General features: G+C 35.3%; 3 protein-coding genes across 12 annotated transcripts; 2 read left to right on the forward strand and 1 right to left on the reverse strand.

The window, feature by feature from the left end:
* Nucleotides 1-12,349: 12,349 nt before the first annotated feature.
* Nucleotides 12,350-19,049, forward strand: LOC103929564 (nonsense-mediated mRNA decay factor SMG7). Of its 3 annotated transcripts, none has more exons than XM_009338785.3 (9): nt 12,350-12,511; nt 12,769-12,817; nt 13,747-13,857; nt 14,072-14,659; nt 14,747-14,869; nt 15,173-15,405; nt 15,586-17,609; nt 17,689-17,829; nt 18,446-19,049. In XM_009338785.3, the coding sequence occupies exons 3-7, from the start codon at nt 13,789-13,791 to the stop codon at nt 17,588-17,590; spliced, it is 3,018 nt and encodes a 1,005-aa protein (XP_009337060.2). In that variant the 5' UTR covers nt 12,350-12,511; nt 12,769-12,817; nt 13,747-13,788; the 3' UTR covers nt 17,591-17,609; nt 17,689-17,829; nt 18,446-19,049. The 3 variants fall into 3 exon arrangements, with proteins under 3 accessions (XP_009337060.2, XP_009337058.2, XP_009337059.2); XM_009338783.3 differs by having other exon boundaries at nt 18,450-19,049; XM_009338784.3 differs by lacking the exon at nt 12,769-12,817 and having other exon boundaries at nt 12,351-12,511; nt 18,450-19,049.
* Nucleotides 19,050-39,307: 20,258 nt separating this feature from the next.
* LOC103931646 (non-specific phospholipase C2) lies at nt 39,308-46,021 on the forward strand. Its single transcript, XM_009341165.3, is given in 5 exon segments — nt 39,308-39,946; nt 41,318-41,922; nt 45,272-45,451; nt 45,574-45,749; nt 45,751-46,021. Coding segments are annotated over 5 exon segments (1,569 nt in total). The 5' UTR covers nt 39,308-39,473; the 3' UTR covers nt 45,886-46,021.
* A 143-nt stretch (nt 46,022-46,164) lies between these two features.
* Nucleotides 46,165-50,131, reverse strand: LOC103929563 (hydroxyproline O-arabinosyltransferase NOD3). Of its 8 annotated transcripts, XM_009338779.3 has the most exons (11): nt 49,900-50,130; nt 49,757-49,797; nt 49,529-49,669; nt 48,913-49,382; nt 48,222-48,289; nt 47,925-48,126; nt 47,366-47,463; nt 47,191-47,260; nt 47,040-47,111; nt 46,756-46,869; nt 46,165-46,533 (listed from the first exon to the last, which is right to left on the reverse strand). In XM_009338779.3, exons 4-11 carry the CDS (start codon nt 49,306-49,308, stop codon nt 46,462-46,464), a joined length of 1,092 nt encoding a protein of 363 aa, XP_009337054.2. In that variant the 5' UTR covers nt 49,309-49,382; nt 49,529-49,669; nt 49,757-49,797; nt 49,900-50,130; the 3' UTR covers nt 46,165-46,461. The 8 variants fall into 8 exon arrangements, with proteins under 8 accessions (XP_009337054.2, XP_048446160.1, XP_009337056.2 ...); XM_048590203.1 differs by lacking the exon at nt 49,529-49,669 and having other exon boundaries at nt 48,913-49,373; nt 49,900-50,131; XM_009338781.3 differs by lacking the exon at nt 49,529-49,669.
* Between the last annotated feature and the right edge of the window lie 21,958 nt (nt 50,132-72,089).

Here is a 72,089-nt window from a genome sequence, read left to right on the forward strand (position 1 = left end):
TATCCATCCTTAGCCCAAAAGTGCTCCAAAAGGCTCCAAAATGCACTTCTTTGCTCCTTTAGCCCTGAGAACCTGAAAACATACGAAAATAACTTAAAAGACTTAAAGAACTAAGAAATAACAACGTAGATGCACAAGAACAAGCCAACTAAGTTGCCTAAATATGCTCCTATCAAGTATTTATTTTTTGGCTTATTCTTTTATATGTTCTATGAAATTTAAAGTCTATATTCTCTAAAACTCAAGGGCATTATTCAATTAACCACTAAATTTCAATTCTTGTCTCAAAGAGTAAAGTGAGATTCGACTTAAGATTAGGATAACATAGCAAAAAATAAGGTTTTATTTACATTATGCACACAACAAAAAATATTATTATATTAATTATTAATATAATTTTATTTTTTTTAAATTTACTTTAATCTAAATTCAGACACCAGCAATGGAATGGAAACATGACCACCTAGTTTTGTACAGATTTTAGAAAAATTACTTGATCTTTAGTGTCCGTTTTCAGCAGCCTTTTAAGATGCTTTCAGAAAAAAAAAAAAAAAATATTGGAAAATCAGCGGCTTGCGGTTGAGGTTGCATTTTATCTAGAGATCTTGTCGTGTTTGTCATGTTTGTGACATACTCGATATTTTAATGGGTCGTGTCATGTCAAACTCGTTAAAATGGACGGGTTATATGACCAAACCCGAACTTGACCCCTTAATATTAATGGCAATATGGCCTAATCCATTACCCGTTAAAAAGAATATATTATAATTTACTAAATAATCAAATGAAAAACTTCATACTTTATTTTTCTTTTTTTTTTTTAGGGTCTGAAAAGTAAATTTCATTAATTCGATAGAAGGTTACATGCCAACACACAGGAAGGCGAAGTAACCCAAATACATTGAGGGGAAATATATACATAAAAGTCCAACCCAATGAAATAAGCAAAAACGAAAACCCAAATCCCTAATTTCTGACTGCAAAAAGCAGTGTCTGCCGTCGTCACCACCACGAACGTCTTGCCAGCAACAACACTAAAGAGAACAATCGAGTGGTGAAATGGACCAAGACATCGCAACACAAAAGTACCAAACCCACAACCAAAAGCACACCGCATCTAGATTTCTCCACCGAAGATGCAAAACCAAGAGATAGTCGCCATATCCAAATCCCATGTACCAGTCCCTGCAAATATAAACAAACATAGTAACACATGGATAGAAGGTAAGGCTTTGGGGGTATGTAAAATATCATTACTTTAGCCGAAGCCGCCAAACACTTTGCCTCGAGGGAAATCCAACATGCAAGTTGGGGAGGAAAAGTGAGGGAGGGAAATAAATCTAGTAACCACATTTATCCATATCCTGCCTAGAGTCCGCATACCTAAGAAAAGGACGGGGTGGGGATAAATTATGAGGAAGGGAGACAAAGTTAAAAAGTGAGGGAAGATGGAGTTTTGGGTTTGGAAAGGAATAACCAAAGGAGGGGGAGGGGAGGGGAGGGGAGGAGGGACATGAAGCCCAAAAGTGAGACAACGTCAGGGGAAAATTTGAGACAAAGCTCAAGGAATCTAAGATAAATCTTAGGGGAAAAAGAGAGAAGGAGAACAGGAGAATATGCGAAAAAGGAGAACAAAGAGATTGGACAATGGCAATCACCGGCACCCAAGCTAAAAGCTAAGGCCGGCGGTAAGGGTGTTTGTAGAGTTGGGAAACCATAGAGAAAGCGCGTTTTGTTTTCCTCTTCCTATAGTACTATTAAATTACATAATAAAAAAAAAACTTCATACTAAATTAGAATCTACATACGCTAAATCATAAAACCTAAAAATTCAAACGATGATTTAACTATCGTCAAGGCGTAGAGCATTGGCATATCTCTTTCCCATTTTTCACACTTGTAAATTAATTATTAGGGTAAAGTACAAAAAAACTATCTCAACTATGGGTCAAATGACACTTTCATACCTCATCTTTTAAAATTGACAAGGTCATACCTCATCTTACGAATTTGTGTCAATGTTATACCTTCCGTTAGTTTGGCCGTTTATTTCTCAGTTAAATGCTGACGTGGCTTGATCCGGGACCCATTTTTATTAAAAAATTAATAAAAAAATTATTAAAAACAAAAAAAATCATTTAATATTATTTAAATATTAAAATAATAATAAAAAGGTACATAAAAAAATAAAAAACAAACCTCTCCTTTCGTGCATCTCCCCTCACTCTCTTCCCCATCATCTTCCTGCAACCCAGAAAAGAAGAAGGAGAAAGAAGAAGAAGAAGAAGAAGAAGAGGAAAAAAAAAAAAAAACCCAAACCAAACCAAACCCAGTTCATCCCCCCTCCCCCCACCACAAACCCAACCCCCTGCAACCTAGAAAGGAGGAAGAAGAAGAAGGAAACAAAAAAAACAAAAAAACAAAAAACGACGGGAAACCCAGTTCGTCCCCCCTGCAGAAGAAGAAGAAGAAGAAGAAGAAGAAGAAGAAGAGGGAAGCAGAAGCAGAGAGAAGGAAAAAAAAAAAAAAAAACCCCCCCCCACCCAACCCGTAGAAGAAGAAGAAGAGAGAAGGAAAAAAAAAAAACAACGACAAACCTGTCTCCTCCACCCACCCAACCTGCAAAAGAAGAAGAAAAAGAAAAAGAAGAAGAAGAGAGAAGAAAAAAAAAAAACAACGGCAAACCCGTCTCCTCCACCCACCCAACCTACAGAAGAAGAAGAATAAGAGGGAAGCAGAAGAAGAGAGAAGAAAAAAAAAACAACGGGAAACCCTTCACCCACCCACCCAACCTGCAGCAGAAGAAGAAGAGGGAAGAAGAAGAAGAGAGAAGAAAAAAAAAATACCCAGTTCATCCGCCCCCCCTAGCACCCACCCTCTCCCCTCCACACCCACCCTCTCCCCTCCACACCCATTCCCCCCCCCAATTTTCTCCTCGCCTAGGAGAATGGGCTTTTTTCTGGGTTTTTTTTTTGTTTTTTGGGGTTGTAGGTAGTGGGTGCGAGGTTGGGTGCAGAGGGTGGGGTGCGAAGGTGGGGAGGTTGGGTGCGTGGGTGTGGGGAGAAGAGGGGGTGAGGAGCAGGGAAAACAAATTGGTTTTTTTTTTTTTTTCTCTTCTGTTTTTCTGGGTTGCAGTTGCAGAAAGGGGAAGAAGATGAAGATGGAGAGAAGGGAGAGGGGGGGAAAGGACGAATTGATGTAGGTTTTTTTCTTCTTTTTTATTATTATTTTAATATTTAAATAATATTAAATGATTTTTTTGTTTTTAATAATTTTTTTAATAATTTTTTAATAAAAATGGGTTCCGGATCAAGCCACGTCAGCATTTAACTGAGAAATAAACGGCCAAGCTAACGGAAGGTATAACATTGACACAAATTCGTAAGATGAGGTATGACATTGTCAATTTTAAAAGATGAGGTATGAGTGTCATTTGACCCATAGTTGAGGTAGTTTTTTGTACTTTACCCTAATTATTATGAATTATTACACATTTTCAACTTCACCTAAAAACATTGTTCATGAGAGTTTGGGGGGTTTTCAAAATCCAAATGACAATGTACCCATCAGCAAAAGGTAGAGAATGCGACCGCAAGCATTTACATATTTGTTTCACATTTTTCATACTTGTAAATGAGTTATTATGAATTGTTTAAGGGGAATTTGATCTTTAGCAGATGCAGAAAAATTAACTATTTGGATTATTGATATTGGGTTAGATTTTTACGGTTAGTGAAAATATTGCTCAAAGTTTATAAAGTCTCTTGAAACTATATAACATTCACTCATATTTCAGTTAACCGTAAATATTGAAACATTATATCAATGATCCAAGCCATTTATCTCTACATCTACTAAAGGATCTTATTTTTTAAAAACAAAATTAAAAAAAAAAAAACGAAATCTTTAAGAAGAACGGAGTAAACGAAAACTACGATTGGCGATTAAATATAAATCAAGGGTTTATAGATTATGGTGTCGAATTTTAGAATTGACCTCTTCACGAAAATTGTAGAATTTGTCATTATGAGCATATATTTCTTTACATTTTTCACACTTGTACATTAATTATTATGAATTTGTATTAATTTTGCACTCAAACAAAAAAAACCCTATCCATGATGGTTTGGTGGGTTTAAAAATTTAAATAATGATGTACCCATTGTTCAAGCTTAGAGAATGCAATCACGAGCTTTTGTATATATTTTTTTTTCACATTTTTCACACTTGTACATTAATTGCTATGAATTTTTATTTATTTTCAACTACCCCTAAAAACATTGTTCACTAGGATTTGAAGGGTTTTAAAAATCCAAATGATGATGTACTCATCGTAAAACGAGGAGGATGATATGACAAGTGTTTGCATATTTTTTCACATTTCTCACACTCGTAAAATAATTGTTTTAAATTTATTATTGTGCTTTAGTATATTGCAGAAAAAAAATTAAATTACAATACAAAATTCATAATGAGCAGTCAAAGTTGTCCACCAGTGACATTGGTTAACCTTGATCGTTGTAGACCAACGTTGATCAACAATAAGGATTTATGTGAGATTAAATCATATAGCTATTGTAGTAAGATTGTTTTAGTAGTTAAAATTTACCAAATTAACTTTTTTCTTAATAGGTTGAAACAGGTTACTCACGAGTAAACCTATTAATAACCCATTATTAATAGGTTTTTAACAAGTGACCTGATTAGTTAACGTGTGGACAAAATCTGTTATTTTCGTGTTGTTTCGTGTCGGGTTAATGGGTCATACAAGAAATTGCCAAGTCTAGGTTGCAAGAATTCCTTGTCGGTCGCGTTCATTGGACTCACTCATTATTGAGCACTTACATACTTGTCTTGGTGTTATTCACACCAATGAGTTGACTCTCCTGGGATACAAGACATAACAGGTACTGATTTATCTAGATTGTTGTTGCAAATGTGCCCTAAATCCAATCATATGGTGATACTTTACGGACATTTCACATGTTAAACTAAATTAGTTTAATATAGGGGCAAAGATTATTGTTTAAAGCCATCTCATATAAATGTTATACACTTAAACAATAAGTCCAAGGAGTATGTAATGAGGAGAATGTGATTTAAAGAAATTAAATTTATGAGACCATTCTCTTTCGTACACATATCCTAAACGTTCCTGATCATATGATTGCCAATTTGGTATTGACGATCCGTTAAGATCAGTACATGATATGTCTTCTCTCCAGGAAAGTGACTGGTATCGATTCATTGTTATGACTGACACCAAGACAAGTATGTAGGTGCTTAATAGAGAATAAGTCAACTGAACACAATCAACAAGGAGTTTTCCTTTCATGTCACATAAGAGTTCATGGTTGAGTTAATGCAAAGTAGCCTTTTGGCCTAAGGCATCATAGTTGTCTTGTGGTTAGGTCCTTGACCTTTGACTGTGTCAAAGGCACTTCATTAGAGGGTGTCCACGACGTAGTTGGTGTTAAGCTACGTAACTATGAAGAGAGGTGAATGTGCAACAAGGGATCTATCACCTTTGAACTATAGGGATAATACTTTTTTATATGATTAAGAATCTTTAGCAAGAGTATGAATGAGATTTAGGAAGTCGTTTCAAACCACATTCAAGGTAATCATATAAGTAAGAGAATCACATTGGATAGTAGACATGAATAAACTTTCAAACCCAACAATGTGATTAAGAGTATTGTATTAAAGAAAACCTGTATTGCATTTGTAATCCTAAACTAAATAGGTTCTCCACCTCTTCTGTGTAGCTTGGGTAGCCATGACATACTGCTATGTGTCACTCATATCTTGTGGAAGCCCTGAAGATGTGTAATCACTAAAGGGAGAATTGAAAGTAAGTTTCGATTCACAATCGATTAAAAGAGTTCTAATCGTTCACTCCCTTACTAATTAGAACCTAATCGATCGTACACCATGTACGATAGAGATTAGAAACAACAAAGTTGAGTAAGGACAATTAAATGGTTTAATTGTTCATGGTTAGGATTAATTAACATGTTAATTAATCAAATGAATAAGTTTGTTTTAGACCTTGGGTTAGCTTTGGGCCTCGGGGCCCAATGGGGTTTGAACAGTCAAGCCTAATGACTTAAGGGCAAAGATCCACTAACACCTAATGGCCCACCATAAGAGAAAGTTTAACTTAATTACATTCATGCCACTGTAAGTGGATATAAAAGGAAAGTTATAATCCAAATTCATTTAGGGTTTTCATGAGTTCTCCAAATTCATTTAGTTTAACATATGAAGTGTTCATCAAATGTTATCTTATAATTGGCTTGAGGGCACATTTCCTATAGTAACTACAATCACTTCTTGCAACAGTCTTTATGGGGTTGCTTACATCCCATGGATTAGCTTGCAAATCTTACTAGCTTATTGGTTAACTCCATTAAATGGATTCAAGCCATCTTAACTATGAGACAAGGCTCACAAGTAGGTAATGGTTTAGAAGCTTCAAGATTGATCAATCTATCGTTAGCTAAACTTACGTGCCTAAGTTTTTGTTCATCGATCTCTTCGCGAAGCTATTTGCTCCTATTAATATTATTATCACTAGTATTGCAATATAGCTCTCCTTCCAACGAGAGGATATAATGGTGTGCCTCTTACCTGGTATTCCATTCTTAATAGTAATCTTTTCAAAAACCCAATTAAAATCACATTACAAATTTCGAGTCCTGGAGCTTCTGACTGTTGAGATTGAAGTACAAGACGATGACCACTAGATTGACATTTCTACTGCGAATAAGGGCTTTGAGACTATCAAGGTCTAAGCATAGTTGGAGCCATTGAGTGGGGTCACCTGAGACCTGATCGGATGAGAGGAGGGTGGCGATAATGATGAGATAAATATGAGGAGTGGAAAGAAAGGAAGAGCAGAGGAAGATAAAAAGATTATGTTTTTATCAGTATAGAATGAGAGAAAGAGGAAGAGTAAGAGATGAAATGAGAGTGCATACCTGGCACATGCCCCCTTCTGAGATAAGAGCAAATGGAAAAAGTGTAGGTCTTCCTTCCTTTTTCACGATGATCAACCCATGTACTTTTGAATTTTTTTTAAGAGAATGGCAAAGTCGTAAATAATCAAAATCAGCAACTCAAACCAACCCAGTTGCACAACAATTATTAATTTAAAATTGAAGCCCTAATTTATATTCAAGATGAATAGTGCAATCCATATCCCAATTTTAGAAGAGAGTTGTTATTCCCACACCATGGTCTTATCTTCCCACCCACCTATTAATGATTTTTTAATTACAAATTTGTCCATTTGTAAAATAACTAATAAAGACCTTAGTTAACCTCTTTTGCCTTAACTTTTTTTTTTATTAAAAAAAAAAATTGGGTGTGATAACTCTCACGCTTATTTAGACAATTTGTCTCTCTTAAACCCTAACTCATCATTCCCATTGCCTTTCATTCAGAGAAAGCAAAATGAATGAACTTAGAAGATGACATTTATATGCAAGAAGTAGAGGATTATTTTTCTGTCGAAGAGGTAGAAGAATAATTTTATGTGTGGGTCATCTTGATTTGTCACCATCGTACAATTGAAGGATAGCTCTATGGATTTTTATTTGAATTTGCATTAGGTTAGGATGCAATTTGTTTCACGTTTTCATATGGGAATTCTTGGAATTTGTTTGCATGAGGTTAGGGTGCAATTTGTTTCATGTTTCATATGCGAATTCCTAGAATTCGTACTTAACTTTCATATGATTTTATATTTAACCTTCACGTTTTCATAGTTGTTCCATGTTTTCATATGATTTTATGTCTAACTTTCACGTTTTCATATTCCTAGAATTTGTTTTGAAAAAATAAACAAAAGCTAGTACAATCATATTTGCACATTTCTTTCTTTGTAGCAGGTAGATGAATCTGGTAGTAATTTAGCATCTACACATATGGTGGACTATACTAGTGAATTTACCACAAATAAGGTAATATATGGCTTGACTATGTAATTGATTTACTTATATACTTGTATGTTTATTCATAATATGTAATTTTGGTATGAAGTTATTTAGAAGTAGAGAAGAATTAATATAATGGGCTCGAGAAGTTAGGAAGGTCAATTGTTTTGTTATTGTGATGTTACAATCTGATCAAGGTAGAAAAGATAACAGGAGCCCTAGACTTACATTGGGTTGTGAAAGGATGGACAATATGTAAGTCAAATTCTCAGAAAAAAGACATAAAGGATAAGGATAGAAGGAATTCTGGAACGGAAAAATGTGGACGCCCATTTCAATTAAAGGGTAAAAAGCTAGCAACTGATAATGACTGGATATTAAAGGTAGTTATTAGAGTGCATAATCACACATCACCAAACCATTTGGAGGGTCAGTCATTTGCTAGTAGATTATCGTGAAGAATTAATATAATGGGCTTAAGAAGTTGGGAAGCTTAGTGGTTTTGTTATTGTGATGTTACGATCCGATCAAGGTGGAAAGATAATAAGAGCCCTAAACTTACATTGGGTTGTAAAAGGAATGGACAATATGTAAGTCAAATTCTCAAAAAAGATATAAAGGATGAGGATAGATGGAATTCTGGAACGAAATATGTGGATGCCTTTTTCAATTAAAGGGTAAAAAGCTAGCAACTGATATAATTAGATTTCGATGATAGTTATTGGAGTGCATAATCACACAGCAGTATATCATTTGGAAGGTCATTCATTTGCTAGTAGATTATCTTGAAGAATTAATATAATGGGCTCAAGAAGTTGGGAAGCTCAATGGTTTTGTTATTGTGACGTTATGGTCCAATCGAGGTGCAAAAGATAATAAGAGCCCTAGACTTACATTGGGTTGTGAAAGGAATGGACAATATGTAAGTCGAATTCTCAAAAATGACATAAAAGACGAGAATAGAAGGAATTCTGAAATGGAAAAATATGGATACCCATTTCAATTAAAGGGTAAAAAGTTAGCAACTGATAATGATTGGATATTGATGGTTGTTATTGGAGTGCATAATCACACAACAGCATACCATTTGGAGGGTCATTCATTTTCTGGTAGATTATCGTCGAAAGAGACTTCATTATTAACTGATCTGTCTAAAAGTTTGGTGCAACCAAAGGAGATTTTGACTACACTAAAACGAAGAGATAAACAAAATGTATTTACACTGAGGACAATTTATAATGCACGTCAATGTTTGAGGCTTTTGGAGAAAGGTGGGAGGTCTAATGCAATTGATGTGTAAGTTATTTGAGCATAGGTACATTGAGTGGCATAGGAGTTGCCCAACGACTAATGCTATTTTGGACTTGTTTTGGACACAGCCAACTTGTTGGAATTGTTACATGCATTTCCATATACTTTGATTATGGACTGTACCTACAAGACCAATAGGTATTATATGCCATTGTTAGAAATTGTTGGAGTTACGTCAACTGATATGATATTTTTCATTGGTTTTGTTTATCTTTTTGTGGAATGAGAAAATAATTACATTTGGGCCTTGAGTATATTGCGAGGACTCATAGATGGTATTGTTATGCCTGATGTTATTGTGATAGATAGAGAAATGACTTTGATGAGGGCCATTAAACTTATATTGGGTACAAGTAAGCATTTATTATGTAGATGGCACATCAATAAGAATGTGCTAGCCAAGTTCAAAAAATTATATAAGTCCAAGGAAGATTGAAATAGATTTTTGGAGAAATAGAATACAATTTTGCATCTCCTACTGAAGCCGATTTCATAAGGCAGACAAGACAACTATGCAATGAGTTTAGTATGTATCAAAAGATGCTTCAATATGTGATAGATACTTGGTTGAATCCATATAAAGAAAGGTTTGGTGCAACATGGATTGATAAATTTATGCACTTTGGGAATACAACCTCAAATAGGTAAGCATTTATCACTTGTTACTTTATTTTCATTTTCATTTTCTAGTGAGATTGCTAAACCCTTGTTACTTTAACAAGGATGAGTCCTTACATGCCAAATTAAAAAGACATCTTGGAAGTAGCCAAAGGAACATATAAGACATTGTGGGAAATTATACGTGCTCTGCTTGGGTTGTAGCACACTAAAATCAAGGCTCATTTTGAGAAAAGTTTGATAGTGGTGCATTATGATTTTAGACATTCAAATTTCATGGAACTTTGTGGCTATGTCTCAATTAGTGCACTATATATGGTCCTAAAGTAGTATGAGTTGTCCAAAATGAACTATATTGACGTCAAGGCATGTGGTTGTGTTTTACGAGACTCATGGATTACTATGTGCTCATGAGATTGTTAGATATATGAGAGATGGTTGACCTATTCCACTTGAGAGCATTGATCCTCATTGGAGGAAACTTAACATGAAGTATACACCTACAAGAAATGCAACAAAGTACGCTTATGATGCAGAGATGAAGTTGTTTCATAGTCGTTGGATAGAATTTGATGCAATTGCAAGAATGGTCCTTAAAATGAAACTTGTGTAGTTAGTATTACCACAAACTACTTTACTTGTTGAACCATCTGTGACAACCAAGACTAGAGGTAGGCCAAGTAAAAGGACGGATAAATCTACTCGTTGTGATCCGTCATTGTTGAAGATTGCGGAATTGGAGTAAGGAAGTCATTAACTTGGGATGGATAGTTGTACCCTTGGTGGTCTTTATCATGAAATGAGTTCAAAACAAAAGAGGCGACCAAAGAAGATGGTGCATCACACTTGTTCAGTTAAGCTAATTGAGTTAACTAATGCATTTTCAGTAGCATTAAGGTCATACATTTTTCCCGTAAAAGATGTGGCAGCTGATGTACATTGCGGTTTTAGAGTAATTGCATCATTGTTGGGTTATAAAAAGGATGGATGGGTACAAGTGCGAAAAGATTTATTAGAAGAGTTAGAGGCTTACTCAAGTTGCTACTCCAAGCTATAATGGTCTGAAAATAAGGCCCATGAGTTGGAGCATGTATTGAGATATTTTGAAACTCATGCAAACATGGATCGGTAGATGACTATGGCTGACATGGGCCATATTATTGCATCATGTTATGGTGTGGTACTTATCCACCTATTAGATGTACAATGTCTTACATTTTCATATCTTAGAACAACACCTATACCACTAGAAGCACGTAAGGAGAGCCGTCGGATTCACCAATTATCATTTTGTGCAGATATGGATATAAGGATTTATTGTTGGAAACTTTTGTAGGTGATCTTATAAGGATTGAATGCATTTACTTTAATTTTAAGTTATAAATTTCTTGTAGTCTAGTTTAATTAAGTTGTACTTTTATGCAGGTGTTCTTGACACCAGGTCATCCAATTCCTCCTATAGCAACAAATTGGCAAGGATATTGTGAACCATGGTGTTTAGAATGAGCTACTCCTTACATTGCTCATATACAACAATTCAAATCCATTCCAAGGTCTATTGTCATAATTAGAGAGATCGTGGAGCTTGACGAAAATTGACGTTGGTGCAGGGCTTGTCCAAAACTCTAAATTTTCTCATTTTTTTATTGGTCTAAAACCTTTTTTTTTTTTTTTTTTGTTTTTTTGCAATTTAAGCTTCAAGATGTTTTCTTTAATTTATGTTAGGTATATGGAAAAAATTATGTGATGTAAAACTTTTTTCTTAATATGTCGAAGAATTTACCAGGAAGCCCAAGCTTGTTGGGTTTTAAAATATCTTCAATAAAACCCAAAGCTTCCCTTAATGGGATTTCAAAAAGCATTCACAATCATAAGCCCACTTACATGCGTTCCTTGCAAAAAGTTCCCATTTGAAGTTGTTTCCATTATCATCTAACATAACCCCAGGGGTTCGGGTTGGAGAAATGCTTTACTTCAATAAGCTCCTCCATTTCAATAACTTGTACATCAGGCTAAAGATTGGAAGACCCCTCTTTGTTTTTTCGGTTGACTTCTAGAGAAAAGTAATATTATTTGTTTATATCCTTTTTTTTCTTTTTAAGAGACAAGTTCATAATGTCCATTGTATATATTACATAGAGTAATAATATTAGAAAAATTAAATTTGAAGATAAAATTTACAAATTAAATGATGTGTCGACACACTAATATGGTATATAAGCATGTGGTGTCTCGGCATTACCAAAAAGGGCACACGAAACAGGTCACAATTAATTTCCCGACTCAGCTATAGAAAGGACAAAATGAAAAAGAAAAAAAGAATATAAATAAATAAATGGACGGCCAATGGGTATCAATAATCAGGACCCAAAACGTCGGCGTATCTTGGCTCGCCGCCTGAAATCCAAGCTGGTAAAAAAGAGGAAAAAAAGAAAAGAAAAAAGAAATAGAAACTTCGTTTCTCTAACCTCATCCCATTGGACCCAAAAACCACAAACCAAAAGAAACCAAACCACACCGTTCTCTCTCTCGCTCTTTCTTCCCTCATTTCTCTCATTCGCCAAACCCTAAACGCGAAGACTTTTAAATCGCAATCCGATGCTCTAGTCCGTCGAATCGCTGCGTGGATCCGCTGTGGAGTGGTGCGTTTCTCTTCCATTGTTTTTATTTTTTCTGAATTTTTCAATTTATTTCCCAGATTTTTTCGTGGAAAAGTTTAGGGCTGTTTGATGTAAGTCTGGTATGGGGGTTTGCTTATCGGATCTGATGTCTACGTTAATTTTCATTTTTTTCATATATACTATATTATAAAAGTTTGAATGTTCTCTTCTTTCTTTGTCTATATGGGAAAATCTTATATAATTTTTATCTTTCTAAATTTATTTTTTGCTGTATTCAGGAAAGGAATAAGGAAATAGAAATAGAAATCGAAAGGGTATGATACGCAGGTATTGGTTTTGAAACCCTTTTTTTTTTCTTCTAGGATTTGGTTTGTGTTCTTTTTCTCCCAAAATTTTCCAGAAACCAGACATGAGTTTTATACTGTTGTGTTTTTTTATTCTGAGTTGTTGATGAATATTAGGGGGTTGTATGAATTTAGTGTTTCCTGTCCTAAATTTCTAACTGTTGTTTGAGAATGTTGTTGGGATGCTTAAATCTGTACACCCGGTTATACGAATAATAAATGCGTGAATGATTTTGTGATGTGGGTTAGCGGTCCGATAAGAAACAAGAGTTTCTATTGGAGCAGGGAATCCTTTCTCATGGTTACAAGGAACCTAGTTATAATGCGGTTGCGGTCTTTAATGAGTTATACTATGCGTTGAATGGGTTGGTAGTATTTCAGAGGAGCTTTAGGAACTGTTAGTGGTATTATTGGGTTTGTAAGGTAGTTGGTTTCGACAATAAATATATATTCTGTCGTGAATGTGATCACTTCTTTTTTTCTTTCAAAAATTTGTTTTGCTTCACGAAAGATGCTTTCTATTATTCTTACGTAAGTGTTTTTGGTGGCGTTATTCGTGGGGTGTAGACGGTAAATCAAGCTTACTACTTAGTTTGATATTTTAAGGCATGTCTATTCCATGACGGCGTGTTTGGTTAAACTGAGTGGATATCTAGTTGTAATATCAATTGAGACGTTGTCAATAAAATGTAGATCATGATATATTTGCTGGCGATAAGGGATGGTGTCCACAATGATTGGTCTTGTGGATGCTTAGTATGAAACCTTTTCAGCTAAATATGTTGCTCTAACAATAGGAATTTATGTTATGCTATTCATCCTCTCTTTCAATGGTCTTGATTTCATTCGGTTGAGGAACAAAATTTGGTTGATTTGTTTCTCAACAACTGATGCAGCTTAAATTTTATGCAGATTTAATGCCGCACTCAGTTAATCAAACATATTTGATGGACAATGATTCCACAGATGGATAACATGTCTGCTCCTTCATCAAGGGAGCGTGCCCAACGCCTGTATGACAAGGTATATCCTTTTGCCCCTGCCCTTTTTGGAAAAATCATGCTGTTTCTTCCTATATGTTTAAACTGCAACTACAACATGCATGATATAAAATGTTAAATGGGAGTTCTGTTAGACTTACAGCAGGAACCTGTGCGTGTATGTGTTGTATCTGAATTTTTCTGTCGATTTTGCTCCAGATTTGATGCTATTTTACATTCATATTTTTACCTTTCAGATTCTTGAGTTGGAGAATAGGCGACGGAGGTCTGCCCAAGCACGAATTCCATCAGATCCCAATGCCTGGCAACAGATGCGTGAGAATTATGAAGCAATAATTCTTGAGGATCATGCTTTTTCTGAGCAGAACAATATCGAGTATGCTTTATGGCAGTTACATTACAAGCGTATTGAGGAATTGCGAGCACACTTCAGTGCTGCTATGGCTTCTACAGGTTCAAACACATCTCAGGGTGTGAAGGGGCCAATTAGGCCTGATCGGGTTACAAAAATAAGACTGCAATTTAAAACATTCCTTTCAGAAGCAACTGGATTTTATCATGATTTAATAGTAAAGATCAGAGCAAAGTATGGGCTTCCTCTGGGTTATTTCTCTGAAGATTCTGAAAACCGGACTGTTATAGACAAGGATGGAAAGAAAGGTCTAATTTCATGCCACAGATGCTTGATATATTTGGGTGACCTTGCACGCTACAAAGGACTGTACGGGGAAGGGGACTCAAAAACTCGTGAGTATGCTGCAGCCTCAAGTTACTATATGCAAGCTGCATCTCTCTGGCCATCCAGTGGGAACCCCCATCATCAGGTATTTTCTTTATTTATTTTTCTTCATATATTCTTATCTGGATGTCTCTTTATCATTATTGTGATGGTTCGCTCTGAAATGCTTTAGCTTGCTATATTGGCTTCCTATTCGGGGGATGAGTTGGTGGCTGTTTATCGATATTTTCGTAGCCTGGCGGTGGATAGTCCCTTTTCAACTGCAAGAGATAACTTGATTGTTGCATTTGAGAAGGTATTCTGTATTTAAGATGACCTCATTAAATTTTGTAACTATTTGCATTGATATTGTCTTGAAATTTCTGATAAATTTTTATTTATCTGGATCCTCCAATATAATTCTTTCAAATGTTTAAGCCATACATAGAAGTATCAAGCATTCGTTTAAATTTTTGTGCACCAAGAATGATGGAGGTTACTAATGGTTATTATGTATTAGTTCTAATTCTTTCCCAGTATAAATTTTACACGCAATTTTCTGTTCTATTGTCTGACATGCTATAAATTTAAAACCTGTTATTTGTTTATTTTTTTGTAGAATCGTCAGAGTTACTCTCAACTGTCTGGGAATACTAATGCTTCTGCAGTCAAAGAGTTGCCTGCACGGTTGGCAGGCAAAGGTAGAGGGAAAGGGGAAACAATACCCACATCTAAAGATAACAATACCGAAGTGAGCCTGCTTAACGAAAGAGCATCCAGTACCCAGGAGACTCATAAGGCTTTTTGCATCCGTTTTGTCCGTCTGAATGGCATTCTTTTCACTCGTACTAGGTATGTTTTTGTTGAAGTTTATTAGTTTGGAGTTTTGTTGAAGTATATCAATCTGAATGGCATTCTCTCTCTTTATCTCTCTCTTTATATATATATATATGTATGTATATCCTGCCTGCATCTCTCTCATTACAAAATGTTTGGAAGATTAGCCTCCTTATTATGATTCTTTTTCTGTAGCCTGGAGACATTTGCAGAAGTTCTAACTGTGGTAAGCGGTGGCTTATGTGAGCTTCTGTCTTCTGGAGGAGAAGAGGTGCTGAATTTTGGTGCAGATGCTGTTGAAAATGGACTTTTTATTGTTAGACTTATCTCCATACTGATATTCACAGTTCATAATGCGAAAAAGGAAAGTGAAGGTCAAACATATGCAGAAATTGTACAACGTGCTGTCCTGCTGCAGAATGCATTTACTGCTGTTTTTGAGTTGATGGGACACATCTTAGAGAGGTGTGTGCAGTTGTGTGATCCTTCTTCAAGTTTCCTGTTACCAGGTATTTTGGTTTTTGTAGAATGGTTGGCATGCTGTCCTGATGTTGCAGCTGGAAGTGATGCAGACGAAAAACAGTCGTCTGTTAGATCCAAATTCTGGAATGTTTGCATATCCTTCTTCAATAGTCTCTCGTCTACTGGGCCAATGTTGATAGATGATGAAGATGAGACTTGCTTTAATAACATGAGCAGATACGAAGAAGGTGAAACTGAAAACCGTCTTGCTCTGTGGGAGGATTTTGAGTTGAGAGGATTTATTCCACTAATTCCAGCACAAACAATATTGGACTTCTCAAGGAAGCATTCTTTTGGAAGTGATGGCCATAAGGAAAAAGGGGCCCGTGTTAAGAGGATTCTGGCAGCAGGCAAAGCTCTTGCAAATGTGGTAAAGGTTGACCAGGAAGCAGTATATTTTGATTCGAAGTTAAAGAAATTTGTCGTCGGTTTTGAGCCTCAAGTGCAAAATGATACTGTTCCTACCTCCTATCTACATATGGCTAATGGAAATGATAATCTGCAAGAAAATCAAGTAGAGGGTACAATCAGTTTGGGAGCTGCATATCCAAAGCCAGAGTTATCCATGGAAGGGGATGAGGAAGATGAAGTAATAGTCTTTAAGCCAATAGTGACTGAGAAGCGACCTGATGCAGTAAGCACCGCATGGACAGCCTATGACGGCCTAGAGCCTGGTAAAAATGCTTCTCCAGGTGATCAAACAGTTAATGTAACTTATGGTTCTACCGCTTTGGATAATCTACACCATCAAAATGCCTTTAGGGCTGATTTACAAATACCTGTATCTTTTGCAAATGGTATACCCCAACACTTGCAACCGATCCAGTTACGTGGTTCCAAGTTTTCAGTGGATACTGGTTTTGGTGTTGGTTCACAACTACCTGCATCAATTACCAATACTGTCCCCCTGAATTTGCAACCAGTTCAATCAAATTCTTTGAATCTCGCAATGGAGGAAGAAATGTCTCTTGCTAATAGCTTAAAGAGTATGGGATTTATGGGGAATGGGCATGCACTAAAATCTGAGCCTGTAGCAGTTTCTGGTCCATACCAGCACCCAGTGAATGGTAGTACTGGTGGTATGTTTCACAGCCACACAAAAGCTCCAGAAAATCTTTTGCCTTATAAAGTTGATGCAACTTATGGAGCAATTGCTGACGGGTTGACTGTAAAGACATCATCAGCTCTGCCTACAGGTATCCGAAAAAGTCCAGTAAGTCGACCTGTTAGGCACCTTGGTCCACCACCTGGTTTTAGCCGCATTCCTCCCAAAAATGCGAATGAATCAATTTATAGTTCAGATTCAATGAGTGAGAGTCTAGTGATGGATGATTACAGCTGGTTGGATGGATATCAGATGCCATCTTCAACAAAAGCAAATGGGCTTAATGATTATGTTAGTTATTCATCTCAATACAATCCCCATCGCTTCACAAACAGCAACAGCTTAAGTGGAACAGTGAACTTCCCCTTTCCTGGTAAACAGGGTCCACCCATTCAACTACCAGGGGAAACCCAGAAAAGCTGGCAAGATATCCAGAGGCTTGATGACCTCAAGCTACACCATGAAATGCAGCTGCAGCAACAGCAACAACTTGTAAATGGAAATCAGAACTTGAATCCACAGCCTGAGCAATATCAAGGACAGTCTCTCTGGACGGGCCGCCATTTTGTGTGAAGTCAGTATGGTTATAATGGTAAGAATGTTCTTCTCTTCATGATGGCATTACACCTGTTGCCTATCTGTTCTTCACGTGGAGTTCCCTTGTTGTTAAGGTTCATGAGGATGATCCTGGTGAATGTCTGCATCGCCCTTTGCTACTGAACACAAACTCCAACTTTGAAGCTTTGTCAATGTTAAATTCTTGTTGGAGCCTTGGTGGCCTTGGCTTCTAGCTGGCAGTTACAACTACACAGGTATGTTTGTGAAATGTTATTGTTCATAAATCACTTATCACTTTTCTTTCCGAACGGATCTGTTTTATCTTATGGTTTGTGCTGGTCAAAGTGTAATACAAATAGGTAGTTCGGTCTCTTAACATTCTAAAGTCTATTAATTAAGAAACCCATACCTGCAGATATTTCCCATCTCTTGCTTATAATATGCAAGGAGATTCTGTCTATGAATTGTCGTTAATACACCTTGTCTCCTCTTATAGTTGCAACCTTCTCCATTCCATAGACCGTATATGGCCTAAAATTGTTGTTAACTTGGTTGTTGTTGATTACCTCATCTTCTCAAAGAAAATGATGAATGTTCATATTGTGGTACCCTGCACTTTGCTTGCATTCCGCGGGGAACATATATCATAAGATTCTGTTCACAGAGATGCCGCTGGCTTCACCATACTAACCTTGAAATGGTGGTTTATAGCCTTTTGGAAGTATATAAATCTTTAACTCCTCCAGAAGTAATGAATCTGATTTTTTTTAATTCTTAAAGGAACCTTCCAATCATTTACTATGAAGGTTGAGCTGGTTTTTTCTATCTACTTATTCGGGTTTTGATTTTGTGTTTTGTGTTTTGTGCAAGGCAGATTTTGCCAAAGCTTTCCAGCTCGGAGGATGAGAGATATGGATTCATGTTTCGTGTTGCGGAGTTCATAAGAAGTAACTGCCTTGTCTGGTAACTTGGGGATGGATAGAAGGTGTTAATAAGATCATATGTTGGTTTTGGGGGATATGTATGCATCCGGCAGCTGGTGGAATAAAAACGGTTTACTCGCTTGCTTGCTCTCTACTGAAGTGTTGAAGCGTATATTGTAGTTGGATATCGGTAATCATCAGGTGGGAGATGATAGTATGTAACATGACCTTGCTTTCGGAGAGCTCTGAGTTGTGCACAGGTTAATGGGAATGGATGATACTAATAATGGGCATGGATGTGAATTGGGATATGTGGTAGATACATACATATAAAATATTTGCGCTGTCAAGTGTGAGGAGTCTTGTCGGAGTCGTGTCGTGGGTCAGTCGTAATGTGGTGAATGGTGTCATGGTTTCCCAATTTGGTACTCGATGTTTTTATTGAGCTTTTATAGTATAACTAAATATGGTGAGTGGAGTATTCTGCCCTCTATGAAGTCAGGGCTTACTTGAACTTCATATATTTGAAATAAAATAAATTATGTGAACAATTTGTAAGTGTTGAATGTCCGGTGGTTTTAATTTTTCTTTGGTTCATTTCCTATATTTTGTTTGCGGGTTGTAGATATGGGCTGTTAGGTCATCTCCAACAGAGAGAGCTAAAGGTTTAAAAGTCGAAAAATTGCCTGATTTGCTTAAAAACTCATCTCCAATCAATTGTTAGGATATAATTCTAGAGTCCATTAGGTTATTATTTGGCAAAGGGACATCAGCTTGCCTAATGTAGCCCTCCTCTCTTGGTCCTTTTTTGGGCTAAGCTTCTCAATTCCAATAAGTGATTTAATTTCACGTACTAGATTTGAAAACATTTAACAGTAATTTAATTAAATTAACCAATCCAATAAATTTAAAGTACAAATTTAAAACTAATAAATTATTTACGAGGTTATGTTTAGCTTATTCGGTTGGAGATGATATATGAATATGGTATAACGCTGTTCATTTAAAATAACTTCTTGCATAACTATAATTCTGGACGGGGCTATGTTTAGCTTTTTCAGTTGGAGACGGCGTTATTGATCGATCATGCATGGGATTGGGATGCCTACGCTTATTACGTTGCTGATGTAGCTGACTTGAAGAACGAAAACAGCTGTTTCCAGGCTTACCTTTTATTTTGGTGTTCATTTCGGACGATCTACTGTTGGTGACGCTTGTTGTGGGTAGAATCAAGCTTTGTAGGCTATATGTAGGAAGAGGGACTTTCAAATCTCAAGGGAGTGAGTCCAAGGAATGGACCGCAAAATGTAAATACGAGGGAATTAGAAATGTGCTACGTGAGATGTGAAATAGATTTTTGAATTACTATTTGGATCGAGTCTAAGTAAGCCCTTTAAGTTATTGTAGGCCGAAGTCCAAGGGTCAACCCAAATAAAGATGTTAGTATTGTGATGCAGTCCTAAAAGAAATGTTCACTCCCAAGGAGATGAGATGACAGGCATCAATCAATCGTTGGCTCGACATGACAACCAGTTTGCGGAGATGAAGGGGATGATGGAGGAAATAAGACTTCGGTTTCTGAAAATCCACCACCAAACTGTCGGGAAAGACAAAATCCTCCACCACTACCTAGGGGTTACAAGGTGTTAATCCATTTGCTGGTTGAGGCATGAAAGATGCCAAATATTCCCCACAGACTAGTTGCTCGGGTGATTCAAAACAACAATAATCGTTGAGATCCTGGATTCAAAATTGAAATCCCTGAGTTTCATGATGGGATGCAACCGAAGGAGCTCTTAGATTGCTTGACTGCGGTATGAGACACCTTTGATTTCAAGGAGGTTCCAGAAGACAAAATGGTAGGTCTTAGAATAAAACCATATCTAAATTTGTGGGACCATGACTTTTCCAAGGTCGGAGTAAGGTGAATCGGAATACAAACACCTCATAAGTTCGGTCATGGACTTAACAATTTTCCAAGCGGAGTTGCACAAACGGAGCAGCGATGCCACCATCATTCTATTCCGAAGAAATTGGAGAACTCTAATGGCTCTATTGAGATTGACCATGCTTGTCCAGTAAGACATGGAAGCCTATCGAGGAGGCAATTAGCTAGTTTCCTATATACTTGGAGTCCTTACAATCTAAGGATTGGCATGCAATATCTATTTCTAGATATCCTCTGTATTCTCCCGGTTTAATATCGATTCATATCCGAAAAGGTCTCTATCTCGACTGTTATAAATACTCCATTCTAAGGTTCATCTTTAGTAACATAATTATCTCACACTTATTCTCTTGTATACTACTTGTAGTCTCATACAGTAACCTGATCGTCAAATAGCCTTTGACCGGCACACGCTTAAGGATACAACAATCGTTGATCATCATCAGCGTACACTTGCAATACTTGAATCGGGTGGACAACTCGATTTTCCTTTGGCATATAAAACTTGAAGGATATCACCTTTTTATTTTATTATTATTATTTTTTTGAATTCAACAATATTTTTACACTAAGGGGAGGAGGAGTTCGGTCAAGCCACATAATGAGTAACCTAATTTGGTATCGAAATCGTCATCCATGAGATTCGAACCTAAGATCTCTCACTTCCAAATGAGAGAAATACCACCAGACCATAATACTGAGTGGTTGAAGAATATTACTTTTAAGAATGAGAATTATAATGGATAAAAGGGCAACTTAAGAGCTCTTGAGAAAAAGAATAGAGAAGATTTATATGAAAACAAAAGGCTGTAAAGCCGTTAGACTATGTCATTGCCCAATTAATGCGTTAATCAATATGACACTTCACAATGTATAACTCCCCCATTTAACTCTTAGTCATGATATGAATTAAATGAGTTGGCTAGTAACAAATGAGGCTATAAGTGATGAAACGGCCTTGCAATAATATCAAATAAAAAAACAATAATATTGTAAATGGGAGGAAAGGAAACGGGTACAACAAATTTATATTTTCAAATACTTATCAAAATTCTAACAAGAGATAGTGGACCCTTTTTAGATTCTTTTCACTATCACTCTACATCAGTTGGTATTAGAGCTATCAATTGGATCCAAGGGTGACGCACTGACATATCAAGGGTAAAGACATCTGCTCGAGTTCCTATAACAAAATTCCAGTTCGTTAGCAAACTGTAATTCTCGAAACAGAGAATCGACACAACCTATATGTCACTAAAAAGCTCTGGGAGTCTAATTTTGAAAGCAACAAACCATGCGGCAAGAGAAATTTTTTATGAACATATATCGGCAAAACACCATACAGCGTTGGTGATGCGCAAAACCAGCGCATCGTGTCTGTGGCGGGACAAATTAAGAGTTAATTAAGCAATACTCAAACTTTACGCTATATATTAATTGAAAGCCCTTCCAGTTTGGTTTCCAAATCTTCAAGTGGTTCTTCAATCCGTTACTTCTACAAATACGGTATTTGCAATTTACTAAATCTCAGAACCTGTATTTTAGAATATATATATATATATATATATGTGTGTGTGTGTGTGTGTGTGTTTTAATTTCTATAATTTGTTTATTAATATGTTACATTTATGTTTTAAAATGCCATGTAGTTTTTAATTGCATGAAATGTTGTTTGGTTTTCTTGCTCAATATGGTAATTTATTATTTTTATATGTTTGCCTTTGATAAATCCTATCTACTTTGCCACATCCGGCTAATTGTAAAGTTGCATTTATCAATTCATGCTTTACGATCTAGACACCTCCACCTTGACTTAATGCATGCAATTAGCAGGAGGTGTAGCCTCACAATCCAAGTATATCTCACATAGTATTTTATTAGTATTTACTTACTTGGCCACTACATTTGTAGCCGCCTCCTAGTCCTATAAATAGGAGATCAACTCCATTTGTTTTCCTCTACGAGCTAGCATGCAATGCATTCTCTGGAGCCCACGTAGTGCGTATACATACATAAATATGTGTGTGTGGGGGTGCAGATAGAGGTTAGAAATAAAGGAGACTGGAAGACTAAGGAGTTTGTTGAAGTACATAGAGCTTAGTTATTGCGGTAGTGATGTGGGCCTTCGTTTTAGCTTTGGAATTGAAGTAGGGTTTTTTGGGGAACTTATTACTATTGGGGTATTTGTCTTGTTTAAGCTTTGTTAAATATGTGTTATACTTGATATATCTTTATAATTGATATAAGTGTGTGTTTTGGAATATGATATTCATATTGCTGTTATTGTCGATAATGTGGATATCAAAATAATGTTGGTTATATGCATATCATTTCATATTGGAGCGGATGGATTGTATTAATTTATTTGAGAATGGGATATGGAATGACATTATTGTTTTTGTGGTTGAGTTCGATTCTAGTAGGGACCAGCAAGGATGGCAAAGTGAAATTATAGGGATGGTACAAAGTAGTGGGGGCTCTAGCGAGCGAGAGAAGAACAAGGACTAACAAAAGGGGTATTTGGGATGATTGAGTTATGGGGCTTAGTTTGTATAATAGAGCACTCGGACAACGCCACAGTGATAAAATGCATGGTATGGAACATGCAGGTCCGCATGTTATATTATGTAGATTAACAGGTTGGGTAATTGAAGTTAAGATGCATTCATAAAATATAATATATGTTGATAACATGTTATAATTGATTACGTGTTGCACAGTTTAACCTTGACAATTATCCTTCATAAGACCTATGCCTTTACTGAGCTGTGGTTTCGCTCACCCTATACATTTTAGACCTTGCAGGTTTGGTACAAGATTAACGAAGGGTAGATGAGCTAAGGGCGTGTTAGACGATGGATTTAAAGGTTAATTTATTTTTGTACACCTTGAAAGGATTTTGGAGTTTATTTGTAAAGAGAAGTTTGTCTTTCAATTTTCATTTATATTTTTACTTTTACTCGCACACCAAGTGTGGGATTATTTGTTTGGCGGCCTTAGGTTCGGGCGTGGCACTAAAGTAAGTCGCTACTGTCAGTAATTGAGACTGGGTATGTTATAAGAATGGAAGTTGAAGAAATAGTTGTTTCAGCTTTTTCATGTGACAAATTCCTAAATCTTGAACTTCTTCCACTGTTTGATTGTTATCCAGATGGTTCTTGTGAAATTTGTTGTGGTATATATCATTATAGTTTTGTCTATGATGAGGGTGATGATGAGCATACAATTGTTGTGGTTGATGAAGAAGTTTTTCTGCTGTTTGGTGGTAATAGTTTCTTTGATTCGAATTCTCTGCCAATTTGTATTTATTACAGTAGTGATGAAGATATAATTATAATGGTTTGAAGAGTATCAGGGATAACTAAATATTGAGACAAAAGTTGTTGACATCCGCAAAATTCATGATCCTTTTTGGTAAGATTTCATGGCTCGGGATATGAGAAGGAAATACTTGGATTTAACTTTTCAAAATGATATGAATTATTTCTACTCGTTCCCACTGAAGTGTTTAGGAAGCTTAATCCTAAGGTGATGGTTTTTAAGAAGAAAAGATTAATGCGTACGTGCATGGTCTATGAGGATGTGGAAAATCGAAAATCAAAAGTTCTTTTGACTATTTTGCTTCTTGGAATTTTTCAAGTACTTCAAATTTATTGGTGTTAAATTGGATTAACTGGAAAATATTATTGGACATCCAAAAGATCGAGGAAGACCAAATAAAATTCGAGGACTAGTTTTCTTCTATGAGGGGAGAATGATGTAGATCATGGAATTAAGTATTATAATAAAATACATTCTTTTTGAAGCTATAATGCATTTATGCTGCATTAAGTTTGTGACTTACGATTATTTAAATCTTTTAGCTTTTTGGGAGTTGTAAGTCATGATTTGATTTGTCTTTTCATATTTTTTTTTTCTCATATTTTTCACTTTAAATTGTAAGATTATAAATACATGTTTTTGTAAGGCAGAAAAAATTATTAGGAGTTGTTTGAAATATCATATTGAAATTTGAATTGTTAACTCGTTTTTTAAGTGTCTTGCTCTTATTTAAGAGTTTTTTGTTTTTTTCTTCTAGTTGTATGCGTCGTAGACTGGTACTCGAAGCGAAATACTTGAATTTTTTAGGTTTCTCTTGGCACATGAGGATAGTGGACGCTACTTATCTACCATATCCTATTCATTTTATTTTCACTCTTATTTCCCACCACATTTGTTCCCTGCATCACCTTTTTTGGTGTCTAAGATTTGATTGAATTGGATATCTTATTCGAGGTATGTTGAAATTTTTTTTTTTTTTTTAAATATGTCAAGCTTGAATGTATGAGATGAATTATTTATTGATGAAACTTATCCTTAAATGGTAGGATAGTGTTTGCTTCTTGTTTCAGTCTACCTGGAAGAGTATGATTATTCAATCTAATTCAATCTTATGCAATCTAGACAGCAAGCAAATTATTAAGTTGATAAGTTGGATAAGCAGTTGTGACACACGTAAAGAAAAAGAGAACATGGAATATGCTAAGGAAAATGACAAGCACATTATTTTTAACCTCTTATAGACTCTTGTTTATTTTGGTTGTGTGATTCCATTTGATTTATTCAATTTAATGATCATAAATAAAGAGAGATTTGTCCGAAGCTAAAAATGGTGGGTAAAAATCACTACTTATGCGAATTTATGGCTGAGACCCAAACTTTGTGGACGGGATGGGGAAAAACATATTAATAGTGTCTGGTATTTCTCTTCATTTGTAAGTGAAATGTATTAGATTCGATTATGGCAAATGACGAATTTTAACCACATTATTGCTAATTCATTGTGAAACTTAACTCATTCCCCCTTTATCTTAGTATAGATAATATTGCTTGGTTAAAAAACAAAATAAATATATAATAATTAACCGTATATTGTGATTTATATAGTCCGAAACCATTTTCTTGGCTGAGTGCTAACTGGTTGGATTAACAATGGTCAATCTCATCACGCCTTGCACGGTCCTTTTTGTTGATGTCCTAACTTTTAACATAAATTGTAAAATGTTCTCTTGAAGTGCATCGATAAAATACTGCTATACAAACACCATGATTTTCAGTTTTTTTGTCCCTTTTTTTCGTCAAGAGATTACTCGAGTGAGTCATTATTTTACGCAAAGAAGTAGCACACCCATCGAAACCCACATCAATTTAAAGTTAAATTTAAAAAACTTAAGAAAGTAGTTTTTAGTTTTTATTTTTTTTAAAATTAAAAATAGTTACCAAACAAAATTTTAGTTTTAAAAAAAAACGAAAAACAAAAATTGAAATGAAATGATTATCAAAAGACACCCAAGTTAAACTTATTTGGTGTGTTATAATCGGGGGACACCTATTTGTTTTACGCATATTGTGGCGCATACTTTGTAGAGCCTATTCTATAACTTTTTTCAACAATCCAAACTGTATATATGTCAATTTATTATTCGTAAATTATCTTTGCAAAAAGTTAGACAACTTCAAAACTATTAAAATATTCATTTGTAGTTAAGAAAATGAATGAATACGCTTATACAAAGAAAATTAAAGTGACTACCATTTAATTCAATGATCATATAATTTTGGTTTGGATGATTTTCGATATACATGATCAATGAAAAAGGACCAAAATGATAGACAATTGAATTGTTGAAATACATGAAGATGTAGTGGATCCTATAAAATATATGCTAAAAAATAAGTATCATCTGATCCCAACCTTTTGGTTATAGTATCGGTAGAGAATATTCCTGTAATAATTATTTCATATTAAAAAAATGACAAAGAAGAGAGAAACTAATTTTCTACCTTAATAGTTTTGAATGATTAAACCGCAAACTATCCACATATCTTTTTTTATTTCTCATATACCTTTAGTTAATTTCTGTCATTTGATATTTTTCAATTCATTCAATCCAACAGTCGAAAAATTAAAAAGGTTTGTGAGAAATAAAAATAAGTGTGTGGATAACACATCCTATTTGAAAAACGATGGTAAATCCAATATATGTATATAGTGTGTTCTAGAAAGAAAGAGGGGTAAATCTTAAGCACAAAAAATACTTCATTTCCACATTTGTGTTTGGCTTTTTTTTTTTTTTTTTTTTTTCTTTTTTTTTTTAACAAGGACTATATAGCTGGTGGTTTCATTACGGTAATCCATTTTTTTGGAGGCCTAGAAGCACATTTGTATTTGTTTGACCAAAACAAAAATATCAAAGGGGGTTATGCCACTCGTGCAAGATACTCAATATTGTGTTGGAAGGTGATTGGAAACTACTTATTAACAGCATCCTCAAGAAATGAAATATTCCTTGGCATCTTCATACAATGATTATGAAATAATATATTTTTATTACAATTTGTATAATTAAAACTGTTCAATATATTAATCATGCATTTAAAGATTATCTTTATAAAATATTATTTGAATCCAATGTTGTTTGTATGCCCAAGTAACCCAACTATAGTGAGAATTTTTCTTTTTTGGATTATCTCATACCTGCAAGATCTTCTTCCAACTACAATGGTTCAATGTCAATAAGGTACATTAATCATAATCAAACACATAAACCATATGAAAGTTCAATGGCACACGTAAGTGGGCAGACTAGTTTAAAGGTTATGATTCGAAAACACATGCTTTTGACATACATTTTGTCATTTTGACACACGTTTTTGTAAAGTTCATTTTGTAATACATTTTAATGATCCGGATCTTCTTTTTGACTCCATCGAAGATTATGTCTACCAAATATCTTCCAAATTCAAAATCATATGACCGTTGTATTAAACTTAGTGCTTCTTTGTAGAATCGTATATGTCCATTTTATTTTATTACAAATGCATATCTTAATGATTTTGGATTTCTCTAATTTTTTGTAATGATGATCTATAAATGATGTACTAAAATATAAATGGTTTAAATCGTTGCAATACATTACAAAGTAGACCCTTCAAAATATGTGTCAAAAATGTGTACATCCATATCTATCCCATTTTAAAATGTGCTTTTAAGTTATTTATCTTCATCTTCTTCCCTTTTATATCCATCACATTATAGAGAAAGTAATACCACAACCTAAGAATTTGCAAAGTTAGGGGAAATTACTAATTGTTCGGCTGTAAACTTTTCATTAGGTTAAATCTAGATATTTCTGGTTTTAATGTCCCACGAGAATTTATTTTTACGTTTATCATTATTAGGTTAAAAAACCCTTTTGCAGAAATGAGCAGAATACAATGAACCATATAATACACTGTATCATTTGAATTTCATTCACAACAAACTAAGGCTCTAAAAGGCACTTGAAGTCAAACGCTAGTCGGACGGTGGGTAAGAGCTTAGCGCCTCAGCATTTAAGCAGGGGCTTAAGTTTTTTTTTATTTTTTTATAAATTAAATTTGTTATATAATATACAAATAAATATCTACTTATACTTAAAATAGTGTAGATAATATCGTTTGTTAAAAAAAAAAAATTGTATTGGGATATATAAAATGTGAAATATTGGGAACAAACATATAGTAAGTGTTCATTCCTCTCTCCCTTAGTGTAGATAATAGCATTTGTTAAAGAAAAAGTGTTTATCTAAGTATTTAACAAGTTTCTTACAATTTATTGAAAAATAAAATGCAAAGTTATCTATTTTCCGTCTAAGTGAGAGTTACGACCTAATCGGGTCTACGCGGGCTAGGCGAACACCTAAGTAGAAGTAGTGGGCGCCTAGGCAGGTCTAGACACCCTTCCTTAATTTTCAAATGCCTAGGAATTAATTGAGGCGATAACCATCCGCCAGTGTTCTGATCCTGGGTTGGATTTATATCGGCTGGTAATGCTCACATCATAAGTAATATCAGGCCTTGTGCATATCATGGCATACATGAGACTTCTTATTGCAGAAGTATAAGGAATTCTACTCATATGTTATATCTCTTTAGGAATCTTAGGTCCTATAGACTTAGAAATGTGAGTTTCGTGTCTCATTGGAAGAAGGTCCTTCTTAAACTGCTCAATCTGAAACCTGCTTAACACCTTATCTATGTACATAGATTGAGATAATCCAATTAATTTTCTGGATCTATCACGATAGAGCTTGATCCCAAGTACATAGGATACATCTCCTAAATCTTTCATGTGAAAGGTTTTAGACAACCACACTTTAACAAAAGAAGGCACTGCAATATCATTCCCAAATAGTAATATGTCATCTACATATAACATAAAGAATACAACTGCATCTCCAACGAACTTTTGATAAACACAATTGTCATATTCATTTTTTGTGAAACCAAACGATTTGATTTCAATGTTAAAATGAACGTTCTAGCTCCTTGAAGCTTGCTTAAGTCCATAAATGGACCTCTTAAGCTTTCCATTCAAAAGCTTGCTTAAGTCCATACCTTACTCTTTTTAGACTTGGACACGAAGCCTTCGAGTTGAGTTATATAGAGCTCTTCCTCTAGGCAGCCATTAAGAAAGGTTGTCTTCACGTCTATCTGCCATATCTCATAATTATAGTATGCAGCTATAGCAAGTAAAATCCAAATGTAATTAATCTTGGTTACAGAATAAAAGGTTTCCTTATAATCAATCCTTTCCTGTTGTCTATAGCCCTTGGCTACAAATCTAGCTTTATAAGTCTCCATGTTCCTATCAGCGCCTATCTTCCTCTTGATGGCCCATTTGTTTCCAACAAGTACTATATCTTCTAGAGGATCTACAAGAGTCTAGACTTGATTATGATACATGAAATCCATCTCAGATTTCACGGCCTTTTGCCATTTCTTTGAATCAATGTCAAACATTGCTTTGTTGCAGTCTCTAGGGTCCTCTTTTGTGTCATTGTCACCTAGAAGGTGAAATTCTCCAAAGTCGTTATCCATGCCATACTTTTGAGGTGGCTAGCTGACCCTTTTAGATCTACGTGGAGCTAAGGGTTCAGAATATGATTTTTTGTATATTGATTTCTTGTTTGTAGTTACGCAGGAATTTCCTTTAACTCTACCGTTCTTTTGCCAGTTCTATTGAGAAAAAAAAATTCATCCTCAAGGAACATAGCATTTCTTGAGACAAAGAATTTATGGTCATTAGGGTGATCAATTATTATCCCAAAATCTATTTGGAATACCCCCATAAAGTAACACTTAGCTGACCTTGCTTCAAGCTAGTTAGCCTTAAGCTTCTTAACATAAGGTGGACAACCCCAAATCTTGGATTTGTTTTTGCCATGCTAGATCTCATATGGCGCCTGTGGAACTAACTTGGAAGGCACTCTATTTAGCACACAAGCTGATGTATGTAGTGAATCCCCATAATGAAACTGACCGATTAACGAAACTCATCATAGAGCAAACTATGTTCATTAAGGTTCGATTTCTCCTCTCAGAAACTTCGTTATACTAATGAGTTTCTGGTGGAGTCCACTACAATGCTATTCATCACCCTCTTGATTTGATCTTAGGATATTTATCTGTTTCCTAATTTGCTCTATGCTTCATCCTTAAAATCTTTAAACCTTTCAAAGGATTGTCTAGTACTTTATAAGATACACATAGCCAAACCGATAGTGATCATCGATGAATGTGATATGGTAGGAGAACCTCTTCATGTTGTAGTGTACATAGGTCCATATACATTTGTGTGGATTGTGAGACCAAGATGTTCTAGGGCCAAAGTAAGGTGGATCGGAATACAATTACCTCAGAAGCAAGGTTCTAAAAGACGCTAGGCACTCGTCGGGCGGCGGGCTGGGGCCTAGTGCCTAGGTAGCTAAGCGAGACCAAGGGCGGCTAGGTGGATTTAAGTAAATCTATTATGTTTTATGTAAATAAGTGTCTGTTTATACTTAAAATATATATAATTTCATTATAAACTACAAAATAGAATGACATATATATTATGAAGTGTTGGAACATAATGAAAACATGGGGGAACAAGCATATAATGTATGTTCATTTATTTATTCAACAAGTCTCTTACAATTTATTAAAAAAAATAAAATGCAAAATGAAATTTATCTATTTTCTGTCTAAGTGAGTCGCAACCTAGGTGGCGCGTCATAAGGCCTAGGCACCATTTCTTACTTTTAAACGCCTAGGCATTAATCGGGGCGATGGCTAGCTGCCTAGCTTCTAGGCGGCACTAGGAGGGGATTTTTAGAACAGTGCTTAGAAGTCCAGACATTGACTTAGCAGCTCCAAGCAAAGCTAGATTAAGCAGTAATGCCACCATCATCTTGTTTCGAAGGAATGGGCGAAGTTTGAACGACTTTACTGAAGTTGACCATGCTTGTTTTGCAAGATACGAAACCTAATCCAATAGGGAAACATACTGGTTCCTATATTTTTAGAGTTCCTATAATCTAGGAATTAGCGTTTGCCGCAAGTAATCACACTCCAAAGGGGATACAATATGTACTCCTATATATCTTTTGGGATTCTCCCGATTTAATACAAATTCTATCCTTAAAAGGCCTTTCTCCCGACTGGTATAAATACACCATTCTAAAGTTCATATCTGGTAACGCAATCATTGCACTCTAACTCTCTTACCTGCTGCTTAAGTTTTATTATTGCCTACTAACTTGATTGTTGGAGAGCATTTGATTGGCAAGCCCCCAGGTCTTTGGCTTACTCAAGCTTGTTACTCTTTTATAGGTTACTTGGATTTGTGCATCTCTACCACTTGCGGTGATACGCAAATTTGGTTCCAACAATTGGTGCTTTCATTGAGAGTAAACTCATATTTCTCTCGATCAAATCACTCTAGCACAAGCATAGCTGCTGAGAAAAGTTATGTTAACGCCAATGTTAATCCCACCATAGGAAATAATCGCTTTTTGACGCATCTGTTGTCCCAATAGGGTTAAACCCACTTCTCTTGGAGCAAACAACAACCCTCTTGAGACGATAACCTCCCCAAAAAACAATAAGGTCCTAATCGACATGCCATTTCTTACCATGGACCAGATTTGGGAGACTTTGATGAAAATCAACCCTTTTATTGATAAGTTACAAAAAAATCAGTGGCGTCTTGGGCTGAGAGTCACGCCAACTTTGTGCACATCAAAAGGCAAATGAAGAATTTAGAGAACTCCAATGAGACTACCTCTCCCTCCACCTATGAACTTAGATTCTTGTTTTCAACTATAGGAACATAAGTATCATAACCCCTAAAGGGCAGCCCATTGTATCAACAATTACTCCAACCCTAGTAGACGTCGCTGATCTGAGTAGAGACACTTCACATGATGAGCAAATCATTAACATCACCTATGCAACCAAGCTCTAAGTCCTACAAGACCCCTAGCCTTAGGACGTTGTGAGGGCACTAAGAGCAGAACCCTATCGTCTGAGGTTCGACGAACCTCAGTCATCTGAGGAATAAGAATGACGACGTCCCATAGATAGAGAAAACTCTAGTGGCATAACAAAAGAGGATTATCCCTGTATCTCTATTAAGCCAACATTCTAAATCAGAAGCCTCATCTCCCTAACAATTGAACCCATGCCACCACCTGAGAAGTTCACTCAGCCTTGGTTTAACTTGTTTCGCAGAGAATTTAATTCGGATTATTATGTCATGCACTATCGAAAAACCATGGCGTTATATAATAACAATAATGCCTGGATGTGCAAGATATTCCCGTCCACGCTGGAAGAACCTGCAATAGGATGGTTTTCAGAGCTGCCTGCAAGATTCATCGATTGCTTCAAGAGCCTGGCTGAAATTTCCATCAACACTTATTTATGTACTATGATGTTCGCAAGCTTCATGAGGCAATGTTCCAAATGACTCCCAGTCTAAATGATGAAAGCTTTAAGACCTAATTGAAGTGTTTTCACACGCACCTGGCTGAGGTGGAAAAACCAGACGACAAGTTGGCCACTATGGCGTTCAAGCAAGGTCTTTATGTTCACTTGTTTCTATCCCAAAACTTAACAAAAGAAAATATAACAACGCCACTCTAGTGTAATGTTTCGATATAGTAAATGACCTCACCGACTGAAATGATAAAACCTAGAAGATAACTACTGATTAGGGCTATACCAAAAAAACTGATCGAATGAAACACGACTGAGACACCTTACCCTCTTCTCCACGTCAAGTAGACAGAAGGGAACACCGGGGTAGGCAACCTCTGCCCAAACCAAAGCAATATACGAATCTGAGCACTACCATCAAGAACATCATCAACAACATCAAGGACAAACCATACCTTTGACATCTAAAACCACTTCAAGAACACTTAGTTAAGAAAAATCAGAATGAATGTTGCTTCTTCCACCTAAGTACTGGTCATTTTACTCATAATTGTCGAAGATTGAGAAGCCATATTAAAGAACTGTTGAATTAGGGACATTGTTGGGAGTTCATCAAGGGCATTGCAAGAAAAGAGGATTCAACTAAACCAAAGCACAAGGACCAGTCCAACATGCATACTGTTGATGAGGATCGGTGCCCAACAAAAATGCCTATTCTCAACATTAATTGTATTTACGCAAGGCAGAGAATTTGAGAAGGCAATGAAGCTGGCAGCCCGACGTCTAGAAAGGAAGTCCCCATCACCCTGAGGTGTACCCCCGTATGCACCTCGAAATCAATTAGAGAAGCAGCAATCCGAACTACACGCGATTCCAGAGATATATAGGTCGTCCATTCTGAACTAAATCACAACGCCACCAGGCGAAGACAAATCCATGAATAACTCATCTTATTAATGCCCTACCATAAGTTGTTCATCAAAGATGATCCACTTTACCATAAGTTGTTCATCAAAGATGATCCACTTATGTTGTATCATCTTTTCTTAAAACTACACTAGTGATTTAATTCTCATTTCCGGAGATGTGTAGGCAATCCTTCTTGGATTTAATCACAACCCCTTGATAACAACCCTATTTCCTTTAATAATAAAGAAATTTTTGAGTTTGTTTGTCCCATGATCAATATCTATCTCTTCTTTCTTTCTTCTTCGGTGATGCTGGGAATACTTTAATCACTTGAGCAGCACATAACTTGGAAACTTAGTATAATCGCAAGTATAAAATTTCAAAAGTAATAATGTTAGAGGAGTCTCTTTTAGCCGATTTCATATTGTTTGGTTAGCAACTTAAGAGGCTTGAGTCGTAATAAGCGCGATTATGACTGGCGGCCTATGGACACGGAGATACAGCCCCTTGATACAAACTAGAAGGGTTATAGGTTATAACATTCATAAACGGGTTATACGCCATTCAAAATCATCCAAAGGTGGCTCTGAAGTCCAACCTCAAGTACAGTTACTTCTATCTCAGAGCAACATACTAAATCAAGTATGTCATGCGACACTATGTGTTAAGCAGGTCCAAAAGGGGCATCCAGACTAAGCAATCCTCAAGAGGAATTTTATTCTAAAAGAGCTCTAATACTCAAAAAATTCTTTAGCGAAGTCAGCTAAGGTAGGTTGATCATAAATTGTAATACCTTGATTATTTTTAATACATGATTTAGTTATGAAATTCAAATCAGCAGAAATGTGAAATCCTGCTTCTGGATTTTATTGCTAATTAAGTATTTTGTAGTCGTATTTGGAGTTACGACGTATTTATGGTTACGGTGTATATTTGTTCGATAAGTGAAAAACACAAAAATGCCCTAGTTGGCTAAACAGAATTATATGAGGATGTATTTTATCCTTATATGATTTACCGTACTTCTTGGCATATTTAGATAGAGGTCGATCCTATGAGCATATATACGAAAACCGTTAGTGAAACGGAGTTATAACGAATGAGATATAAACAAGCAAGGGTAAGGGCAAAATGATCATTTGACCATTAATTTGGAAGGCTCCAGTTTTGCTGGAGCAATGATCTGGGTGCCATGTCTGTGGCTAGGATGGAGATAGAAGAGGAGAAATGAGGGAAAAGAGAGAGTGGCTGCCTAATCAGAGGGAAAGAAAAGGAGGGAAAGAAGAGGAAGGGGAAACCAACTGACACAGTCTCTTCCCTTTGACTTACTGACCTGACCTATTTCCCTTCAACTTCTCCGATGATTTTTCATCAGTTTTTCGGTGAACCACGTTGAGTAACCACCTGAAAAACATTCCACGACCATCCCTCTGTCATTTCTACCTAGACCCGATGAGAGTTGGCTCCCGTTTAGCGATGAATGAAGTTAAGGGCGATCCATCATTTCTGAATGTGTTACTTTGTCCACCACCACCTTTGGCCTCCCTTTGATCCTAGGAACAAACCTCAAACCAGTTTGGGAACGGCGGAGCGACGGGTTAAACGAATCGAAACTCACCCTTTTTAGGGTATTTAGGCGGATCGTGGTGTTTTCTGACCACTTCCCGGTTGAATTGGACTTCAGTCCTAGTATGAAAAGTGTTTCTCTCATTGAAATCTACATGCCTATAAAATTTGGTAATTTTTGGAGTTAGTCAAACAATTAGGTTTTCGTTCGTTGAAAATCGCCGCCTGCGTCATAGTGTGGCCAGCGGGCTGACGTTGCATGTTTTTTAGTTAAATTTGATATCTTGATTTCATATTTGATATTCGTTCTATGTGATTCAATTGTTTGAATTTAGAATCGTAAATGTCTACCACTTGAATATTAAAGTAAAGGGTTCAAATATGATGGTGAACTACGAATGGCTTGATCCCGTTTAAGGGTACGTAGGCAGTCTAACAAAGAAGTTAGATGCAGCCGTAAAGTAATTTTGAATAATTGTCAAGTAAGGAAATTTATTATGGTTAATAGTGTAAATGTTAACCATGTTATTATTTTGGCTTACCAGTGGATTTTGCTTCTGAATAAATTTTGGGTCATTACATAAACGCTCAAGTCTGATGCATAAGGTTTAATAAAAGGATTCCAAAGGTATTTTTGACCCACATCCAGGCAACCAAGTTTCCAAAGAACTTTTGTTTAAGATTTAGTGGAGAGGGACAAGCAATTCGAACTAAGGAGGAAATCCTACCTTAGCATCACATTGCAAACATCAAGACCCTCGATCCTAAAATATGGCAAGAAGAACAGACAAAAATGAGACAAGGGCTGGAGGCCATTCTAGACACAAGATGACACTTTCCCATTCTTAATTCAATCAATGCACCAAGGCAAGTGCAAAGCAAAAGTTTAAGGCAAGTGCAAAGCAAAAGATTTTTCATGGGGTTAATACTTGATATCAGAGTAAGATGGTACTATGGCTATCGCGATAGGAATCTGTATGAGCACTAAGTTTAGGAGGTAGTATTTTTTTCAATCAAGATTACCAAGGGGGCTTCGAGCTCTATCGAGCCCACAAGGTTACTCATGTTCCATTATGTTACTCATTACTTTTAAGTTAGCTTATTTTGGAAAGATTGACACATTAAACTATATTCTGCAATGTAAAAGCAAATGATCGAAAGTTCTAAGCATTTAGTTGTTTGGACAAAGTTGCTCAAACGCAAGCATAAATATCATTAAAAAAGGTCACCCATTCATTAACAAAGCACAACGAGAGATGAAAAGCATGAATCCCATTATTGGGGCAAAGATGTTCGAGTTATGGATGAAACATGGCCCCCATCCTGGCAATCAAATAACTAATGAAGGCATTATCAATGACCCTATTTGGCAATAGCTTTCACCTTAGCAGCAGTTGAAGGATTCATCGAAGCCCCAGTCGACGGATCACCATTAAAGATAGATCATTCTTCTTTGGACGCCTCCAGATCCGAAATCTCATTCCTTAAGTCTTCTGGATCAGGGAGTTTTGCTTCTCAGATTTCTTTTAGAATCCAATAGACATCTTAACATTCCAGGTGATCTCGTTGCGCGTAACTAGAGATATACCCGAAGTTATATCCCCTCCATGTATTCTATTCTAGATGTCTTCTTTAAGGATGAGTGCAGTCCAACTAGTTCTGACTCGTGCTTATTCTTAATTTTTTGAAGAGCTGCAAAGTGCACACTATCATTTTGTTCAACCTCATGGTGAAGTCTATCTAACTCCGACTGAAGACTAGTCCGCTCATTTTCCCAAGCGTTCCGTTCTAAGGAAAACACCTGTTTCAATTCAGCTTTAAGATGTGCCAAAGCCTATTCCACCTCAACTTTGGCTATGCGCTTCAGCTCCAGTTCTCCCCACACCCTGGTAAGAGCCGTTTGACGATCATTCGCCTTAATCTTCTCAAATATGGCTTGGTTTATTAGCTTTTCCACCTCCACCTCATAAGCCTCTTTCATGGCATGTAGTTCCACTTAAACCCTCTTGAGTTCAGCAGAATGAGCTTGCAACTATTGCTTAAGTTGTGATTTGACCTCCGATTCATGGAGAGAAGACCTTTCAAGTTGACGAATTAGCTTTGTTTGACAAAAGAGAGCCGCCTTCATTGAGACGTAAGCCCGATCAACACAAGTAAGGGAATAAGAATAGCAAATTTACTAAAGTTATCTTATAAAAGAGAAAGAATGATTACCATGTATAGGCTTTCATGACATTGCATCAAAGCATCCTAAAAGAATGTACGAACTTTCATGTAATCTGCGGAGGCAATTGCAACGCCAAGTAGAGCTTGACAAAGTCTATATTTCAAAGTCTGCTAGCATTTGCTAGAAGGGTAACCTGGTTTAGAGAGGCCTAATCACTAGCAAAGGTTGCGCAATCCCTTCAACTCAAGTTAGAGCTGTCAACAAAGGAGTGTTAACTTTGGAAGACACCTGAGTAGGTTCAGGTAGACTCTTTGCTGCTTAAAGTATAGACATTTAGAGAGAGGAGGATTCAGGAACTTAAACATCACTTTGATGTGGCAATGAAGTAGTTTGTTGTTACGTAGATGAAGGTTCATACCTTGGTTTATGTTACTGTAACTACATTGGTCCTTGGACTGGAAGGAAGAAAGGTTGAGGTCCTCCTATGAAGGGTTGTACTGTTAACACTACAAGGCCTAGTGAAGGGTGAATCATGACTCTTTACAAGTTAAAGAGGAAATGTAGAGCTTTCGTTACCCTTGAAGCTCATCCTTGTATTCATAAGGTTATCACCCAGGTGGACGAGAAAAACTTGTGTAGGGCTTGGCTTGCCATTAGACTTTGCTGAGTGGCACTACAATCCACTCAAAACTTGCCATGTGACAAGTATTAAATATAATTTTTCAACATTTTTTATATTAAAATTTCTCATAATTATTTTTCGTACTAACTAATATACACCATTTAATGGTTCATTTGTTTCTTCTTTTCCCTGTTTTTTTTCTTAGCAAAATCCCCCTCCAGCAGTAGGACTCCCACTTTCTTTTCTCTCCCACTTATCTTGCTTTCTTCAGAAAACATTATGCACCAAAAAAAAAAAAAAAAAAAAAAAGCCCATCTTCTCCAACTTTTATCATAATAAGCAACCAATTTTTGTTCTTATACAATAGTTGATTTGATCATGTGAACTTGATATGAATAACCCACACATATATAGGCGTAAGAGGGTTAATTCTTTATTTCTTATATTGAGGGTTTTTGGTTTCGAGTTTGGTTATTTGGTTTCTTTATATTTTTTGTCTTATTTATATAATTTGGCTTGTTGACGATTTGTCAAAATAACTTTTACCTTCACTTTGAATATTAAGTTCGTTTCACAACTCATGTTTTGATCAAAGTTTAATTTTCAAATAGTATTATCTATAGTTCTCAATTATATTTGGTGGAGATGCACTTTCTTGAAAATAGAAAGTTGTATTCAGAGAGAGGAGAGACAAAGTAGAGGGGGAGAAAATGGCAAATAAATTTTTGAAAGAAAAAAAGGTGAGAGAGAGAGTAAAAGAAGAAAGAAATGAACCATTAGATTGATCTCATGGTGTATATTAATTAGTAAGAAAAATAACTATGAGAATATTAAGTATAAAAGAATGATAAAAGATTATATTTAATACTTGTCATATGTCAAGTTTTGAGTGTATTATAGTGTTACTTAGCAAAATCCAGTAGCAAGCCAAGCCCCACACAAGTTTTTCTCCAAGTGGAGGGCCTTCAAGTTCTCTCCAAACTCCTTGGATGCTCTCTCTCAAGTTGATTACATTCCTTAGATTATGTAATTACTTAAACATATGATACAATAAATAGGGATTAAAAACAAGCTTTGCTCTTCCATTAAACAAATAAGAGTTTAACCTAATAAGTATTATAGAAGCTATTAAATCAAATGAGTGGCTTTAAGGGCACAAGCAGGTGCCTAGGTGTCTTTTCTTAATGTTCAAACTCCTAAGAATTAATCGAAGCGACGGCCAGCCGCCTAACGCCTAGACGGCACTAAGTGGAAATTTTTAGAATGGTGTAGAAAACTAAAAAGAATTATGTGAAATTCATGGTTCATTTTTTCCTAGGAAAATTAAGCCAAGAAATTTGGCCATAAATATTAATTAAATTTATAAATTGAAAATCTTCCATTTACCGTTACATCATCACTTCTTTTTTTGTTGTAATTTATCAAGGATTATCTAGTAGAGAAGACTGTATAGATTCATGAAGAATATTGCTCTCTTCTAATCCTCCCATTTTGAGACGATTTGAATAAATAAATTTTCTTCTTGAGTAATAATCACTGTACTACTTCTAAATTGATTAACTTTTCATTCATTAACATACATTAAAATAATATCGTATTCATTTTAATTCAGTCATGTACTCCGAACCACGCCTTAGATTAGAAAAAGGAAAAGATAAAATCTCAAGAGTAAATATCTTTAAAAGCCTCTGTGAGGCTGTGACATCTTGTCCTGGTGGCCCGACCCCCAAAAAAAAAACAAGGAAACCGAAAAAGCTTGTGGTTTCAAATCATATCTTCATATCTAGTAAATTACTTAATGCACCATCCCCTGCCATCACCACTTGCCCCATAATACCAGCTACTCACGGGCTCGCATTTCTAACTCTCTCTCTCTCTCTCCATGCAACAGTGATTAATTTAATCACATTACTCACCAAAACACAGAGATAAAGTCCTTCAAACCAAATCCAATCCGGTCCAGTCCAATCCATAATTCTGAAATGGCCGCCGCCGCCTCCACAACCACCATTTCAATCCTCCTTCTGCTGCTCATAGGACTCAACAGTCCAGTCCATGCCAATCCCATCAAAACCATAGTTGTTATAGTGATGGAGAACAGGTCATTCGACCACATGCTGGGGTGGATGAAGAAAATCAACCCTGAAATCAACGGCGTGGATGGCTCCGAGGCCAACCCTCTCTCCACCACCGACCCCAACTCCAAGCGCTTCTTCTTCAACAACGAGTCTCACTATGTGGACCCTGATCCTGGTCACTCCTTCCAAGCCATCCGAGAGCAGATATTCGGGTCGGATAACACGTCGGCCGACCCTCCACCCATGAATGGCTTTGCTCAGCAGGCTTACTCCATGGACAACACCACCGCCCTGTCTCAGGATGTTATGAATGGATTCAACCCTGACATGGTTGCTGTCTACAAAACTCTTGTTTCTGAATTTGCTGTCTTTGACAGGTAGGTAACTACGTACCAATTCTTTTCTTATCGCGGAAGCGATTTTCTCACATTTTCGTTTTCTTTGCATTCGCATGATTATTTTTTATATTTAAATTGAATAAATAAAAAGAGAACTAAAAGTAAAAATAAACAGAGATGAGACGAAATTTCATTTGATTAAAATCTCTGATTTTATTTTTTTATTTTTATTTTTTGTTAAATGCACTTTTAACAAAAAAAAATTGCGTTTAACAAAAAAAAATTTACAAATATATAACCACTTTATTTTACTGCTTTTTATTCTCGTAATATGATAATAATTTTTTATTTTTTAAAAAACACAACAATATCAAACTAATTTCATTATTGTTTAAGCACATGAGTATTAAGATTAAAATCTCCTCACGATAATGCTTTCATTTTCTTTACTTTTTCATATTTTTATAAAAGTGAAATTCAGGATTCTATTTTTGTTACCAGAATATGAATTTATGTGGTAGTGAAGTGATGACATTTTCGATAAAAACAAGACAACTAACATGTCCTGAAAATGTCAATCAAATTCATTTTGTTCCACTTTTGTAGTTTACCATGCAATAATTGCGGTTGACACTAGTAATTTCTTAGATTATGACTTCCGATCGATCCGATCGAGCACGCTGTTTTCACTATTTTATCTTTTTAATCTTTTTTATAATACAAGAGATTATTATTTGTCACTTAGTATTATAGTAGTATTTCTCTTACTAACAAGTGAAAAATCTTAAATTTGGTTCTGATCAAAAATGAATTTGAACCATATTGTTGCTAACTTATTATGAGGTTTAGCTTAACCCCTCATCCTTAGTTTTCTTAATTTGATAATATCGTTTGTTCAAAAAAAAAAAATAGATTACTACTTTAATTTAACTTTGAACTGAGAGGCAGTGGGTTTTAAAGGAATTCCCTAACTAGCAAGGCAATTAACCACATACATTTTATTGATCGAAAATGTCATGCTAGAGAAGATTTTAGGTTCTCAATTGGTAGTAGGATTTTATCCCCTCTACTCCTCTCTTTCAGTCCCCTCTTCTCTTACTTTCCTCTTTTTTTTCTCCCTATAAATAAAAGTCAACATCAGATGTTACGTGGTTTAATCCTAATCATTCAACTAGGGGAGAATTGAACGGAAGAGAGATTTGGAGGTGAAAAAATCCTACTCCACTCTATTGGTGCACCATTTGTATTTTGATGTGCCAAATGATGTAACGAGTTTATCTCATCAACCTTATGTAGTATTTATAATATTACGTAGTACACTAATGTAACCACTAATGTAGTACAAAAATGTAAGTAGCATGCTATAGTTGGCTGTCCCAAGCAATTAATTAACCTAAGAATTTTGTAAAGGTGGTTCGCCTCAGTGCCATCCTCAACACAGCCAAATCGGCTCTACGTACATTCAGGGACATCAGCTGGTGCAACAAGCAACATCCCAGCCCTTCTCGCCAAAGGGTACCCTCAAAGAACCATCTTCGAGAACCTCGACGACGCTGGAATATCCTTTGGAATATACTACCAAAACATCCCATCGACATTGTTCTATAGGAACCTGAGGAAGCTCAAGTACATAGGTAAGTTCCATTTGTACGACACCTTCAAAAGCCATGCAAAGGAAGGGAAACTGCCGGGGTACACCGTCATAGAACAGAGGTACTTCGATGTCAAGAGTGCACCAGCAAATGATGATCATCCCTCCCATGACGTGTACCACGGCCAGATGTTTGTGAAGGAGGTGTATGAGACACTGAGAGCAAGTCCTCGGTGGAACAATACCCTGATGATCATCACGTATGATGAACATGGCGGTTTCTATGACCACGTCCCTACGCCGGTTCGTGGGGTCCCCAGCCCGGACGGGATCGTGGGGCCGGAGCCTTTCTTGTTTCAGTTCAACCGTTTGGGAGTTAGGGTTCCAACGATCATGGTCTCACCATGGATAGAGAAGGGTACAGGTGAGTACTAATGCTCCTTAATTAATTTCAAAATTTTCAGCTAATTAAATTATTGACATATGATTCTCTCCCTTTTTCTATGTTCATATTATTCTAAAGTTTGGAGGTTGGCGAGTACGCATATAGAGTTCCTATTAATAAGAAAGATAATCAAATATCAACACATGAAATTGCTCAAAAAATGTGAGCCTTTTTAGTATCTGAAGTGTTTTTCTTCTTGGATTACACTTGGACGGAATTGAAACCTATACCTATCATAATCCTTACCCTAACAAATTAGCCCACCATACGTCACCATTACCTTTTTTTTTTTTTTAGTATATACGATATTATCTATACTAAAGACTGTATGAATGTGATAAGTTTTACGATGCTAGTTATAACAATTTGATTCGAATTCATCTTTTGGCGAGAACTGAATCTAAGATCTCAATCACAAAGCAAAGAATAATACCTCTAAATCATAATACTAAGTAGTTCAGTCACCACTACCTAGAATAAGGTTGATCTATATACTTCAAGTTGTATGTCATGATGTTAGCATAGGTTCGTCTTGATTGGGAGAGAATATATAAAATGATTGCTTGGTTGATAACCTTAGTCAGAAAATAGTATTAACACTATACATAGAGGGGGTGTTTGTTTGACTAGATAAGGACTGGATTTAGCTATTTAATAGAAATTCCAACATGGACCAAACGTGGGATTCCGGTTGATTATCCTATGCGACCTTATTTTAAACTATTTAGCCTGATTTGGTAAAAAAGTTGGAAGAGTTTTTGATGTTTGGTAAACACCCCAAACCAACTTTATTTCAAAGTTTATGATGAAAAAAAAAACCAAAAACCTAATGCAGATTCAAGAAACCAACTTATTTGAAAAACACAGATGAACAGTAAATTCATTAATGAATTTTTCAATTTGCCAACATTACCCTCCTTCCTCCTGACTTCCTCACACTTTCACTCTCGCACGCCTTCTCGCAAAACCCTTGCAGAACCAGACCTGAAACTTCAATCCCAGCTCAAGCCTCTACCTCCTGCCATATAAAACTCCTATACTATTTGATTCCAACCCATTTGCGAACCCCGACTTCCCTCCTGACCCAATCTCCTCCCAATCTCCTCCAGAATCCATTAACAAGTCGTCTTCTCCAAAAGCTGTGAAAGCTAACCTCCACCAAACTAGCGTCTACAGCTCCACCCAAAGACTCAACCTTTAATCCTTGCTTCTCACTCCAACCCCCCACTTTCTCTCTCTAAACGCTTCACCGTCAATACCCACATCCCAAATTCTTCAGTCCTCCGACCCATCGAAGGAAAAACCAGAATCAATCACCTGGTTTCTTCGGATGGGTTTGGATTTGCCGCCCATGAAAGCCACCCTAATCCTCACCCACGACAAAGACTCGCCGAACCAATTGGCAGCGCTGCTCTCTTTCAACACCGACTCATCCGCCTCTCCGATCACATCGCCTTCCCCTTCTCATAAACCCAACACCACCGTGATCTTCATCTCTCTCCTCCTCACCACCTGCGTTGCTCTCTCTGCTGCTGCCGCATTTGCCTTCCTCTTCTTCTCCAACTCACCAAAATCCGCCCAGGTTTACAACTCCTCATCAGAGGAATCCAAGGCTCGACTTTGAAAAAACTCGATCATCCGGTTGTTCTGTTAGTTTCCTCAGATGGGTTTCGATTCGGGTACCAATTCAAGGCTCCGACGCCGAATATCCGCCGCCTCATCGCCAATGGGACAGAGGCGAAAGAGGGTTTGATTCCGATGTTTCCAACTCTAACCTTTCCTGACAATCACTCCATCATAAAGTTTATAAATATTTTCCTTTTAAAATTAAAGTATATTTAGTAATTCATTTTTATTTGTTAAAAAAAATTAAATTAATAACACATCTAGGCTTATAATTTTTTTTTTTTCATTTCACATAACCACATCTATTTTACATAAAAGTTTACCAAATATAATAATATTGCTTATTATTATTATTTTTTCTCAAATGCATTTTTACAAAAAATTTTATCAAACAATCTGTTGTTTAATTTCACAATTGCTTATTCTTACAGCACAGTAGAATTAGTTTTTGTTCAAAATACAGTAATACCAAAACAATCCTTAGCCATATCAATCCATGGTTCCAGGCTAATCCCCACAATTAGTCTAATAAGCCAATCCAATCCTGTTTATATCAAGCGTATCCATATTTAAGCTACTGATTTCAGTCTAGTAATTAGTCGTCGCGTAACACAAGACAAGTCGTAGAAGTTAAAAAAAAGGTATCGATTATATGGTACCACCACTCTTTGTCGGTACATCTGTTTCATAATCTTATTTGGATTGCTGCCAATTGTACGCAATTGACAAAGAATTTGGTGTCCATTTCACACTGCCTTTTTTAAAAAGAGGTGTGGAGCGATGGATCATGGCATGGTTTGGAGAGCACCTACAATTGTATGTGTTGTATGGGTTGTTTACATCGTCAATTAACAACGATGTGCTTTTGTTGATAACTTGGAGTTCGTTTGGAAATATTTTTAAAATATCTGAAAACGTTTTTTGTGAAATTAAGTGCTTTTTTAAAGAACCATTAGATATGTGCTTCATGGAGGGAGCACTTAGTGTTTTTCTATAATCATTTGGATTTTTACTAAGAATTAATTTAAAAAACATATTCATCAAAATTGCTTTCAGTAATTTTAAGAGTATTTCCAAACAAGCCCTTAATCAGCTAATATATGTGAGACAGTTAACAGGTTTGTTGAGAGAGAAATGATACACACACACCTTGTTTAGTCTCTCAAACACCCATGTTTAATCGTGTCGGTGATTTTGGTTGATTTAATTCAATCCAATTGACAATAAACAAAGAGGTGAAAATCACCTCCCATGTTGAGATTGTTAGTTAACTTGCGAGAAGCACATAAGCAAGCACACGGCACGAAAGTAACATAAATTTAAATATCTTGGAAAGAAAGAAGGAATGGCAAAAGTATGCCAAGGACGGTGACTTTTGCGCACCATTTTTCACCTTTACACGCGCTCTCGATACAGTAATCTAAATAAATTTCCTTATTTTGCTCGTTTATCCGAGTTTTGTACGTACAAAATGAGTTGAACTGGGGGGCAATTACAGGCTAGTTTAACAGAAGTGGAGTGGCGTTAAACATGGTTTACTAATTGATGAGAACATTTGTTACTTAATATCATATGCTAGTAAGCTTTGTTTCGTTGGAACTAATGCTCATAAGCTTTGATTTCTAGCAAAGTGGAATATGTTTAGAATAATAAAAACTAATGACTAACAGCTTATTGTTTGCATTGACGATGATGAATGCAGTCATCCATGGACCTAATGGATCACCATCTCCAACTTCGGAATTTGACCATTCATCTATTCCAGCAACAGTTAAGAAGATCTTCAACCTAACCGCACCCTTCCTCACGAAGAGGGATGAATGGGCGGGCACCTTCGAAGGCGTTGTCCAAACGCGGACAGAACCCAGAACTGACTGCCCAGGTTAGTTGCATTTTACTAGCTATCAAAACAGGAGAAGGTTACCTGTAATGTTGATGCATTAATCCTGCGTAGAAAAAGCATTGACTAACATGTATGTCTCAATTGCCTGGAATTTTTACCAGAGCAACTACCGACACCAGTTGCCATCAGAAAGGGGGAGCCTAAGGAAGATGCCAAGCTTTCTGAATTTCAACAGGAGATGATGCAACTCGCAGCAGTTCTGAAAGGAGACAACATATTTACAAGTTACCCGGAAAAGACGGGGAAGGAGATGACTGTCAAGGATGGGAAGAAATACTGCCGATGATGCAGTTAAACGATTCTTTGAAGCGGGGCTTTACGCTAAAAGAATGGGAGTTAACGAGGAACAGATTGTCCAGATGAGGCCCTCCCTTACTTCGAGATCATCCAAAACTTCACCAGAACACCCATAGAAATCTAGCAGTGGTTCCTCAGGTGTATATGTATAGAGCAGTCATATATTTATGTAGTTATACAAATCCAAGGAAACAAATGAAATAATCCAATGAAGCATTTCATGATGTTCAATATATCGAATTTTTTCTCCCATCTCGATCTCTAAGTTCTTAAACCGTATATTTGTATCAGGAAGATAAAATTTCCCTCTCTTTTGTATACTTTAAGCCCCTTCTTAAGCACTCAACGGCATAAAGATTCAACAGAAAACATCTTAAACTGTTAACTCATAAACATCCCGGGAAAACAAACCGCAATCCAAAATCTTATTGTGAGGTCAAAGTGCAAAAATTTGTAACATGAGAATGTATGGTATACAAAAGAATTAATTAGCCTTGATGGCTTTCTGTCAATGTGCATCAACAACAAAAGATCATTCTTTACTCACCAAAGACATTCCTTATCTAACTATAAATATTCTTTTGTAACATAAATTTGTATCGACAGAACCTCCCCAACGGTGACAAGCTGACAGCGTTTAAAATATCAGTAAGCAAGAGAAGAACTGATGGGCTTATATCTTACTTTTCATCTCAACCACTGGCTGAGCTGTCCCACCCAGGAATGTTTGCAGTAGCCTCGTTAACCATTTTCACGAGCCTTACCTGCATACGAAACATTTATTAACTGGATGATTGAATGATGAATGAAAGCAGACAATATTATGCCTTAGATTTAATTCAGCCAAATAATGCACGCACTAAACCGACAAAATATTCCTTGAAATTTTTCTTTCTTGCCAATTAATAACAGCATTAACCAACCACACCAGATCCCGCAAACATATTCTCAAACAGGCCATTTGAACATATTAGTAATAGACTTACCACGCTTTCAGGAACTCCTGGAGGGGGCAAAGAGAGGTTTCTTGGTGGAGGACCACTGAGATATGCTCTCTTGTCAAAACGCCATTCTCCAATCTTACCATAAGTCAGGTCTCCCTAAATGTTGACAGAAAAACTCTTTCAGAAACAAATAAATAATAAGGAAGCAATCGTAAAAATACATGCAAAAGGGTAGACCGTGAAATAATTGCAGTTCCATCCATTACAAATTAAAAATAAAAATAAAAAATAAAAAATAGAAGAAAGAAGGAGAGAAAGAGGGATACTTTTAAATTATAGTCGCATCCGTAAGTATAATGGATGATGAACCTCTTCCCAACTTTCAAATCCCATGGAGGCTGCAAGATTGGACAAAATTAAATTACTTAGAAGAAAAGGATAACTAATACATATAAGATAAAAAATAATCATTCAAACCTGCAACATAAAGTCTTCACGAAGAATATGCCGCACGCCATGCAATGCAGATGCCACAGCATATGCATACCTTAGTTCAGCAAAGAAACGACACCAACATCAGATGAAAACAACTCACGATCATTTTACAACACATCAGACCGAAACTAACTTATAATTCAAGCTTAGTACTCACATTTCAAGCACCCATCCAAAAGCCTTATCAGTCTCTAGGTCATCTTTCATTCTCAAAGACACATTCACCCATGTGGGAGCGATTTCCTCCAGCATGGACTGAAATAGATAACTAAGTGAGCATGCATATCAAAAGTACGATTTGTAGTGAATGTGAAACTGCCAGCCTGATGGCACAACTATAAATACGACGCTGAGATGATATAAATACAAGTATAGACATGCAGCAGAGCGATGTATACATAATAAATAATGTTCCATCATTTAAAATCACAACAATTCATAAACCACATTAGCGACAAAATATTTTCTTTATGATTCAAAGATAAATTGCCAATCTGATGAATATCATTGATTTTCCAAATTATTTTCAGAATTATGCTTTGTAGCAAAAGTAAAATGGTCTGCCTGATTACAGGACAGCCAGAGCTACGGTGAGGAAATAATAAATCATTTACAAACTGGCATGCACCAGCACACTACCACACTTTATGACAATAAATGTTTTACAATCCATAACCACGTAAACTGAAAGCTAGATTAACACTACGTTATTTTACCTTCTTTATGATTACAGGAGAATTGCCAATTGGATCAACATCAGTCACAGGGCCTTTTTCCACAGGATAAAACTTCCTAATTATTTTCTCATTTTCGGTTGGTTTAATGTAGAAAAATGGATACCCTGCTGGATTGTTTCCACGTGCTAAGTTTGGCAAAGGATTTACAAATATGTGGTCAGGTTCAGCCATTAGAATGTATCTGCATTGATCATGATAGACACCAGTTTTCTGATTCATAGTGAAGAAAATTTTACAAGAACTTCAAACGGGAAGGATAGATAAAAAAGCCCTTACTCTTCCTCGATTGTTGCTTTCTCCAGCCATTGCACAAAAGCCCATGGTCTGTTTAGGACAATATAGCCCTGGATACAACATTGAATTTAAGTCTGAATAATTGGTAGCAGAGATTAAACATTAGTTGCTAAGTCACTATAGACATTAAATTCTTTAATCTTCTCGGGGACACTAAAAATAAGGAATAAATTCGTTAAATATGTTAGTTACTAAGTCCCTACAGAGATTAAACATTGTGGTTAGGAAAGCATAAATCTTCCAATTAAAAAAAAATAGTTGCATTTACCATTTACCGAAACAATATAGGAAGAGACCCTTCTGACAAATATGCTGGGATTTGATGGTTCAAGTAATCTCCAGCAACATACATTGCATTCTCCATACATAGGAGCCCTCTCTCATAAAATGGAATGATAAATGGCTCTTCTATAACTAACAATATGTAGGGACATTTCTAACATGTGATTTTCTTCAATATCAAATTTCTGCCCAATTAGTTTTGTTCATTATGTTAAATACTTGCGATGAAACAACCTATACCAATAATGCGTTAATGAACTAGCTCATGAAATAAGTTGAAACGTTATACAAACAGCATAAGCAAAGAAGAAGATTACAACTTAGAAAGAATGGAAACTAAATAGCAAGTAGAGAGAGAGAACTGAGACAAAGTGGCAAAAAAAATTCTCACCCGATCCAAGCCCTCCGGAAGAGGATCAACCACAACTGTTGGAATCTCCTCCGTCAAATTGTCAGCATTTCCAGAATGCAAAACTCGAGTGAACTTTCCCATATCTGATCCAGGCATATCTTTTACCTTGTTATACCAGTAATACATGATCCGACACTGCCACTGGCTATACGGAGCATCAGTGGCTGTAACAACAACATGAAATTTTGGATTCTCCGCCTTCGAGGGCCTCTGAATCACGAGATCTTCTAACCAGTCTTCCCCCAAAATGCCTAAGTAGGAGGCTTTGTTGTGTACTATAATGGTTAACAAATTATACGTTGCAAAGAAAAAGCCAAGTGCTAAAAGCACCAAAAGTACTGGTGATGCACGTCCCATGCTTTTTCTCCCAATCATTCTTCCGCCTCAGTCCAAAATGCAGGACTTTACATCCCCAATGTAGAACACAACTCATTAGTTACCTACAAAATCTTTTTAAAACAAACCCATTAATCCCATCGATTCCTCCACTTCTGAGTTCAATTACAACGATATAGGAAAGCCACTCTTATTACAATAAACCCATTAAACAATAAACAGTATCCTTTCCCAAAGTTCTACTGAATCAAGCACAAACCCGAAAACAAGCAACCTGGCATTTCTGCATTACGATTACAATTTACAAGAGAGACAATAACAAGTCAATGCATCGGGTTTGATGTTCGAAGAGCAGCACAGCCACCAAGCAATCCAATGAGCATAAATATTAAGTCCAAAACTAGAAAAACAAAACAAACAAGAAGTTGGAAAGTTTCCAATAAATCAAACAATCAGAGCAGCAAAAACAAAAGGGGAAAATTCATACTTGAGCTACAATTCAGAGGAATGTGAACTGGACACGCAGATCTACAGAGAGAGAAAGCAAATAAAGCAGGATAACTGGAAACAGTTTATAACCGAAGAAACACCTTAAAAGAGCAATGATTGTGAAAGGCAAGAGCAATTGACCTGTTAAAATTGCAGGTTGGGAGTTTCTAACAGATGAAGGTTTCCCTTCTCTTCTCTTCTCTTCTGAGGGACTTGGAAAATGAAAGAGTAGCGACTCGGTAGGTTTTTTTTTTCAACGCCACCTATAAAACGCGCTTTACGACGCGGAGGTTTTTTTGGATTGGTATTTCTGACATAACTCAGCACTTGGGAGGTCTGAAAAGTCGGATACCGAATCTGTCTGTATAAAGACCCATTTCAAAAGCAGGATACTGAACCATCCTTTGTTGTTTTTTTGGGGATTTTCTTTCTACGATGGCCCCTTGTATCGAAACTCCTGATTTTGTAACTGCTAGATGTTTGACAAAAATTAAAATTTAACGGTTAAAAGTTAAAAATATGGAATACTTCTTAATATCATAGAATTTTTTGTTTTTGTAGTTTTATTTACGATAATGCTTCTCGAAACTCAACTTGAGTCTCACTCAATCCTCTAAAATTCAAATAGTATCACTTTTTCTTTTAAATAAATGATAGTATCTGCACTAAAGTGATAGGTGAATGAACTAAGCTTCACACTAGGCCAACTATAATAATGTGATTTGATTTCGCCTTTGTCAAGAATCGAATCTAAAACCTCTCACTTCAAATGAAGATAAATACTACTAGACCATAGTACTAACTTACTAAGGACTAGCTTGGTATTGTTGTGCTTTAAAAAAAAAATAATTGTTTCTGCTGTATTGTGATAATAAATAGGTGCAATGTTATTGAGTGTTTGGTAAATAATTTTTTTAGTAAAAGAGCTTTTTAACGAAACAAACAATAGTGTATGAGTGGTTGGTAAATTTTTTTATTTTTATTTTTATTTTTGCAAAAGTGCTTTTAACAAAAACAAAATAGTGTCTGAGTGTTTGGTAAATTTTTATATAAATTGTTATGAATATGTTAAATGATTAAAAAGAATATGGTATATAATGTGATATAGTAATTGTCAAAAGAATAATGTAGGGGTAATGATTGTAATTTTGTAAAATATGTGGAGGTATACTTGCTATTTGAAAATCTCATTCCATGGCACTGATTACTATACTTTGAAAAAAAAAAAAAAAATTAAGCATGATAGAACTGCTTCTGCTTTTCTACTGTCAACGGCAGCAATTTTTAAAAAACTACTTTTTTTATTTTACCAAACACATTTGATGTTCCATATTTTTTTAATAATTAAGATGGATTTTTTAAAAGCACAACAATTTCAAACTAGCCCTAAGACCAACTCCAACCCTTAGAGTAAATTCTAAATTTTCCCTTCTATTCCCAAGTTATAAATTTTTCCTTCCATTCCCCCCCTCCCATTTCATTCCAACCCTTGTTCTAAAATAGGGTTAAGTCTTAAAACTAAAAAATAAAGCCAGATTTAGGCCAAGATTAGTGATGGAGCCCACATGTGAGAGTGGAAGAGAGGGAGTCGGATGACTAGCGACTAAAACCACTCGCAGCACATGAAAGACGTGCTCCAGCATTGCTCCAACATTTTTCATTGTTGTAAAGGGTAGCCCCACCCACGTGGGTATGTCCAGCAAATGTCAGCCAAGAAAAGTGAGCCAATGGTTCTTTTGGATGATCATTGCCTGAAATTCAAACAGCCCGTTGGTTATCCAACGGTTCACATTTAATTTAGTTAATATTTTTGTTTTATATTTATAATTTAATTGAATCCAACAGTTGATATCTAATATGATCAAATCCAACGGTATATAAAAAAAAAAGATCTAACAACCCAAATTTTAATCTAACAACTAAAATAATCAAAAAAATTATTTAACTCAAAATTCCCCCAAATTTAGTGATTTTTCAATATTTATCGGAATCTAAATATTTTTAGGTAAAAATGTTCATAAAATTAAACTAGGATAGTATACATAATTTTTTTTTTAAAAAAAAAATTGCCCAAACTTATTCTTTAATAACCTCGGGCTAAAAAATTTAGGCCAGAAGGGTTGGAGCAGAAAAGCTGTTTTTAGGTTAAAACCTAAATTTTCTGGGCTAAAAATTTTAGGTTTTACTCCAAGGGTTGGAGATGGTCTAAGTGGCTTGAATAGTATCACTCAATAATTAAAAGTACCACAATTCCAAAACAGCCCAAACGTAATAAAATCCAATGGAAATTTTTATTTGAACCCATGTAACCTCTCTCTACACCCAACTTAAATTGTAAATGTGAAATGTCCTTATTACCTTATTGTATAACTACCATAAAGTACAAGACGAAACTAATAATAAAAATAAGATTATAAACCCACACCCAATAATTAAACCTAACCATCACCATCATGTATCATTCTCCTACGTTCTATTATGACAAAAATCATAAGACGCTCTCATGGAGAAAAACAAGCTCTTTTTGACGGATGGATAGTAATTTTGAACTATCGACAATCTCTACTGAGGCAACTGCCCCTGTTGGAAATGTGCTCTAAAACCAATCATATGATGATACTTTAAGGACATTTCACATGTTAAACTAATCTAGTTTAATATTAAGGGCAAACATTATTGTTTGAGCCATCTCATATAAATGTTATATGCTTAAACGATAAGTCCAAGGAATATGTGATTGGGAGAATGCGATCTAAAGAAGTTAGATTCATGAGACCATTCTTTCGTAGACACATCCTAAACGTTCCTGATCATAGGATTGCCAATTGGGCATTGACAGTCTGTTAAGATCAGTACGTGCTGTGTCTTCTCTCAGGGAGAGTGACTAGTCTCGAGTCATTGGTGTGAGTGACACCAAGACAAGCATGTAGGTGCTCAATAGAGAATGAGTTCACTGAACACGATCAACGAGGAGTTCTCATATTCATGTCACATGAGAACTCATGGTTGGGATAATGCAAAGTAGTCCTTTGACCTGAGGCATCACAGCTGTCTTGTGGTTAGGTACTTGATCTTTGATTATGTCAAAGTCACTCTATCAGGGTGTCCACGACATCGTCGGGGTTAAGCCACTTAGCCATGGAGGCAAGTGAATGCGCAACAAGGGATCTCTAACCTTCAAACTGTTTGAGGGTGAATACTCTATGATATGATTTAGAATCTCTGGCCAGAGTATGAATGAGATGTTGGAATGCGTTCCAGATCACATTCAAGGTAATCATATAAGTACAAGATTCACATTGGATAGAAGACATGAATAAACTATCAAACCAAACAATGTGGTCAAGAGTATTGTATTAGAGAAAGACCGTATTGCATTTGTAATCCTAAAACTGAATAGGTTCTCCACCTCTTCTGATTAGCTTGGGTAACCATGACATGCTGCTAGGCGTCAACCATGGTTTGTGGAAGCCCTAAACGTGTATAATCACTAACGGGAGAATTGAAAGTAAGTTTCAATTCACAATCGATTTGAAAGAGTTTGAATCGCCCACTGCCTCGCTAAAAGGAACCTAATGGATCGTACACCGTGTAAGGTAGAGATTGAAGATTCAACGGAGATGAGTAAGAATAATTAAATGGTTTAATTATTTATGGCAAGGATTAATTAATATGTTAATTAATCAAACGAATAAGTTCGTTAAAGACCTCGGGATAGTTTTGGACCTTAAGGCCCAATGGGCTTCGAACGTCAAGTCCATTGACTTAAGTTGTATGACAACTTAATGAATAATGATTCACAAAGGCCCAAATAGCCCAATAAATCCCCTTAGGCCGGCCATTTAGAGGAGGGTAGTGAACTTGGCTTAATTGCAAGTTTGCCACTCCATTGTGAGGTGGTATAAAGACATCTTTATAGCCATTTCATCCTTAGGGTTTTCTAGGGAGTAAAGATGAGAACACAAACCTCCCTTTGCTCTCAAAGAGGTCGGCCAATCTAGAGGGGAAAATCTAGCAATCTTACTTCCTCTAGGTCACTCATTTCTCCTTCAATATGCCTTGGTGTGGAGACTTAGAGGTTCTCAATTTTGGGAACTTGGAGAAACCTTTTCATCCATCCAAATCCATGGATCTAAGATGCAAGGAATGAAGGCCCTCTCTTTGGGTGATTAGCCTTTGCTTATGCAAAGAGGAATCTACAAAGGTATTGATTTCTCAACTCACTTTGTTTTGAGTTGAGTCTTGGTTCACCTATCTACTAGGCTTTGAAGTTCATGGGTTAAGTTTTGTTTTTGAGTGCATATAAACATGATTCCGCCTTTTAATTGTTAATTGCATGTTGTTGATGTTGCTCAAATGAACTTGTTTTTCACAAATCTTCCTTCAAGTGGTATCAAGAGCCTAAGTCTAGTAGTTGGTGAATCCTTTTGGGTTTTGTAGTTCATAGTTTGTGATTTGAATGTTGTAATTGTTACAAGATTTATTCTTGCTTCTTTGAATGTAAATTTTGTTAGAAAATTTGCCATCTCAAATGTTGTAGATGTAGTTCATATGAGCATGAATTTTGGAGCTAAAATTTGGTGCCATGTTTTTGGGGAAATTCGGCCAAATCCAAAGGGTGGATTTTTGGATTCTTGTTTGACTTGTTAAAAGTGTTTTAAAGTGACTTTTGGAACCCCTATGTACCCTAGTATGGTTGTATGTTATTTCCCTTAAGTTTGAGTGGTTTTGGTTTGTTTTGGGTGAAGAATGTTCATGGAGCTCTTATGGGTTTTCATGGATGTTCTTCATTGTTCTTGATATGTTCTTGCCAAGAACAAAAGGTTTGGTGTTTTGATTCAAAGTTTTGATTTATTTCATAAAGTTTTTGTTTTGAAATATTTCTTATGTTTAAATATATTAGATATTTATTTTGAAAAATTAAAGAAATTTTAGTGGGTAGGTGTGTAATGATTTATTCCATTTCACACACCCCACTTACAAAAACTTTGAAATTTTTTTTAATACTTTGCTTCAATGGCCGGCCACCCTACTCAATTAGGGTCCTTGTGGGGCTTTTATGCAATTATATAAAGTTTTGATACTTTTGTGTATTTGCATTTTGACCCAAAAGTTTACGTTTTTACGTAAAGGTCCAAAATCACTAAAAGGACAAATTGTTTTGCTCCTTTAATGAAGTTTTAGTTTTTTGTGGAAATTTTTGGGTTCTAGTTGTAATTACATGAAGTAGTGGACTTTTGTGTTTTTACAAAGTGACCCCAAAAGTTTAAGTTTTTGCAAAATAGCCCAAAAGTTGAGGTTAATTGCACTATGGCCCAAACAAGTTGAGGTCATAGCATTTTGGCCCAAATTAGGTAGAGAACAAAATTGTTTTGTCTCTTTAAATGAGAATTGGATTTTCATTTCATTCAACTCCATTTAAATCAATTCTATGGATACAAAAACCAAATGAAAATGTTGCATTTAAGTTTAATTAGTTAAAGCGTTAATTAATTAAAGAAATGGTGATTATGAACCTAAGCCTACTATAATTGAGCTATGTGAAAGGCCGTTTCAAATTTGTTTGAACCATGGGAATGTGTAGATTAAATTTTGGTTGTAATTTGATATGATCAATTGTTGTAAAAGAGCATAAGCTCTTCTTTACTTTAAAGTAATTTGATTTGATCAATTGTTGTAAAAGAGCATAAGCTCTTATTTACTTTGAAGTACTCCTTTCTTGTTTTATTCGATATGCATGAAATTGGAGTAGTTGGGTCCAACGCCCAATAAGACAACACGCCTTAATGTGATTAAACGCGTAACTAAAATCAATCTCCATCCCTAGACCGAGATTCAACACTAGGCTCGTGTTGAATCGAATCAAAGGTTCATAGTCATCCTAAGGCCCTAAGGCAACAATATAGTCCATCAATGAATGCAAACCTTATGTTAGTAGTATCATATACTCTTGCTTTAAAAACCGTTTTAAAAGCTTAGTGGGAGTATTATATACAACTAAATCAATCAAATGGACCAATAGTTGTAATAGGACCAAAATGTTTTAATTGGATTAAAATGTATGTTTATATATGATGAGACCTAAAACCCTCAACAAACCATTATTAAGTTGATAAGCGAGAGATGCTTTGAATATCTCTTCGTAGGCCTTCCACCGTGGTGGGCTCCAATCGTTTGTGACTCATGCACCGGCTTCACCCTATAATGGGGAAGTACAAAGTATGTGCTTACATCCAGGAGGAGTCCATAAACATATGATGAGGTGAGTGTAGACAACGAGTATGACCAACATGATATAATTCTGAGGTTGTGCTTGAACCTCTACATAAACTAAGCATGGTGGGAATAACTTAACTAAGTGCAATGGTGCCAACATGATATAATTCTGAGGCATTCATTCTCTAGAGGCCAAACTAGATGGGTAATTACAAGAGTTATAAATGACTAAAGTGTTATTCTCTCATCATTATTTTTGCTAACCAAAATGATATAATTCTAAGGTGGGCTTGGTAATGGTGAGTCTCCCATACCCTGCTAAGAGTTCAACAAAACTCTCGAATTCCGATGAGGGAAATGGAATTTGCCAAAAATAGTGGGTGGTGTTATTTGATTTAAAGACCCGAATCAAATGGCTTAAAATCAATCAATTTATATTCGTTATGTATTTGTTTACCAATATATTTGCAAACGCTATCCAAAACTTGACAAAGAAAAACCGAACGCTTTAGTTTCCGAACTTGGTACCACAATCCCATAGATTGTCTTGAATGGATTGTAAAAGTACCTAAGTAGTCTCATCCTCACAATCTTCCTATTGATAATGTATCAATGGAAGAACATGTTAGATAAGTCTACCATGAAGAGGACAATGCAAACTCTAGTGCTTGTCTCTTTGTTACACGAACAAGGAACTTGAGAAGTAAGCACAAGGGCATGGACATTTTATGTGCCATGATTCTTCACTTACAAATTGTTGTATGAAGAAATGAGAGTTGCCTTGAACAACTCTTGAAAGTTTGTTATTATGTTTAGAACATAATGGTTGGTTGACAAAAATAGTCCATTTATATGGACTTATGATGATTTTGAATCATTGAGTGTTGAAGTGTTAAACCACTTAACGAGACGGAAACTAGGCAAGGACTTCACCTTTGTGTCCCTATGGTTCACTAAGTTTATTGTAAACTATATAGTGAACAATAACCACACGCTCTCCAAATCGTTTGATATGTATAACACATTTGAAATAAGTTTCAAGAGAGATAGTGGGAGTTTAGGGACCATGACTATTGTAGTCAAAAGGGAAGTCAAATGAAGAAGGCAAAATAACTCCAAGGGAACAAACTTTCTTTATGAAAGGATGGACATTGGAAGGGGTATTTGCAAGAAATGTCTTGCAAGTGTCAAGAACACACATTTTGAAGGTGTTGTAAAATGTTCTTGAAAAGTTCATAACAATTGGTTCTTCTACTTGAATGCATGATTCTGTATTAGTAACTATGTTTTACAATTGTTGTAAAAGTGTGCTAATAAGAAGTAGAAGATTAATGAGAGAAGAGAAAGTACTTCACATTCCAAACGTGAATCGAATATAGATCTCTGCGAAAGCGGATTGTACTTACTTCCTCATATGAACTACCAAAGAAATTGGAAAATACTAAAGATTGTCTTTACATTCCAATTTTAAGGAACTTAAATCCGTCACTATAGTAGAGATGGATGAATGTTTTGTTTGACAAAACATTGTTCTTTATTAATCAATAATTAGATTATTGTAATAGGTTGTCTCTATAGTAGAGATGATGTGGTAGTTTAACTATTTAGAATACGATGATGCTTAAAACCCAAAAGGTTGCAAGGTAGTGACTAATCCCAACTGAGTTGTGATACCTCTAAAACATAAGTTACGAGTTGGTCATAGATGGATGCTTTGGATTGTTAGATCCGGATCCAATACCTTCTTGTTAAAATTGTATAGAGGCGAAATGTTCGAATCTTTATTCTTTTGGAAAGAAGAAAGAATCACAAAGTTGTCGAGATTAATTCACTTAGATGTTAGTGGCACTTATCCACAACATAATACTACTCATGTTGTATGACATTCACCGAAGATCACTCTCGGTTGGACTATAGTTTATTTTGAATAAACACAAGTCCGAATACTTTGCAAAAGGTTTCAAAGAATTCAAGAAATGTAAGTTGATGAGTAAGACGTCTAAAGTATTTACCTCCTTGGATTTGATCCAAGGAAAGATAACACTTTAGATGAGTTTCCTTGAAAGATATCAAGGAAAATAGCATCATAAGATAATGAATTTCTCCATTAGGAGAAGAACGAACTTGAATAAAATTTAGTTCGTTGGATGTTATCTATTACCCATATATAGGATATATATACTTCTAAAACAATATGATTGTCAATTAGAAGATCTTCCAAAATTTTCATAACTCCATAAGATGTAGTTGGAAAGAAAGACAAATCTTAAACATGTTAAGATTTGGGGTTGTGTGCTAAGAAGCAATATTTGTTTGATATGATCAACAAATATAACAACCTAGTTCCTACACCACAAGCTCCAAGGTAGTCGAGAAGGATATATAAATCGTCTCAGTTGAATGGTTTGAACTTTATGACTATGTCATAGAGTTACACCTCTTAATTCGAAAGAAATAAGAATGAAAATCCTTATGACTACACTGAGTGTATATATATGACATATACTCAAGGAAATGGTAAAGTACCATTTGAATCGAAATAATGAAACCTTAATAGCTAATCGGTAGCTTAAGGTGACTACACTCAAAGAAAATGGTTGACTTTGAAGAAACCGTCTTTGACATAGTCTTAGTTTCAATTAATTCGAAGATTGCAAGAAACAACTAAATGGTGATTCAATGTTTGGACATAATATGGGTTTCCGAAACCATTATCAAGATAGTCTTGATAATATATGTCTAAAACTAAGAATCACAAGACATATAAGTTGTAGAGATCCATCCATCATGAATCTCAGCAAGTTAGTGGGAGCTATAAGCATCTTATGAGAAAAAGGATCAAATCGTTTGATTTCTCATAAAAATGTAAATGAATCTTTTGTTTACTAGGTTTACAAAAGATTAGTGGGAGTTAATCATATTCCTAAATTTGAATATATATATACATGATATATATTAATTTTGAAAATGAAAGGAATTCTTCATCGTTAAAGTTATGACTTTAAACATTCTATAATGATAGAATGTATATGGGAGACATAGTCTATATACATGGGATGGAAATCTATAACGATAGATTTCAAGATATAATTGGATTATATCAATCCCTAAAATAGACAAGAGATGCTAGGAAGTTTCTCATATGATGATAAACTTCAATTAGAATGACAATTCTAGTGAGACTAGGAAGTTGTTCTTCTCAAAGGGAATGTACCCTTTGACTCCCAATGAAATAATGCGTAAATAGAATCCTTTATGCATACGCAGAAAGGTGATTTATGTATTTCATATTGTATGAAAACATTGATATAAGTTGTACCTAGAACGGTACAAGATGATATCAGTGCAAGCCCAAGATCAGAACCATGGCAACTGTCAAGTGAATCCTTAGGTATTTAAAGAAATACTAAGGATGGATTCCTCAAGAATGAGGAAGAATTAGAGTAACGTAATGGAAGCGTAAATGTATTAGATTATGAATCTAATCCATCATAGAATATCTCTTCATTATGAATGAAGTGATAATGAGATATCTCTTTATTATGACTAAAGAGATATTTGGGTGGAAACGTTAAAAGTAATGACTTTAATGTGTTCCATCAAATATGCAAAATATATTACCATATAGAAGCTTACAACATTGTTGTTTGGATGGGAAAGTTCATTTATGAACTCTCCATTCGGTTCCAACCAGAAAGTGTATGACACTAATGGGGCGATAACTCAAGCCAGGGAATCAAGGTCTCATCAAGGTCCGAACTCAAATGAGAGACTGAACCACATGATTGAGAATCATGTATAATGGTGACGTCGTTATTCTCAAGGTTGCTTCTATGGATAACATATAGATATCCATTGTCTAGGCCTACTACTCAGCCATTTATGAAATGACTACAGAAGAGGTATCATCACTGATGACTAAGCTGATTGGCTCTAGTGCAAGTGGGAGATTGTTGGAAATGTGCCCTAAAACCAATCATATGATGATACTTTAAGGACATTTCACATGTTAAACTAATCTAGTTTAATATTAAGGGCAAACATTATTGTTTGAGCCATCTCATATAAATGTTATATGCTTAAACGATAAGTCCAAGGAATATGTGATTGGGAGAATGCGATCTAAAGAAGTTAGATTCATGAGACCATTCTTTCGTAGACACATCCTAAACGTTCCTGATCATAGGATTGCCAATTGGGCATTGACAGTCCGTTAAGATCAGTACGTGCTGTGTCTTCTCTCAGGGAGAGTGACTAGTCTCGAGTCATTGGTGTGAGTGACACCAAGACAAGCATGTAGGTGCTCAATAGAGAATGAGTTCACTGAACACGATCAACGAGGAGTTCTCATATTCATGTCACATGAGAACTCATGGTTGGGATAATGCAAAGTAGTCCTTTAACCTGAGGCATCACAGCTGTCTTGTGGTTAGGTACTTGATCTTTGATTATGTCAAAGTCACTCTATCAGGGTGTCCACGGCATCGTCGGGGTTAAGCCACTTAGCCATGGAGGCAAGTGAATGCGCAACAAGGGATCTCTAACCTTCAAACTGTTTGAGGGTGAATACTCTATGATATGATTTAGAATCTCTGGCCAGAGTATGAATGAGATGTTGGAATGCGTTCCAGATCACATTCAAGGTAATCATATAAGTACAAGATTCACATTGGATAGAAGACATGAATAAACTATCAAACCAAACAATGTGGTCAAGAGTATTGTATTAGAGAAAGACCGTATTGCATTTGTAATCCTAAAACTGAATAGGTTCTCCACCTCTTCTGATTAGCTTGGGTAACCATGACATGTTGCTAGGCGTCAACCATGGTTTGTGGAAGCCCTAAACGTGTATAATCACTAACGGGAGAATTGAAAGTAAGTTTCAATTCACAATCGATTTGAAAGAGTTTGAATCGCCCACTGCCTCGCTAAAAGGAACCTAATGGATCGTACACCGTGTAAGGTAGAGATTGAAGATTCAACGGAGATGAGTAAGAATAATTAAATGGTTTAATTATTTATGGCAAGGATTAATTAATATGTTAATTAATCAAACGAATAAGTTCGTTAAAGACCTCGGGATAGTTTTGGACCTTAAGGCCCAATGGGCTTCGAACGTCAAGTCCATTGACTTAAGTTGTATGACAACTTAATGAATAATGATTCACAAAGGCCCAAATAGCCCAATAAATCCCCTTAGGCCGGCCATTTAGAGGAGGGTAGTGAACTTGGCTTAATTGCAAGTTTGCCACTCCATTGTGAGGTGGTATAAAGACATCTTTATAGCCATTTCATCCTTAGGGTTTTCTAGGGAGTAAAGATGAGAACACAAACCTCCCTTTGCTCTCAAAGAGGCCGGCCAATCTAGAGGGGAAAATCTAGCAATCTTACTTCCTCTAGGTCACTCATTTCTCCTTCAATATGCCTTGGTGTGGAGACTTAGAGGTTCTCAATTTTGGGAACTTGGAGAAACCTTTTCATCCATCCAAATCCATGGATCTAAGATGCAAGGAATGAAGGCCCTCTCTTTGGGTGATTAGCCTTTGCTTATGCAAAGAGGAATCTACAAAGGTATTGATTTCTCAACTCACTTTGTTTTGAGTTGAGTCTTGGTTCACCTATCTACTAGGCTTTGAAGTTCATGGGTTAAGTTTTGTTTTTGAGTGCATATAAACATGATTCCGCCTTTTAATTGTTAATTGCATGTTGTTGATGTTGCTCAAATGAACTTGTTTTTCACAAATCTTCCTTCAGCCCCTTCTCTTATACCCGGCTGAGATGGAAACGCGTGGAGTGGACGGAAGAAGGAAGGAGTTTTCTCTTCCTTTTCTGTATAGAGCAAGAATGGAGGGGTGTGGCGTGCATGCAAATCCATCATACTCAACCCCTTAAAAATTGGACAAATTTGGGGGAAGAAACAAATAAAAATCGCAATAAAGTTAATGCAAGCTCAAATTGTAAACATGGGAACATAAACTTGTATGCAGCACATATGATGCACATGAGCCTAATTTCAAAAACATCTTAAAAAACTTAAGTCTTTGAATTCTACCCAGGATAAGTCAAATAAGAACTTGCATTGTGTTGCAATCATATTAAAAACTGGCTCTTACAATGTACGAATGATTAAGTAGCAATTCAAATGACTCCCTCTCAATAAATCTAATGAGAAAATTGACCAATACTATCAAGTCTCGACAAATACGAAACTACGTTGAGAGAGCAACGCTATAGATGGTGATCGTGACTCCATCAAAAGCAACTATTGGAATGAGAGAATGGTAGAGGATAGAATGCTTTGATTTTTTTTTTTTTGTTTTTTATTTTCAGATGAGTGTAAAGATAAATTTACCTATTGAATTGGGTCTGTGAAAATAATTTAGATAATAAATTTGAATTTAAAGAGATATTGATAATTCAATTAAAAATAAAATGGATATAAAAAAATTTAAATGAATTTAAATAAAATTACCCAAATCCAATTCGTGTCACATTTTGCCCATAATCGTTAAACTCCATTATAAATCCGCTAAAATTATTTACTTTACATAAATATGACCTATTGTTACTCCGATACGTTCCAGTGTAAAATTTTTGTTTGACTTTTTGTTTATTCTTATTTTTTTTATGAATTTGTCTATTCATATTTTGAAAAGAGGGTTTTTATTAAAAAGTCTGTTTTTTAATTAATTTTTCAACCACAGTCGTGCGACAAACATCTCAACAGTAGTGAGTCCCATTTTTTATATAAATAGTTTTGATAAAATTATTACCGAATTTTGACGGCAAGGACGAAGTGAGGCACAAGTTTAGTTTCATGAGATCAAGTGGTAAACTTTTAGTTTTAGAGGACTAAGCGAGATTGGAGTTAAAATTGAGGGACATAGATGTGATTAAGCATTTTTTTGTGGGAACTTTAATCACAAGCTTTCTATACTGTTCACTTTAACGAAAAACCATATTTTTACACTAAAAACTCAATTCTGATATTATTCACTTTACCTTTATTTTGTCCTTATCGTTAAAACTCAAAGTTTTCAAACATTTTTCATTAGTTTTTCTTTCTTTTTTTTTTAATAAGAAAAGAAAAGTGTACAACTATGCAACCAGTTGGAGACTATTCTAATTAAGTTTGTGGAAACTTTCTCATATATATTCTTCTCCGTCCAAAGGACAGTATATAGTGTTCAAAAACACTGAAAAAGAAATAGAGGTGATAAAGCATAACTTTCTACAGTAGGAACTAAATCCTAATAGGAAACAAATCTCACTAATCACAATTAATTACAAAATGGGAAACTCACAATGTCACGTCCTCTCAGGATGGTGCATAGATGTCTTTGATGTCCAAGTTGCCAAGTGAGTTGTTGAACGCCTATAACATTTACCAACGCATTTTCCAATTTATCTTCACTACTAACAAATAGAAACTGAATGATTTCTGCCTTCATTAGCTTGTGGTTCCAATACTCGGCGATGTCCATCTTATAAACGAGTCTCCCATGAACTTGATCTATATTTTTCAGCAACATCTCCGAGTTGACAGAGCTAAACAATGATGTAGGATTTGTCTTGGGTGACTCTGAAAGTGGAGGAGGTTCCATGTTGTACCACGCATAGAACTCAATGTTAAAGCCCTCAGTTTCACGTTTGAACTTGGACATATATGTGTTGGAAATTGTTTTGGCTACCTAAGAAGTGGAATGCCTTTTTGGCTATGGGTTAACGGTTATGGCAACCAAGTGTAAGAAGCCTATTTACACAAGTGTAGCATGGTGTGAAGGAAAAATAGTTTCTCTATTTATGGGTAACGATTTTCATACTTTGTTTATCTTTTTCATAGCTGTTTTATACTTTCTTTTTATCTGCCATGGAGTGGTTATTCAAAGCTAGTTTATACATATGCTTACTTCGATCAAATCTATGTATTCGGTTCTAAGTATGTATATTTCTTTGAGTTGGTTGTTTTAATTATAAAATATGAAAGGGCTATGGATAATACCCTAGTTTAACAATTCCAATTCAATGTCCTTTTCCAAACTACTTATTACTTATGTATATTATGTTAATTTAATTGAGAATAGATAAAGTTTATTATGTTCATATGTATCTGCCGCTGGTTTCAAACTATCAAACTATATATATATATATATATATATATATATAGTTATCTTTTTCTGCATTTGTATATACTGTAACAAAACCATACTTGGTCTTCAGTTTTTTATGCACTATATATATCGTTTTAGTTATATTAAATGAATAAGCATGTTGGTAAATGGTTTTATGTACAGTTTAATTTATACATATTACTTGAATGGTTTTGAAGGCAAATGACTTTTGAATAAGCACTATATGTGTTTGCTATATACAAAACTATTTTGTACAGCATTATAGTTCAACCAAATTACTTTTGAATTGAGTAGCGTAGAACTAATGAGCTTAAGTGTGTTGCTTAGTATTAAAATTCATACCATGCATTTGGTAATTTTCTTATACTTGTGAATAGGAGCTTATCACAATTGTGGTTTCTTGTGTTAATATCTTGGAGCAATGCTTTGGAATCCAGGTAGGTATAATATGGTAGACCTTTACATAGATTGATTTTATTAAATTTCATGAAGTGTTATAATATTCTTGATCTTTTTGGTTGATTAATGTGGTTGGATATTAATTGGGTAATTGCTTCAGCTGAGTGTTTATTTGTTATTGATTATACTGGAATGCGATCCGTCACTACTACAAAAGTGGCTTATTGTGTCAGTGGTTGGTGTTGGTTTTATATAATATATTGACGGATAAGACATTTTCGACACCCTCTTTACATGGTGTCGGAATTATTGTTGGTTATAAATGACATAAATTGTCTATTCACTTGTAACCGACATAGACTGTTAATGTTGCTTATAACCGACATAACTTTTAATCTTTTTAAATGGTGGTGTCGTATGAAAAGAAAGCTGTATCGCTTTCAACCAACATAAAGTTAGTGTCAGTTAAAAAAATAATTGTGTGGCTTCTACCTGACATTAATAATTATTTTTAAATATTTTAAAACCCGGTGTCGGTTGTAGCCGACACTAATAATTATTTTTAAATTTTTTAAAACCTGATGTGATAAATAATAGCACTCAAATTAAACCCTCTTATTGACAATTGTAGTAAAGATGTAAGTAGGGATCATTCTAGGCCGAGAATTAGGAGGGATTGCTAATCTAATAAAAACTAACTCGAGAATACAAAACTAGGCTTGAAAACACTTAAATAGACTTAAAGACTCTTAACTAAACTTATATGACTCAAAACAAACTAAAGAAACTCAAAACAACACAAAACAATCAAATAGACTCAAACTAGACTCTAGAACTTAATTTGGACGAAAATAGAATTGGTTTTGACTCAAAACACTTAAAAACACATAATACGACAAATTCTAACTAATTTGACACAACAAAGTAAAGGGGATTGGGTTTTTGACAAATTTAGAGTAAAAACAAGTAACTTAAAGCCTTAAACAAAGTTTGGACGAATTTGGGAAAAACTATGGGTGATAAGCTAGCTAGAGGATTCTTTTCCACACATGATACATTTGAACACAAATTGATTTCCAATTGCTTTCCCAATAAACCAAGAACCTCAACACCCCAGATTAACTGTGACATCACTAATTAACCCTCAGATTTTCCATTAGTTATTGGATTGGATGACATCATTTGACAACCCAAAGCATTCTTCAAAAGTTCCCTGCATGACATCATAATAGAGATACAATCAAAGATCATTACGTTCTATGAAAATCATAAGTATTGACAAAGCATTCGTAACTATGACATCATGATACTCATGCCAAGAATTTAACTTAACATGATTGTGATAAACAACCCTTACTACTTGTGAATATAAGTTTGTAACGATTATGTGAAACTCCCTTATATTCTAGCATCAAATTCATGCATGCAAACTAAGTATGCATCCTTCATCAACACACAAGAATAAGTTCTTAATCAAACAGTTAAGTAAATTGTATTCACGATTTATGAAATCACAACTGAAAGTAATCAATTCATATTGCAAATATAATCATGGTTTCAAAGTCTCCTCTAGCCAAAACAAAATTAGTTCCTCATGTTCACAATTAAACAAAGAAAAATTAAATTAAACATTGTAAACAAAGATTGAATACACCTAGAAATGCTCCAACAATCCAAGCTTGAATGGCCAAAACGTCCAAGGCTTCTCCTCTCTTCTTTCTCCTTCTTTGCTGCGGCACAAGGGTGTTTGGGTATGAATTATGGTGATGGATGGATAGGTTGGATGGTGGTAGGGGGTGGATGATGGCTAAATGAATAGAGAGTGATGATTTATGAGTATCGATGTCTAGAATCCCTAATATGTGCGGCATATTGTGTATATTTAGAGGGAGAAAGGTTAAGGCATTAATTAATTAATTTGGGAAGGTTTTAAGACTCCAAATCCTCCAAGAAAAGGGTAACAAATCAGAATCCTAAGAGAGAAAAGGAAGGGAAGTTGCGGCATGGACAGAAAATAGGAAATAGGAAAGGGAAATGTGATTCCTTGCACGGCAAGGAAGGGAAAAAGGAAAGGGAAGTGCGGCAACCTTCTTTGGCTGGGATTAATGCTTCTAAAACTTATATTTAAGTGTCCCAAATCAATTAGGAACCCTCCTTGCAGCTGGGAATTAAGTAGGAAAAGATTAGGATTGACCAAGTCAAAACAAGGAAGTTTGACTCATGTTTCCTTCTTTGTGATTGATTCCTTTTCTTCCAAGTCTTGAATTAATTTCTTCCATCTCCTTAGCAGATTCCTAGCCTCCTTTGGACTTCAATTTCGTCCATCCATCTTGCTCCAAGCATATGCTATCCAATCCAAGCCCAAAACTGCTCCAAAATGCACTTTCTTGCCATTTTAGTCAATTGGACCTACAAACACACGAAAATAGCTTAAAATACTAAAATAACTAAGAATTAACTAAGTAAATTCAAGGAATTAAACTAACAAAGTCGCATAAATATGCTTCTATCAAAACCCAGTGTCGGTTGTAGCTGACACGTTGGTGTTCTTTATATGCCCAGCCCCGTGTCTTCTTCTTTCTCTCTCACATCTTTCTTATTTGTTCTTCTGCAACTTCGTTTATTCTTTCTTCTTCATAGTAAGTTTTCTTGCTTCTAGTATTTTTGTTTTCTCCTCTTATGTTTAATTTTTGTTTACAATTTAATTTTGTAGGGATTTTATATGAGCTGGTTGAGTACATAAAGAATTGATCGACGATGGAATTCCTCCATAATTCAAGTTTCTATCACTAAATTCCTTAAATTTTAAATTGTATAATACACAAGTTTATTTATTTAAAAATTTTAATTTAAGTAATTAGATAAATTTGTAGTATTTATGTTAAATTAATAAATATTTAGTCAAATTAATTGATTTTGTCACTTGAATTGTTATGAGAAATTGCAAATAAATAGTATTTATAATTTTGGGGGGAAATTTAAAATTTTGAGGGAATTTTTAAATCGTGACAAAAAAATTTTGGGGGGGGGGGGAATTTAAAATTTTGGGAGGACTTTTGTCGCCATTCTTAGTGCCGTCAGTTATATCCGACAGTAATAGTTTAATATTTAAAAAAAAAAAAAACTTGCTGTCGATTTTAACCGACAGTAATACAAATTTTCCATAATAAAACCTCTCTCTCCCTTCCTTGCACCGTTGCCTTCTCCCTTCCCCCTTTCCTTTTCCTCTCCTCCTTCTTTCCTTCTCTTCTCTTCTCCCCTTCTCCCCTTCTCCTTCTCTCTTCAATCACCATGGATGAACAATTCGAGGAGCAACATTCAAAACCAATACGTTTTAAATTATTTGTATTACATTCATTTTGTGTTTTATATTTTGATTATGTTATTAATTCAAGTTTGTATTTTGAAGCTTCACTTGAGATACCTTATCAAATATTATGCATAAATTGAAAATTGGTCTTTGTTTAGAGCTTTTATGTAGGTTTTGTTTTTGTAAATATGCATCACAAATGTTTTTTTGTTATTAACAAGGAACAATGCCTCAACAAAGGACTTGGAGCTGTGGAATCCTAAATTGTATATTTTTCCTTGACAAAGGATTGGAGCTTGATTAAGGAGGATGAAAAGGAAGTCGAATGTAGGTATATTTTTTCTTTTTCTTACAAATTGTGTAATTAGTAAAAGATTATAAACATAATTAATGAACTTTTATATATATGAATATATGTTTCTTACAAATTGTATAATTAATGAACTTTTAAAAAAAGAAAAATTATTATCAGTTAGAAACTAAGACAAGCTTTTTATTTATTTTTTATTAATAGTTAGTGGTGTCGCTAGCTTATGGGCTACACTATTTTGGTTATTTTGTTAATCGAATTCTTAGGTGGTGTCGGCTAGGACCAACACCAAACTGCTCCATCCGACAATATTTGTCAGTACTTAATGTCACCTATATCCGACGTCAAACTTGATGTCACTAGGAATGGTGTCAGTTCTATTATCCGACATTACATGAGTTTATGTCAGTTTTTGCCCAAATATCCAACAGAAATTATGTTTTCTTGTCTGTTTTTGGACCGCCAGTTATAGTTAATTTTGTAGTAGTGCATTGATAATATGATGTGATATATGTGAAACACGAGTTGAGATTATTTGCACATCACTCATGTGTGAGAAGTGGTTGAAACTTCGATGTTGAGAAAGGAACTAGAAATGAGGGTAGTGGGAAATGATCTTTTATGTAGTTGAGCCAAACTCTTAGTAGGTACCAAGTCTTAGGTGAGCCCACAGTGAATAGTTTCTTTTAATTCGGGATTGACGATGAAGGGGTTTGGCAAGACGACTAACAAAATAGAAAATTGGGATGATGAGTTACGGGGGCTAGTTCGTATAATTAGTCACTCGAGATCAAGTGGTATAAGTACGAAATGAGACGTACAAGGTTTGGGTGTTTAGTTATATAGATTAACGGGTAGAAGAAGAGTATTGTATTGCGCTCTTGCAATGTTATTGATAAATAATTTCATACTTGATTATATGGCACTTAGTTTAATATTGTCAACCTACTATGGTAAGGTTATGTCCTTACTGAACAGTTGAAGCTCACCCCTCTATTGTTATGCAAGTTTACGAACTAAACAATTGAAAGGGTAGGCGGAATGAGAATGAATTAGATGTGAGGCTAGAAATTTAATTTATTCATTTTCTTTGTAGCTTTGTAAAGAATTCTTGAATTTTTTTTTATAAGAAGAATAATTTTTCACATGTTTCAATTCCCTTTATTATTTAATTTTTAGCTTGCGCACATGATTTAGGTTCGAGATGTTTCATCGACCCTGGGTCCGAGGCGTGACACCACCACTCATTTTTTGTCCCCACTTGAATGTTGCTTTCAAATTGTGTGAAGAAAAAAGTCTTCCCCTCCTTTAGCTTATCAAATCCTGTTACCATATTTCTAGTGTGTTGCCAAATCTCAAACCCCCTACCATATGGTGTGCATATTGTGTTCACTAGTTTTGATGCACATATGTCATATGTAATTTCAGGTTTGTGAAACATAACATGGAGAAAGTTGATAAGTTGATATTATACTATATATTTTACCTTTATCTTCGTATTAATTTATTAGTTATTTTGGTGAGATTTTAATACTTTGAATTATATTTTTAATGTAGGATATTTGACTTTCTCTGGAGCAAAAAGTAGCCAAACGGATGAATTTGGAATGATTCTAATTGAAAGATGTTTGTGATTTTGTTGATTTGTTCGTATCAAAGTTCTAGATTTTTCTACCAAGCGGTTTATTTATGGCAATGAAATAAAGGAGCAGCGTGCAGTGCTGTCAAAGTGACGTTTTGGGCTTATGTGGGCTTTTTGACGTCCAAGATGATGTCTTTTGGGTTTGAGGCCTTCTGCAATTATGTTCGGGACATCTCAAGCTTTAATTTTAGTCATTTTGGACCCCTGAAGAACCAGAAACGTGGCTGCTTTGAGGCTGTGCAGATTTTGGACGAATTTTACTAGTCAATTTAGGATTATGCTTCTCAATTTATTTTAATTTATTTGGTTTCCTAGTATTATTCTAAGACATTTTCTAGGTAGGGTTTTATTTTCTAGTAGTATAAATAAGGCTTTTTAGCCATTAGGGTTTTTAAGACAGAAAGAGAGGAGAAGAACGCATTAGTTTTGGAGAACTTGCTAGGCCTTGATGATTTGTATTTCAAGGTGTTTTCTATCCTTATTTTTAATAATATTTTGTTTTATGATTGTTAGTAACTAATTTCTGTTTGCTAGGCCACAAGCCTTAGCAAGAATATGTAGTTTCTTTTCAATTTGCTTATGATATTATGCATGTATGTTTTGAATTATTAATCACTGGTTTAAACTATCTAATTGTCTTAATGCTTAGTTACCATTAGGATGTTTAGAAAAATAATTTGATGCAATTTTGGTTGGAGGTCGATCCCTGAAAATACCACGTCTTAAGGGTTGTATGGTTGCTCAAAAGGTTTCACAAAGCTTAATGAGTAGTGTATGTTTACATTTGATCTAAATACCATGGACGGGTTGCATGTTTGATATACGCTCTATGTTGGGGGTCCAAGTAGGCATACTTTAGGAAAACCTAAACTTCAAAATATGCATGTGTAATTCATAAGTAATTGGATGAACTACATAGAATTGTTAAGGAGACGGTGGAATCCTAGGCCTTATTTAATTTTCAAAAACTGTTTTCTTTTAGTTTATTTTATTTTGTCATTTTATTTAATTATTTTCTATTAAACTCTTTTTTATTATTTGAAATCACAAGCTCACCTTTTTCCAAAACTTTATTTTAAGTAATTAATTAAGATTTGGTTTGATGTAAATTATTCATTCAATCCCTGTGGAGAACGACCTTGCTAGAGCTGCTATACTTACCTTGTACTCTTGCAAGTATTTAAAGTGTTGCAAGTATTTAAAGTGTTTTTAACCCTACTTTTGCAGGTGGTAAAAATCTCTATCAAAAGTACCTATAATGATTTGTCACAGTGGGAGGCAGGTTACATCCGAAAATGAAAAGGAGTACATAGGCGGTGAAGAGAAATGAGGTGCTGGGAACATGTTGCAATTTCCAAGGCCTCATGATTCTTCTGATGTCATGCTAATTTTCTATTAAAGCTAATTTTGATATGTGATTGTTGTGGATTGTGTTCTAATTGTATATGTGATCGTTGTAGATTATGTTCTAATTGTATATGTGATCGTTGTAGATTATGTATGTCATTGTTGTGGATTATGTTCTAATTTTATACATATCCAAATGATTCTTCCGGTATTATCTTAATTCTTCTCATATATCCAATTGTCACTCCAACCTTATATATATGATCATCCTAGAATTGTTGTAATATATCTCAATTGTGTGCAAGTTTAACAATATTGAGTGTTAGGTCAATGGGCGAGTATAGTCTGATAGTTTCAACAAGACATGTGATTGTTGTGGATTATGTTCTAATTGTATATGTGATGATTATGTTCTAATTGTATATGTGATTGTTGTGGATTATGTTCTAATTGTATATGTGATCATTGTGGATTATTTATATCATTGTTGTGGATTATGTTCTAATTTTATATATATCCAAATGATTCTTCCGATGTTATGGTAATTCTTCTCATTTATCCAATTTTCACTCCAACCTTATATATGTGATCATCCTAGAATTGTTGTAATATATCTCAATTGTGTGCAAGTTTAAACAATATTGAATGTTAGGTCAATTGGTGAGTATAGTTCAACAAAACATGGGTTCAAAACTTGCTAGTTTTTACATCTTTTTGTCTTTTTTTTTTAACCCAGCATTATGTTTTACCATATAAAATTCAATTTCTTTTTTTGTTCTATATAATTTAGAGGATGATCTAATTATGTTGAAAGAAAATCTCATAGCAATATAGTTTGAGTCATGACTTTAATTTTTTATTCAAATTTAATGCGGTAATTTTCTTTTATTAAAACTCGTAAACAAGTTTTGTTCTTATGATATAATTGATTCAATACCAAAATTTTCATATATACTTTAAAACTCCATTCTC

Source organism: the organism of the source record quoted next, unplaced genomic scaffold (assembly GCF_019419815.1).
Source record: "Pyrus x bretschneideri cultivar Hongxiangsu unplaced genomic scaffold, Pyrus_bretschneideri_v1 Contig31, whole genome shotgun sequence".
NCBI lineage: Eukaryota > Viridiplantae > Streptophyta > Magnoliopsida > Rosales > Rosaceae > Pyrus > Pyrus x bretschneideri.

Excerpts from the sequence above, each read along its gene's own strand:
- LOC103929564 (XM_009338785.3), top strand. The coding sequence starts at position 13,789 with ATGATTCCACAGATGGATAACATGTCTGCTCCTTCATCAAGGGAGCGT. Across the intron at positions 13,858-14,071 it reads CCCAACGCCTGTATGACAAG|ATTCTTGAGTTGGAGAATAG; the intron begins GTATATCCTTTT and ends TTTACCTTTCAG. Across the intron at positions 15,406-15,585 it reads ATTCTTTTCACTCGTACTAG|CCTGGAGACATTTGCAGAAG; the intron begins GTATGTTTTTGT and ends CTTTTTCTGTAG.
- LOC103929563 (XM_048590203.1), bottom strand. The coding sequence starts at position 49,308 with ATGATTGGGAGAAAAAGCATGGGACGTGCATCACCAGTACTTTTGGTG. Across the intron at positions 47,261-47,365 it reads TTTGGATGGGTGCTTGAAAT|GTATGCATATGCTGTGGCAT; the intron begins GTGAGTACTAAG and ends TGCTGAACTAAG. Across the intron at positions 46,534-46,755 it reads CAGGAGTTCCTGAAAGCGTG|GTAAGGCTCGTGAAAATGGT; the intron begins GTAAGTCTATTA and ends TTTCGTATGCAG.